Below are 71,804 nucleotides of genomic sequence, written 5' to 3' on the forward strand. Positions count from 1 at the left end.
CATGTCTGCTGGTAAGTCAAAAATTAAACTTAATTATGGAACCCAAGTCCCAGTATCAAGGCATGCATATAAAGCAGGGTATCAGCCACTTTACATGTATTAAATTACACCCTCTTCCCCAGAATTCCAGCTGACACAGTACATAATTTTCCAGTCTTTCATTTCCATATTAACAATTATTTAGAACCTCACTCAGTTTGAATTCAAAGTATCTTGTATGTCAAGTTAAACTCTTGCCTTTTCCAGTTCCTCCATGTTACATATCATGTGGGCACACGTGGTAAAAATCTCCACTGCACGAGACCTTGTGCGGATCCCATACACCTGGAAAAAAGTTTCAATCAAACATCAGGAACACATGATTCTTTTTACACATGATATTTCCTTTAATTCTCATTTAATTCTATTTATTTTTGCTTTAGCTTGATTCTTGTATTTTATCACTAGCTCCAACATTTCTGTTGAAACATTAGCTGCCATCAACTATCACATCATCAAGAAAATTCTTTAAGTCTAACTCATACTACAGTACAGCTTAACCATTGAATCTGGACTTTCTCTGCTCCAAGAAACATTCCCACTAATTCCATCCAGTACCAACCTCACTATGAAGACCATACCTCTGCCATTGTGAAAATTTTGTACATCTCTGGAAGAATAACTGGAGCAACAAGAGGCATCTGTATGTCTGTCACTTCCCGGGTAAACTCTAAAAAATGGAAAAGAAAAGGAAGTTCTTATAAGAAATCCAATTTGTAAGCAACAGCAACAACAGAATCATTGGGAAAGTGTAAGTGTACTGGAAACATGTTGATTTGTACTTGACTAGACCAGGGTCATCTGGCCTGCCCGAGACAATCCTCCAAGGCAAGCAGAAAAATACCACACTAAAAACTGCAGGTATCTGGAAAACAGGGTGTTACAATCAAAGTCCCTGCTGAACTGTAACCTGCAGCACAGAACCTCCTTCCTCAGCTCTCATGGCACCTGCTGAGCACATGATTCCACAGTGAGCAACAGACATCAGGCCCAGGAGAAGAGAAGAAAAGAAGCAAATTCCAACGTCTTCAATTTGGAGCGAAACGTGACAGAACACTGGCTCAGGGAAAAGCCTAAACTGCCTCCTCCCTCAGCCTTGCCCAGCCCTGGCACCCCCATACCTGTGAGCACCCTCATGGCTCCGTGCACTGCGTTCAGGTCACCACTGACCAGCATCTCCATCAGGAGGTTGAAGAGCTCGGGCCAGGCCTCGGGCCAGTCCCAGTGGGCGATGGCAGACACGGCGTAAGCCACGCTCGAGCGCACCTTGCTGATGGATTCCCTCAGCCCGTTGGGCAGCAGCTCCCTAATGGCAACTTTTGCCTGTAGAGAACAACAGTGTTTAGAAAAAACAGATCCAAACAACTCAGTAACAAAAGAAAAAATTACACCTGTGACTGTATCCTGATATCGACTCAACATTGATCTTACAAAATGAACATCCAGGAGACAAAACCCCCCCCTGCACACTACATCCCATAATTTTTTTATGGAAAATGCATAGTGTGTTTTAACGTAGCACCTTCTCACACAGAGCATCAGACAAGCACAGAGCAAACAGCTCACAGCTGCAGCTACACAGGATGTACATATCTACATGGAAGACATCCAGAGGCAGCTGAGACAAATCCCAGCTCCAGTGTCAGGGACTATGTTTGCTTACTTTGGAAGATTTCAGTAAACAAGAACAGTCACCTAACCCTGAAGGGACAGGAAAAAATAAAAGCCACTTCTGGGACATAACCAAGCAATTATCTCTGAATGGGATGAATCATATCCTAGATGTGAAAGATGCTCCAGTTAACAGCCAGAGTGGAAGGGGCTGGAATCTCTGGCCATTTTAGCTGTTAAATACTCCTGCTGAATAGCTTTTTAATGAAACCCAGAAGAGCTTTAAACTAGAATTTGTCATGGGAAAATAGCCTTTAAGTCCCAAGCTGAAAAACAAAAGATTTAGTAAATCTCCAAAAAAGGATTGCCAGAATCAGTATTTGTGAAACTTAGAAAGCAACTTTTCTTCTAGTCTTGCTCTGAGAGCAGCAGAAGCATTATGGCTGAACTTTCCCTACAGGAATCAGCCCAAGCTTCTCAAGCCCAGTGTTGTTTTAAGCAACTGAAAACAGGTTTTTGAAGTGGAAAACGTCAAAACCCCTTAATTGAAGCCATTAATCCTCAAAATACACAAGGGCGCTGGCACTTTTTAAACCGCCTACAAAATTAATATTCTTTATGGATAACGTGCCTCAAATGACAACATGAAACCAAGTCTTACCCTTTCTGTGGTCTCTGGAGGTCTAAACTTTTCAGACTGGGAACACCAGTGAGTTTCCACATACTGTTTCAGAATGACAGATGCCAGCTGTATCAGAGGAGAGGTCACGAATCAGGAATAAATCTTGTAACCAGGGCAAGGATCACCCCTGACCAGCTTGCTCAGCCTCCCATCCCACCATGCTGCTTTTAGAGGGGCATCAGGGCTTACCAAAAATGAAAAAAATCCGTGAAATGGACCAAAAAAACTACTGCTGGGCATCCACTGGGCAGCAATGGCCTGCACAGCACTGATTTAAGGCAGCAGCTCAAGATATGGGTCACATGGTAAGTAAAGAAATACAGAACCAAAATGTCTTTTTTCAAGGAGGAAATCACCTACAGAAAAAGCTTCTGCAAAGACAAGCCACATCTTTGCTTGCTGATGTCTACCACCCACCTCCTAAGCTGTGTCCACTCCCAGTACAGTATTGTCTCAGCACCAGGTTTATTAAGTTAAAAAAGCACTATTTTCAAAAAAATATAAGAGTGTAACACCGGAGTAATGTTGAAACAGAAAGATTCTTGAAAAATTTAAAAGAAAATGGAGAAACAGTAATAGAAAGCTAATTTTTCATCTGGAAACATGAGGGAATATTTTAAAACCCAAGGAAATTACCATCAAAATTCTTTCTACAGTTCCCGGCAAACTCACCTGCCGGATGGCCAGAGCTCCCTGGGGATCCACAGTCAGTTCTGCTAAATGAACACCAAACTCTACAAGGAAAAAAAAACCCAAATGTTGGTATCATAACTTTTATTCCCACACAGCAAAAGTCATCAAGATTTTTAGAGAGAGACATCATACCAACTGAATGACTCATACGTGGGAAGGAGAAGACAATTCCAAAGCACAGCTACTCAAATGAATTATGAGCATTAATTCTCCCCTGTGCTCTCCACAAAAACTTCATTTATTGTCTCAGCATCTTATTTCCTTCTCTCATGGGCAAACAATTTTGCAATGCAGGCTAATAACAGTAAATTATTTAAAACTTTAAAAATATATATAAAAATCTTATGTTCGCTGCAAAATCATTACTCAAGTTCCTACATGAGGGAGGCATGGAAAAGATCCAGGATGGAGTAAGACAGCAGGCTGGCAAGCAGCAGTCTCTTTTGGACAACCTGGGTTCATCCAGAGAGTGATCTGGAGACATCACTCCAGCTGTCCCAACCCACACCCCCAGACAGCCCAGGACACACCGAACGCCTTCCCGAGCAAACTTGTCCCAGCACAGTGACACCAGGAGTGTGTGGAAAACCCTTCGGGCTGTGGGACCTATTCCAGCAAGGAATTTGTCGAGGAAAAGCAAGAGCTTCTTGCAATTGCCAAGCAAGCTCTGTGACAAAGGCAAAATTCCAACACTTGTAACAATCCTGTCGATAACTGAGCACAGGAAATAAAAGCCAGGAAGAGCAGCTGTTCTGGTATGGTAAATCCACATGCCTCAATACATTTGCTTAAAATTGCAATTTTAAGTTCCAGGCAGCTGATAACTGTCCTAAATACCTCATTTAATTTCACAAGTCTGCTTAGGAATCGCATCTGTGGCATTTTAGTTCTTAGAAACTGTGGAGCAGAAGGTAAGCCCTGAGGTCCCACCAGCAGACAGGCTGAACGTGCTGACAGCATCCCTGACCAAAGTGGACTGAAAATTCTGCTCAAAAGGAGTTCTGCAACTTCTGAGTGCTTCACATCCCAGTGCCTCCTAATACCCACCTCACTGCTAAGAGGCTTTTCTGCCTTAGGAGATAATTGCCTCTCACTTTCCCAAGCTCACACTGAACATGCCCAGTTACTTCACCCTTTCTTCACAGATCACACATTTAAAAAAGAGGAAAATAACCTTCTTATCCCAGCTGCAAAAGCAGGGAGCCTCATCCCGAGATGTACTTAACATAATACTTCTCTTAACTGGAGCAGTAATTATTCTGTGTGCTGTCTGTGATTCCCACACTTGAGTGTGGCATTGCATTTCAGCCCCATCTTTAAAGGGTAAATGGAAGGGTAAAAAAGGGTATAAATGGAAGGGTATGAAGGATATAAATGGGTGTAAAGGAAGCCAGAGTAACTGCAACAGCTTCACACAGCTACAACTTACTATTCTATTTCACAATCTTTAATTTGATTTATCCCCTTCAGACATGGTGCTCTGCACCTGACTTACAGTATTTAGTTTCCGCAGCTTTCCAACATCTCCTTACTGCTCCCCAAGCAGATTGCAGTAGGACACCAGACGTGTTCTCACTGCTGCATGACCAAAGGCTCTGTTGTAAAAGCCCCTTGTGACTGACAATAAGTCACTGAAAACCCCTCTACACACAGGTTTTCAGCCCAATGCACTGCTTAAAAATATTACAGAACTGTACCTTCTTAACTGATAAATGACCATCGTGGCAAATTCCTACCAGGAATCCCACTGAACTTGGATAAATGTACCCAGCAAGGAGTCAGCTTTCCCACCAAACCAAAATTAGAGGGATTTATTGAGAACAGATCATATAAAACAGTATTAGTTGTGTAGCAACTATTTATCCTATTATGTTATAAACACTGGCAAGCTGTTTAATGAGCTGCTCCAAGAATCCTTCCAGGGACTGAAATTACACTGATCCTTCTACAGCTCACTGGCTCCTCTTTTCTCAAAGACTTGGTTTATTATTGGGTTTTTTCTCAGATGGCTGGGAACTTTCTATCTTTATCATGAGTAGCTTCAGTTCAAATGCACCTTGATAAGCACTTCCTCCACCTATATTTTGGAGATTTGAGATATCAGAAACATCAAAGTCTTCTCCTCAAGATAAAGTCCGTAAACCCCAAAGATGAGAAGCTTTTAATGAAGAGCCTGGCATAGAGAACACGTGGCAAACACATTTCCTCTCAGCTCTGTTTCTCCTCTCATTAACCTCAATATTAGTAAAATGAAACTCTCCTGCTTCACAACCAAGCTCTATCTATCATGTAACCGATTTATGTAACCTCTTCACCCCCAAACTTTTGGACAAACTAAGCCAGATCAACCCAAAATTTTGTATTAAACAAGCAGGAAGGAACAAATGAGCAGGACCTTCTGCTGAATCACTGCAATTTCCTGCCCCGTTGAACTGGGTCAGCACTCATCAAGTCCAGCTCAGAATGTCCACAGAGAGCTGGTTCAAGAGCTGCTACAGGTCCCTTCAGCTGTCTCTGCTGGGGGCAGACAGGCAGTGGTGGAAGGAGGGGCTGTGGCAGGTGCTGCAGCCAGTCCAGGTGAATCCAGGTGTCCCTGTGGCCACCAGCACGCCAAACTAAAACAAAACTTGGTCTGCCAAAACCAGATCTCACCGCCACAGCAGCATCAGAAACCAAGTTCCCTTTACCCAACATGTGCCCACCCTTGTCCATCACAGCCTTCAGCCACATGGGCACAGATGTTTTCCACAGGGCTGGCTTTCAACAACATCATCCTAAAGCAACTGGGGTTGAAAGGAGCCTCGGGAGGTCCCCCAGTCCAACCTCCTGCTCAAAGCAGGGTCAGTCACAAGGCTGGACCAGGGCAGAGCAGGGTCTCTGGGCAGTCTACAGACACACTAGGAGGAAACACCGAGCAAGAATCCAATGCTTTGCCAGACTTCTGACACGCTACAAACGTGCTGCTTTGAGGAACTTCTTCAGCCTCCATCATGACACTCAAGAACTGCTCCAAAAGCACTCTTTTTGTCAGCACATCTCTAAAAACTGCAACTGTATTCTCCTCATTTCTCAGCAAAGGACAGAAAAGATTGAGGTCGGACTTCCCCAGCAGTCGTGCTGGCTTTAGGTATCTCCCCTGAAACCCCTTCACAACTTCTCAAGGTGTCTGCAGCATTTCACAGTGCAAACAGCAGCGTTTCCTGCTGTGAACAACCTTTCATCCTGACAGGCAGATATCATGTGTTGCCCTGTGGCCATTTCTTGTTTCAGTTTCCCCGTTAAAAATCAGTGCAATGTTAAAAGTTTACTCCTTTTAAAAATTCAGCTCAGCTGATCCATCCACTCATTTCTGCCCATTGCCCACTCTACTACGATTCAAGGTACAACCCAGAGAGCACCAGACAACCACATGCTGTGGTCATGCCTGCACATTCTCCAGAATTCCTCCTTTCACACAGTATTTGGTTTTATGGCATAAAACCATGTATTCAGAGAGCACCCACTGCAATACTGAAATCCCTCTCGAAGACGCATTAAAGCAGTTCTGTTGGGAAGGAGCCCACCACAGGCAAAACCATGTTGGAACAGTGAAGCACGAGTGATGCTACAAGTTTTGTGGTATCATGGTACCTGTAGCTCTTCTCCTGGTAAAAGCAGACAGCAAACTGTATCATGAAAATATCATTAGAGAATTACTGAGTTTTCAAGCATCAAACTAAACATGCTGAGCCACCTGCTCTGGAAGAGGAGACACTGAAAGAACATTTACAAGACCCATAAAGCCAATCTACCAATCTGAGATCACATTCAAATCAAAGCATTCGTTGTCTCCTACACAGGACTAGTCTCAAACAAGATGGACACGAATGAGGAGGGTCAGTGTGCCCAGACTGACCCAGGAGTCAATCTGCCAGGGTTGGCACCATCCTCACAGTCACCTGCACATCTCAGCTCTTGACAACAAACGACTTTGCAAAGGACTGAGCTGAAGGTGCTTTTCCATGTACAAGATGCCACAACATAAGCCATGCTGAAGGCAGCCTTATAAATGCCTTTTCTACCTGCAAAAAGGGTAAACAGAAGCACATAATGTAGGCAGGCAAAAGAAAGGCAATTCTCCAGCCTGGAGCCATTCATCTCTCACCACCATGTTTCCAGAGCACAAGAGCTGATAGCTCAGAGACTTAATACTGTCACCATAAATCATCAAACCTGTTATCTAACCAGGCAAGAGGGAAGCAGTGTTTCCCAACTGTCCAAGAAGCTGACATTAAACCTCCTTATCTACATAATTTAGAGGAATGTGTTACAGACACTGTTCCTCTCCATGGGGTGGAAGCCATTCACTTCACAATTGGACTCCATGACCCTTGTGGGTCCCCTCCAACTCAGAATATTCTGTGATACTGTGAAGTAGGATCCCTGCTGCTGGACAAGCACCTCCTTCAGAGTGCCACTGCCCCTGCTCTGACATTCCTGGAGGCCACTTGGCCTCCACACGTTCTCCACTGTAGTAAGATCTAGAGGAAGAGATCATTTCTCCACATTAGGTAATTATCCTCAAGCCATACAACACTGGTAGTAGTGCACACATGTACACCATCGGGGAGGCACATGGTGCTACCTGGATGGACCAGATAAAGGAACAGAAACACCAACCTCACTTCACCAGGAACAAGCTGATGCCACAGTCAAGCCAAGTTGAGCACAGCAGCACCACTCGACAGCCTGGAGCTCTCATTTCTCTGCCTTCCTCCTGCACAGTCTCAGGGATTGCTTTTATTTATGTTCCATTAAAATCTAGAGACAACAAAGGTCACCAAGTGAACTTTCACCTTTCCAGAGACCCACAGTAATGCTTCTCCCATCCCCAAGCTGCCATGTGGTGCCTGTTATTTCAGCAGACAGAAGATGCAGAAGCAGGTAAGAGACTGAGTTTTGCTGAGGGCAAAGAAAAAACTGCCACTGTGTCCTTAATCCAGAGGTGAAATCCAATATTCCTCCAGAACATCTGTTTGGAGTCAGACAGGATACCTCCCTTGGATAGTGCAGCCTGTCCCAGAGGCTCTGACTGTGCACTACTACCCATCTCTTGTACAAGCACCGGCCAGATCCACTATCAACCTGCTTCAGGGAGCTTGACTGCATCCTCAAAACACCTGAGCCATCCTGACCTGGCTAAGACCTGCCTGGAAAAGAGCAGGAGCTACATGGGGCAGGACACACCACACATGAGAGCCGACTGCTGCATTGGCTTAACCTCATTACACAACCCAACCTAAGCAAGCAGCTTAGGAAAAGAGGCGGGGGCAGAGCAAGGCAGCCCCAACACCCCCCAAGGAAATTTTGGCATTAGGAACTTCCTGAAGTGGATGTTATGTCTGACCACTGTGTTTAATGGTTCTTGATGAATTTTTTCCTTCAGGAATGTTAAATCATCTTTAAACCATTTCTACCTCTAACATCCAACAGCAACGAGTTCCATAGTCTGCACATTGGGGACAACAGCCTAATTCCTTCTGCTTGTTTCAGATTCATTTTCCCTGACAGCCCAGGATATTCTGTGATTTGTGATCTCAGCTTTATGAGAAGTCACAAACAATCCTTCCTCGCTCATCTTCTCTGCAGCTTATTATTTCAGGGCCTCCATCTCTGCTGACCCTTTCCCAGGCAGAAGAGTCAATGCATTCGCTCCTTCTGAGAACAGAAGCTTTTCCACATTTCTGTGAGCGTCTCTGTGCTTATTTTTGCTGCCCTGCTTGATCCCTCCCGAGAGCAGCAGGCCAGTAATTCATGCAGCACTGGCATGAGGAATTTATGTCGGGCTTTGTTCTCTGTTCCCTCCTTAACGGTCCATTTGGCTTTCGGAGCACGGCAGAGCAGTGAATGGGTATTTTCAGGGAACTCTCCACACAGACAATGGGATTTCTTCTCCCAGGGACAATAGTCAGGACCACCCATAACTTTTTACAGCATTGTCTGGGCTGTTTCCCCATCCCCCAACACTACTCTGCTGACCAACACTGACCTACACCTCCCTCAACACACCCTTCCTGAAATCATCCTGTAATTTGTGCCACCGATTCTCACTCTGGTCAGCCTGAGCAGCACTATCAGTAATTTTGTCACACCACTACTCACTGTGTTCCACATCATTTACAGATGTGCTGAGCAGTCCAGCTTCACCTGGGACTCTGGACTGTGTCCTTGTGCTCAGCAGTTTAGTTTCTTCCAAAACTTTAAGTAAGTGAATTTTCTGAAAGCTTTTTGGGAGTTCCAGGATTCCTTCAAACAGTTCTTCTGCCACAACAATCTCATGTACCCAGCTCTCCTCATTCCAACTGCTGATGTAATTTTAACCATTACAGGCAGTGCCCACTCACCTCTACCAGCCCCAGCATCCACCCCACTGCTCCTCACCTTAGAGAGTCCTGACTTAAAGCTGTCCCCAGTTTAACAACTCACACTTAGCTGGTCCCCAAGTGACCTAAGTGGTAAGTTTTATGGCCCAACTCATAGCACAGTAATTGGATGTTTCAGTCCCTCTAAACTCTGGGAGATCCATCCTGTAGCACTTGCTGTTTAAACAAACTGGTAAGTGAAACTGCTCCTGCTCGGGCTTCAATGTGGATCCTCCAATGAGTCTCCTTTAGAGGTCCCCTCAATGTTGCAAGTAAAGTCAACACCAGCACAAGGAATTTGGCTCTTCTGCAGTCCTTCTGTACTCCTTGAATGCACCTTCAGTCACCTGCTGGCTTTGAACACCTCTGAAACACTTCTGCAACATTTGAAAGCATTTAAAGTTTTTATGTCTTTAACAAGTTCTTTCCCAATCTCCTTTTTGCCCTACCTTCATTTGTTTTGCATTAGAAGTGCCAACACTTGTGCTCTTTCTCACTGCCCTCAGTTTTCCTTCAGCATCTTCTTTACGCTGTCCAATGATAACGACATTTTTTGTTCTTTTAAAGTACTTGTGACATGATCTACATATCTTTACCTCAATAATACAGTGCTGGCACACAGTGGATTCCTTTAGCTCCTCCTCTTGGTTTTTGCAAGCTTCCTCATACCAAAGACAGTACAAAAAGGAGAATATAGCTTATTCTTCCCATGCTGCTTGACTAGGACAAGAGAGGAGAAATGAGAGATGCACAGAATAATTCCCTGAAAGAGACCTGGGGAGATTTCCAGTCCAACTCCCATGATCAAAGCAGTATCTGCAGCATCAGATCAGGTGATCAGATTTCCTACACAAGTCTTGGAGATACTCAAGGATGGAAACAACACAAGCTTCTATGGACAATCTGCTTAAAAGTTCCTTATATCCAGCTGGAACCTCTTGTTCCAATTCGGCTCATTCTCCTTCATCCTCTCCCACCCCCACTGTCTTGGCAGTCTCATCATAGTTACCAGAAGCTGCTCTCAGACCCATCCCCAAAACCATCTGGAAAACTCCTCCTATGGCGAGTGCTGCAGTTCCCCAGCCCACTCGATGCCCCTTTGCTGAACCCACTCCCTTTGGTTGCTGTGTCTTGCCCTGGGGCGAGGAAGCAAAACCGGACAGGTATTGCAGGTGTGGTCTAACAAACACTGACTGGAGAGGGCTGATCACTGCCCCTGGTCCTGCTCACACAGCCCGGGGTGCAGGAGGCCTCCAGGGCACTCTGCTGGCCCCTGTCCAGCTCTCAGGCCACAGGAATTTCCTGGCCCTTTGTCACAAAGCTGCTCCCCAGCCAGGCAGTGTCTGACTCGCATCCCTGCGCTGGGTTCTCCTGTCCCAGGAGCACAACCTGCCACCTGTCCTTGCTGAATTCCCGGGGGTTCCTCTGGAGGCAGCCCTGCCCTCAGGGCATCAACCACCTCCCCTCTAGTTTGGTGTCACCTGCAAACTGCCCTGTGCAGGTGTTCTGCAGCCTCCTCCAGGTCAGAGGGACAGGTCCTGCATCAGCCCTGAGAGTTCTGGGACTGCAACCACAGGGAAATGTTAGGAGACTTCAGGATATTTGTAAAACCGTGACAAAACAGCCATGTACACAACTCCATCCCTCTTACCCTGACGTTATCCACCAAATGCAACTCCCCTGCATGCCTGGGCTCTCAAAGGGACCTCAGGGACATTCATCACCTAGAGCCCTCAGAAAACGTTCTTCTCTGGAAATCTGTCACCCAGATTGTGGAAAGGTTCACTGTTTGGGGAAAAGTTGCCACTGAGGAGCACACTGACTGCAGTGGCTGTGAAGGCCAAGGCTCTACGGTCGATGAACCTCCCAGTGCTTCCAGACTCCATCAAATCACTCATTCAAACTCCAGGAGCTGCAGGGGCAACACACAGAACTCCTGATAACGTCTCAAGGAAGAGCCAATGTGAGTGTGGTACAAGCACACCAAGGGACTGCACAACAACAAACATTTCATCAAACACACGCCCTTCATTCATTCCCAGAGCAGCACAATCATAACACCTCTCTTGGCCCTGTCTTGCCCTCATACCTTCCTTCTTTGTACCACTAGCTGCCCCTGGTAACATTTCTGAGCTGGAGTTCAGGAGCAGAAACAGTTCACAAAACACTTCACAGAACATCTTCAGAATGGCACAATCAGACAAAGGTAAAGCAAAATTTCCAGGAGGGTCCACAAACAACCAGGCCACGAGCATAACTTCAGGCCCAGGGCTGCAGAGCTGCACTCCCCAGCTCCTGTCACAGCAAAGTACCTGCAAATCTTCCAGGGATTTCTACAGGCTCCAGACATTTGGGACAGGTCATAAAACTCAAGCTGAAGCGAAACAAAATGCTGGTGCTGACAGGTTTTTAAGTTCAGCTTCTACACAGGAAAAGCAGCAAGTACCTGAACCAGGCTAGTGCCACCATAAGAAGTCCAGAGGAGTAATGGAATGATTAAAGACACTGCTTGAATTTGGGGTGTTGGCTCTTTTAAGATCTCTCTTTCTGAAGCCAAAGGCCAGTTGCCATCCAGCTCTGGTGTCTTGCCTGTCCCCAGTTCCCCACAGCAGACAACGGATCCCTGTCACTGGAGTTTCACACTGGATGAGGGCACGGCTACACCCTGACCACACTCAGCCTCAAACACACAATGCACAGATGACGACCTGCAGAACATGCCCCAGAGAAAGACAAGGAGCTATTGGAGAGGGTTCAGTGGATGCCACAAAGATGGTGAGGGGTCTGGAGTATCTCTCTGATAACAGACCCTGGGAGCTGGACTTGGCTAGACTGGAGAAGAGAAGACTGAGAGGGAATCTCATCAATCCACACCAGTATCTCCAAGATGGGAGTCAAGAGGATGGTTCCAGACGCTTTTTGGTGCTGCCCAGAGACAGGACGAGGAGCAATGGCCCTAAACTAAACCACACGAAGTTCCACCTCGACCTAAGGCAGAACTTCTTCCCATGGAAGGTGGCAGAGCCCTGGAACAGCTGCCCAGGGAGGAGTTTCTGTGTCTGGAGACATACCAAACCCACCCGGAGCAAGTGACACCGGAGTTGCACCGGGCGATCCCCAAGAGGTCCCTTCCAGCCCTGACCATCCCGTGACTGAGGGAGAGGCACCGGGAACGCACCTCCAGCCGGCAGGAAACCACCACCACCCCGCCCGCTCCGAAGCCGAAGTTCGGCCCGAGCCCAAGGCGCGGCCACGAGGCGCCGGCACCGGCCCGGCGGCGGCGGCCTGGGGACCCCTGCGCCCCTCAACGCGGCCCTCACTCACCCTCTGTCAGCCTTCCAGCCAGCCTTCACGCTGCTTGCCTCAGCCAGCGGCTCGGCAACCGCTGCACCGGGCCAGGATCTGTCAGCGTCTCCAGGCAGCGGCCTCCTTCAGTGCCCCTGCGCCACCGGCCCCAAGGCGCCGGGCCCAGCCGCCGCCTCCTTCCATCTGGCCGCCCGTTGGTCCGCCCCCCCCCCCCCCCCCCCCCCGCCACCCCCGCCTACGTCCTCCGCGGCGCGCCAGCCGCCAAAACGCGGGGCGGCGCGGGGAGGAGGGGCCGCGGTGGGCGCGCGGCGCGAGGCGCCCGCCTGGCGCGCGGAGGACCACCTCGCTGGGCCGTGAGGAGGCGGGGGGAGTCCCTGAGGGTCGGGGGGTCCCACACAGGGACAGGGCTGGGTAACAACCGTCAGGGATTGCTGGTTATAACAGCCAGAGGGCTGGTGGGGGGAACAAGCTGCGAGAAAGAACAAGACGTGGCTGGAGAAGGGGCCGTGCAGAGATTTTTTTTTTTTTCCGAGACAAACATCCTTGTTTGTAGTTCCTGGGGATCAGCATAGCACGGCACAGGGGCAGGAATGGGGCCGGGAAGGGGCATGGGCTGTACAGGGGGATCCAGACCGCCCAAGACCCCAAAGGCTCCAGCCCGTTTCCAGAAAGGTCTGAAGGAAGAGTGAGAAACCTGCACTGGAGCAGGGAATCCTGCCCATGGAAAGGGCGGTGCTCCCAGGACCCTGGACATCCCATCGCTTGGATCGACACAGCTGGATCAACACGCCAGAACCAGGACTGGGGATCTCTTTTTCTCTCTTCCTTTCTTTTTCTCTCTCCCTCTTTAATCCACCTTCCTCTCTTCTTTCTCTTCCCTTTCTCCCCACCCCTTCACCCAAACCCCACTGCCATGTGCTCGTATGGCAGCTCAGGGACTCACATACCAACTTCCACGCCAAGTGTGTGATGTCCTAATGAAGCTTCCTGAGTTTTTGCAGACCCTCTGACTTTTTGTCGTTCCTTTCCACCACGGGCACTCGTGAATCTTGGGTGCTCCCTTCCCCTTAAGGGTGGGATGTCACAGGGGGGAGGCCCCTGGAGCAGGAACCGTGACCGGACTGAGTCCCTCGCGCCCCTTTTCCCACACACTGATGGGGTGACCACCCAGTGTGAGCCTTGAGGAGCCCACCTGTGTTTTCTGCAGCTCTTTATTGAGGAAGTATAAGCAATTTTACGAAGCGTTACCATCATTACAAAGCGGTATTGACATACACAAAGTGGGCTTCTTGCCTGAGGCACCAAACGCTGGTGGAGCAGGATCATGTATTTTTCTTTTTCTTTCCAATCCAAATGCTGCTTCTGCTGGAGGAATAAACACGTATTTATATAAGCATGGCTTCTGCAAGCCCGGGGGCATTGCTCAGCTCTGCACTGTCCCAGGATTTTGGCTTAGTGGAAAATGTGAGTTCCTGCTGCACCAAAATCAGTGAGGCAGGAGGTCCAGGTCTCTGCTCCCAGGGGACAGGGGACAAGACAAGGGGAAACAGCCTCAAGTTGCTCCAGGGGAGGTTTAGGTTGGATATTGGAGAAAATTGCTTCCCTGAAAGGGTGGTCAGGCACCGGCCCAGGCTGCCCAGGGCAGTGGTGAAGTCACCATCCCTAGAAGTGTTCAAAAGGTCTGTGGCTGTGGCACTTGGAGACGTGGGTTAGTTGTGAATGTGGCAGTGTTAGTTAATGGTTGGACTCTGATCTTAGAAGGCTTTTCCAACCTTCATGAGTCTGTGATTCTCTGATTCCATCACACCAGTCTATCACTGGCACTCAGTGCTGCCTGGCCAACAGCAGGTCTGACACGTCTCTGCAAGTATTTGTTAAGGGGCAAAAATGATCACAATGGGAATTGTTTTCTCTGCCTTACAAAGATGTTGTGAAAACCGAGGCTGCGTTTCAGGGAGAGGAGGGTATCCCAGAGCAATGCCTGTCTAGCCCATCATCCTTTTGCTGAAGTGACTGAATAACCACTCTGAATGCACCAACTCATCCTTCTATAGTTGTAGAAATTCCATTTATTTAAATCTTCCAGGCTTTTCCAGGTTTGAATTCTCACCAGTTTGTACATTGCACAGGCTCTTCACAGGTTTCTGTGGGGATGCTCCTGCAAACCCAGCACGCAGAGCTCCCTGATCAAACACTGCACACTCTGCCTCCAAGCTGAATGGTTCTGACATTCACCTCCTCCGATGCACTTTAGGGAAGACAGTTCAGTCACCACAAAAAGATATTCTTGGCATGAAAAGGTATTTATGATGAACTCCTTGTTTCCTCCTGTGCTGTTTCATTCAGGAAGATGTGCAGCAGACATGGGACTGGTGGGACCAGCAAAAATCCCCCAAGAAAAACTGGGGCAGCACATGGAGCAGGCAAAGCACCAGCCTGAGTTACAAGGCATTAGCCCGACCTGTTCCCTGCTTGGTTAAAACTTAACTCCAGGCAGCAACAAAAACATGAAACCCCCAATCCCAACAGACACTGAAGCAGCCCAAACACCCAACAAACACTCTCCAACATGGGGTTTATCTTCAATGACCCCTGGATGATGGAGTGACTCTTTGAGTGAATTCCATGTTCTGGAGACAGGGACCTGCTGGTTTTACTTATATGTTTAGATGTGCAGCTCACACAGATTTCAAGGGGCAAGTATATACACACACACACACACACACACATATATAAAATCTGGCTTAGTATTGTGATTAAACAGCCAAATTCCTTTAAAAACATTGCTATAAGCAGCAGGATTAACAAAACTTTCAGAACCTGAAGAACTGAGGTGCAAAAGGAACCTTTGTGAAGCTGCACCTCTGAAGTTAGGGTGCGTCACTATTTCTTTTCAACCACCTTGCAGCAAACCTGCCTCTCAGCAGGTGGAATTCTGGACCCAGCAGCATTATCACATCAGTATATCACATCAGCACACAGACTTTTCTTTTTTTCATGAAATATTTGCTCCTTCTACCCAAGCCCCTTTTTGCTGGAACCTCCAATCCCATTTTTGTCTGTCTCTAACAGTGCTGAACCTGCAGTTCCATTACTCTCCTGTGGCTGCTTTATCTCCTCTTCCAGACAAGACTTTTATTTCCAGTGATGCTGCTCTCAGTGAGGGGCTGTTCCTTCATGGACTCACGTGTTCACATCCTCGAGAAGAACTCTCAGCATGCAGCTTGTTCCCTCCTGGAGGAAGGGTAATGCCATTTTGGAGGGCTGTACCACAGCCTCTCTCTCAGAGCAGCACACTCATTTCCAGACTCACAGAAGAGCCATCCCAGCTCCTTCATGTTGCTTCCAGGTTGCTCCTGCTGTGTGTGGATCCCGTGTAGTTGTGTCCTGCAGACACATCTCTGGCAGAAACACTAATTGTTGCTGTTTGTTGGTGTGTCTGTGCCTGGCAGGGCCCTGCCTGCAGCTGAACCCCTGCTGTAAGCCCCCATTCCCTGAGCTGCACTGACCCCCAGCAACACAGACCAGTCTGTGCCAGGCTTGGTACAGTGTTTGTTTCAGAGCAGGTTTTTCCACAGCTCGGACTGTTATCTCAGCATTGCACAAAGATTCTTCCAACTAAAAAGAGAAAAAACCCCCCCAAATCTCAAAACATCCTTTTGGTACTTAAAAAGAACCAGTCACACCCTGGAAGCATAGACACAACTAAAGCACATGGGCTTAAGGTTGTCTCCCCCACCCCAAAGCTTTCAGATGGATCATCTGGGCCAGGCTGAAGATTCCTTTAATGGTTAAAAATGAACAATGTTTAAAAAAAAAAACCCAAACCAAATCCCTGTGGGACCAAATTCCTGCACAGTTCTGATCCCACCCACAGACCCATCACATCATTATCAACCACAGATGCTCCAAGGCTCTGCCCCACCCAGTGACTCCGTGTGCTCCAGCCCATGGGAAAAGGGCTAAAACTAGGAGGGGAAAAAACTTACCAGCAAATTCCTCTCAGTGACGAGTGGAGGGGACACAAACCCCACCAGGGTTCTGGTGATGACAGGATGTCACACAGAGAGTGAACTCTACCATACAAAGATCTCCAGCCCCCCCATCTCCCAGGGCTCCACAAGTTCCACCTCTGGCAAGCCTTGGAGCCACACTCCTGTCACCAGGCCATTTCCAGCTGTGCTCTGCAGTAGTGATTGCTCTCTGAAGGATTTTGGGTGCAGCCCCATGTGTGAATTGCCTTGTGGGCCTAAATACCCAACCTCTCCTGCTCAAGGGTCCAGTCCTCTCAGGCAGCACTGCAGCACCACACCTGAACAGCCTTTGGGAGAATCAGAACCATTCCAGAAATGTCCTTATTCCTCGGTTTTTTGGGGTACATGCAGGCAGAAGCAGCTGAAGGGAGCCACAGCCTGGGCTGTGCAGAGCCAGCTCACCATGGGCCACTGGTGGCTCTGTGGCCACCAGACTGGACTGTGGGAGAAGGTCTCTCCTTCGACCCAGCTGGGCAGGGCTGGCAGGAGGAGCTGCCCCACACCTTTGCCTCCTGCATGAAACCCCCATTCCCACCCCTGCCAAGTCCCAAACTGTACTTTCAAATCCTTTGTTCAATCAACCTGCAAATAATTTCAGCTTTGGAAAAGCTTTGTAAAAAACTTGAGGGTTTTTTTCTTTTTGGTGTGAACAACATTTTGACCTGCCTTCTCCTTCCAAATCTGAACAGAGGAGGGAGGTCAGGAAACACCACGGCGTCTGCATGGCTGTTTTGGAAGATGAATCTGTTGGCTAAGAGAACCGATTGATGCAATCAGTGTGGATCCAGAGGAAAATAAAACTGCATTTCAAACTCTCTAAAAACACCAACATTTAATTTTATAACATAACCAGGGGTTTATTCCACAATATAAACTGCAACATTTGATACAAGCTACCCAAAAAAGGAGAAAGCCAAAATACAGCTGTGGCAATTACTTTACAGATTTTTTTTTCCTGTCTTCTACATCACAGGGCCCTCAGTGACACTAGGATCTAACATTTGCTGTCTGTACACCAACCAATGCTAGAAGCAACACGCTGTTCAATTGTCATTCCAGTCACTGAAACCAGACATAGAAGTTATTGCTCAGATAAATAAACCTAGTCTACGAAAAACAAAGTGGAAAAAAACTAAAGTCTCCAAAGAGTTAACAGAGTAAACAGGGATTTCCTCAAAAGAGGATTATTGGAAAATTCATGGTGCAGGTTTTTTTTTTTTGTTTGTTTGTTTGTTTTTTATTTTTTGCACCCAAACCAAGCTGAATTAAATATGCCGGTAAATCCCAGAGAGGTAACTGAATGCTGTACAGTAAAAGGTGCATGTGTCAAATGCCTTCCAAATCGGTGGAAACCCCTGCAAACAGTCAGCATCTCAAACCTCAACAACCACAAACAGATCAAGGGAAAATACAAAAGTGTCAAAAATTGTTTTGAGTTCTGGAAAATGATCCCATAAGGATAGAAGTAGCACCATTTGCAATCTGGTTTTTAAACCAGCCCCTGTGGCTTAACTGGAAAACTGGGAGAACCTTCTTTACTCGAGTCCTGAATGGTTTATGGGAGTTTTACTTCCGATACTGTGAGTCCTTCCCCGTGCAGCTGGTGCAGATATAATCCTCCTTCTCGGCCATTTCGGGCGAGATGCCCACACATACCTGGTGGAACCACTGGTTGCAGCTGCCGTCGCACTGGACCCAATCGACCTGGTGAAGAACAGACATGGGGTTCAGAGCAGGACCAGGCAACACCCCCCCCAGCATCTGTGGGTCATTCTGGGGCTCCTGGTCTACATAAATGAGTGAGAAATGTCCTGTTCTGCAGCTGCCTGGTGCTGGGCATTCACTTGCTCGTTGCTCTCTGGAGATGTGGGCAGGGCACACTCCCGCTTATCCCCCCTCTTGCTTGCCCAACTACCACGGACTCAACTTCTCCATGGCCCTCCCAGACACCTGGGGCTGTCCCTCTCCTTCATGCCCAGCCTGGAAGGACCTGTGCAGAGCCCAAAGCACTGCTCCCACCCACACCTGTATCCCAAGAGCAGAGATGGACATGGTGTTTGCACAGCCCCACCTCCCCCTTCCTATTCCGTGCAGATGTTCTGACGTGGCACAGCTGCTCCAGGGGACGTGGGATCAGTCCTACCAAACCTGACCACAGGAGCAGGGGCAGGTGGGATCAGTCTCACACAGAGACTGGCCCTGGGTGACCCTCATGAACAACAGCGCTTCTGCCGTCAAACGGTTCCCGGGCAGCTCCTTGTCCCAGATCCCAGCACTTGGAACACCACTGTGGGTGTGCCTGCACTGACCTCCTCTCCCTCGGGCTGGAGGCAGTTCAGGGCTGGGCAGATGGCATCCTCGTCCTCAGAGTCCTCCTGCTCGGAGAACGACATGTCTGAGGGGACCAAGTGACTCTCGCTGGAACGCTGCAGCTCCAGGAGCCGCTCCCGCTCTCTCTCCAGTTTGTTACTGCACAGATCCTTTGAGTGACTCAGTTTCAGTTTCTTCTTTTTAGGTGTTCTCATCTTTTTTACTCTCGCTCTCTTCTCACCGCAGAAGGTCTCTCTCTCAAAGCGCCGCTTCAGTTTTCTCTCCATGTAACTCATCCCATCCTTCTTGCCTCGGCAACACTCATTCTATTGGAAAGACAGTTTGGCAAGGTTCTAAGTATGCAACTAACACCCACTGTCCTTTTATTCCATACCTGATTTTTGGAATAGGCTTAAGTGCAGTATTTGACAGTGCTGCCTTTTCAGCAGCCTGAGAGGAGCCAAGGGCAGGGTCAGGTCCCAGGGACAGAACTTAGAGAGAAAACTACTCTCATTTCCTGCCTCTGAGCCAACAACTTCCATGGCAGTTCTCTTGGAAAACCTCCACACAGGACAAGAGTCAAGTATTCAAGGCCAGGATGGGGTTTGGAGCAACCTGGTCTAGTGGAAGGTGTCCCTGCCCAGGGCAGGAGGTGGAATGAGATGAGCTTTAAGGTCCCTTCCAACCCAAACCAGTCTAGGATTCTACAATTCTATGAAATCAGGACAGATGTATTTAAAGAACAGAGAGTGACCATAAAAACCAGATCCAAACTTCAAAAATATATCAGGCCACAAATTATATTCAATAATTTGTAACCAATTTGTTATCAACTTCTTGATTCCTTTTGAACAAGGAAAATGTATTTTCATGGAAGCGCAGCCACAAACCCCTGTAAAGCTCACGGGCTGAGGCAGAGCCCCTGCCCCATAGTGACCCAGCCCAGTGCTGCTGTTGGACACTTGCCTTTTCGTTTGTGGGTGCCCCTGGTGATCTCTGCTCTGGCTGCAGAGCAGGGCTCTGCTTTGTGAACAGGGTCTGGTACAGCTCCTGGATTTCGGGCAAAGAAACCTGCAGCAGCTGGGCCTCCATCATCAGCTCATCCAGCTCGGTGCTAATGACTGGTGTGAAAGACAGAGAGAACAGGGATTCTTCAGTGCCAGCACTGATGAGAACTGCACAGATAATGAAAATTCTCTGGTAGCACATTAAAAGATGGTGAGAGGCTTTAAATCCGAAACTGTATGAATCAGCTCTTATCTGTTCCCCCTTGACTGCTCCTTTTTAAGAGCAGGGTTAAAAGGAAAGATAAAAGCTTGCACAGAAGTTCCTGCACTGTGGCCCAGCACCCTGCCATGCTCCCATTTCCTGCTGGTTCAAGGATAAGCCATTGCCATCGTTCCTGGCAACTTCTCCTGCTTCTGGAGATACAAGAGTGTGATGATCCCCTCACTACTGAACAAACTGCCTGAGATCCATAAGCGAAGCCAAGACAGGAGAGGAAGGAAGGTTGAGAGCATGAGCCTGGCAACTGAGTCCTGCTCTACAGTCACCACTCACTGCTGCTGCCAGCTCCAGTTCCAGCTGGGGAAGTCAAAATGATAGTGTAAATAACAGCTTTTTAATACAGTACAACTCAAACATGGCCTGAAAAATAAACCTGGTGACACAAGAACTGCCTTATTTGATGTGAACTGTGACATTGCACTGAAATGTCTTGCGTAACACTGAGCTGCACTGACTCAAAAGCTTGAAGGTAAGACTTGTGTCCCTTGAGCATTATGCATCAGGAGGCAAGAAATTATTAATAACTTCTTTTACAGTCATCAAATGATGCCTGTCTGTTTTAGTCCAACCCACACGGTCTGAGGTGGGGAGAGGGCAGAGCCTGCACTGAGTGACCCTGGCACAGTAGCCCCCACAGCAGCTGAGGGAGCTCCAATCTCTGCCTCTGTGACAGTTGTGCTGCAGCAAAGCTTCCATGGACTCATGTCCTGTGGATCAAGTACCCCATGGCCTCCTCCACCATCTCCCTGCTGTCCCCATCCACCTCCTACATGTCCAGTGGTCTGTCCCCTCCTTTCTCCCTCCTGCAGCTTGGCTGGGGCCACAGCCCGTGGTGAGCTGTTCATGTGGGAAGGGGCCAGCTCTCCTCATACCTCTTGCCCCATTGTGCCACATCTTTTCATTACATGTGGGAAATCTGTATCCTTGAGCAATGCACCCCTCTGCCAGAGCTGGACATTGAGCTCCCAAGTTGTGAGGGGATGGAGGAACCATCAGATGTGCTGCCTGCTCAGCCATTTCCTGGTGACCAGGACATGCTGCCCCCTCCAGTAAACACAACGAAAAAGAAAGGTGGGAAAAAAAACCCAAATCAAAGTGAAGATTACAAACCATGAAGTGGGATGCAGTGCTGTCCTGTAGAGAATGGAGAATGCAAATAGATGGTTCTGTTATCCCAGTCATGAGGCATGGAGAATGACATTGCTCCAATTGTCTGGGACACCTAGAAAACAAAATGCACACCGTTTCACTAAATGTGTGGTTTGAAGTTTGGAATAACTGTGACAGAACCACCACTTGTTTCTCTTACTGAAATCTTGTATCTCGATGTCCTGATGGGACCAGACACCAGGTATCAGCCCTGCTCTGCCTGTGCATGGACATGGCAACAGCAAACCCTGTGCTCCCAGAGCCAGGGCCAGCGCTGCACTGGCACTGCCAGAGCCATCTCACCAGCTGCCTTCCACAACACCCTCTCCCTCACCAACCCTAGTGCCTGGGCCCCCTGCAGAATCTGGGTCTCTTCAATTCCCACAGCTGCCTTCTAATGAATTTTTCAAACTCAACCAAAGGCTCCACATTCCTCACTTTGGCCGGTGCCAAAGCAGCCCAAGTCCAGTGGTTACTGTGAAGAGTTTTCTCTTGGGGAAGTGAGGGTTGGATTAGCCCAGATGACAGGGAAAACAGAATTGGAACAGGACAGCCAGCCATGCTGAGATACTGGATTCTCTGGATTCTCCAGAAGACCACCTCAAATCCATCAAAACTGAAATTTCAGCTCACACCTGTGCTGACGTGGCTCTGGAGGCCTCCCCTGTCCTGCCACAGCACCACTGGCTCCAGAAGGGTCCCTGGCTCAGGCACAGAGAGGGACCCAGGCTGATGCACAGGGTCAGATGCTCTTCTACTGAGCTTCCCAGGGACCTTCGATTCGGGAAATGCAGTCACAAGGACCTCCACTAGCTCTGCCAGAGATACCCTGATTTGGGAGGTTAAATGACCTGAGATCCACACCCCTCAAAAATGGTTACACTGCTCTCAGGTGGGAGGAACCTCATGGTTCCATGCTGAGCTAATACCAGTGTGCTAATAGAACTTAAACTCTGTTTCCATTTCAGGCCCAAACATCAACTTACATGCCCAAATTCCAGGCCTATCCTTTTCAGCTACAATAGTTGATCTAGTAAAAAGATACTTTCAGACCTAAATGACCTGAAAAATTCTCTCAGCTGTCTAAAGATACTTTTAATTTCTAAATCTAGGCTTGCTTGCTTGAAGAATTTGGTCACCACAAGCCACTGGTACAGCTGGGTGACTGAGAAGCAGCTGTAACACTCCCTCAGGCATATGTGACATGTTTTGTCCTTTAATGCAACTGAACATGAAAACACAAAACCAGCCTAACAGTAACTGGGCTGGACTAAGGTATTTCAATCAAAAAGGAAAAGCAACAGAGTGCATTCCATTTCGAGGTGTTTCATGTTCTTTATACTGCATGGAGCTTTTATTTATGATTTTTTTCTGCATTTGTTATCTCAGGAAAGCTGTTTAACTGTTCCCTGTGCTTCTTGCTGAAAGATCTTTACTGGAGGAAGACAAACTCCCTCATGACTCCATCTGAAACAGCTACTGTGGCTCAACTCAGAAATACGAGCAGAATATTCAGCTTGGGAGAGGGCTAGTGGAAGTGAGAAGAAAGAGGAGCAGTAAGGGATGAAGACACTTTGTTAAAAACAATCTTGTCTGAGAGCCAAGCTGGTAACACACAGGACAGTTTGTGCCTCTGTTAGTAATTCTCGACACTTAAAACTCTCTTTGAATACTTGTAAGAACAGAATATAAAGACTGATTGAATAATGACTAATAAGCACTCCAGAAACAACAGCTCCAGCAGCTCTGTGTGTTGCAGCAGAGCGTAGAAGCTGGAGGAGGAGAGGGGGGAACAGGCTCTTTGGGAGGAATTGTTCCTGGACGTCAGCAGAAGGGGACACGAAGCTGCTGCTGGAACACACACACATCCTGGCTGATGGGCACAGCAGGACCCAGCTCCCCACAGCTGTGAAGCAGGACACGGACCCTCTGCCTCAGCGGGATCTGCAGGGAGCTGCACTGAACCCAAACCCAGAACAGTGTTACACCTGTCCCTGCTGACCCCACCTCCCAGCACCAGGAAGCCCAGCCCAGTCTCACCTTGTTTGTCTCCGGCAGCTGGCCCGCCGAGGGCTGCCACCGGCTGTACAGTAATCCTGAGCCAACTTTGTCCTGGATGCGTTTGAGATTCCCTGAATATAACATTTGTTGTGCTCTGTGCTGCCAGTTCACAGTTCTCTCGATCATGTACCGCAGGGCGTCCCCCTCAGGCAGCCTCACGCGGATGCGCTGCAGGGAGGCCAACAGCGGCAAGATCTTCTCTAGAGGCGGCTTTTCGGATCGGCGGCAGTGCGGACACAGCCACACCCGGGGTCCCTGCGAGACGCTGGGCACCGAAACACAGCCGGTGTGGAAGAACCCTCTGCAGAGCTCACACTGGATCATGGGGGCAGCCGGCTCCTTCTGGCACAGACACACTTTCAGCTCGGCGTCCTCCTCACTCGACAGCACCTTCACCTCGTTCGCCGCTCGCAGGGCACGTAGCGCTTCCATCTCCCTCAGCCGGGCTTCTCCAAGCGTGGCCATCTGAAAGGGATCCAAAGGTCATCCCCAAAGGAACACTGCTCATTACAAACAGGGTGCCCTCTGCTCCATCACTCTTCAGACATGCCAGCAACTGTCCCAGACCACCAGCGACTGTCCTGGACCGTCACAACACTCCCCACACCCCTGCAACGCCTCCAGAGCTCTCAACCTCTGAACTGCAGCTCCAGTGGAGATGGAGGAGCAGTGATGGGGATGGAGGGACAGCAGTGGGGATGTGGTGTGACTTCAGTTCCCTTCCATTTTCTCATAAGGCCCAGAGATACAAAGCTTATTCCTTTGTAATAATACAGCTCCTAACCCCCTCTCTATTCTAGTCCTTTGTGTTTTGTACTAAGAAAAACATAGCCTGCCTTAAAGCAGCTCAAATCCTGAAGAAGTGCAGGTTTGGATTGCGGGTACTTCTCTGTGAACATTAGTCAGACTCTGGATAATCATAAAAGGTGCCTGGGCAGGTTTCACAAACACAAATGCACCTCCAAGCCCCTGCTCTGCACACACTGCCACTGCTCAGGGCCATGCCCTGACCTATGGACTTGCTATGGGGGTTGTGAAGAGCAAGCAAAGTCCAGGTGTACCCTGAGTGTGCTGTTTGCCCTCTCTACACCTTCTCATGATCCTTTTTTCAAGAATCTTTAGGATTAGTTACTATAAAGACAGTAATATATTTCAGTTCCATAAAGGCTGTTCATAGCAGCTGCAACTAATTAATTCTATGCATTTTATTATGGGTCACAACTTATGACAGGAGGGTTTATCAATACATACAAAATGGTTATTTCCCACATCATGGCTTTCAGGTGTGACGCCTGGACTAAAGTCAGCCCTGGAAAAATGAGACAGCTGTGTCCATCCTGGACAGATGTGTGACTAGGGCACAGCACATTGTGACATGCACACAGGTGCTGAGCCAGGCCAGGAGTGCCCAAAACTCACTGTGGGAAGGTTCTGGTTCCCTTTGTGTGTCAGAAGAAACCTTGCCACCCTGAATGACTGCACTTTCCCAGGTGCAGCCCATGTGAGTGCCCTGGATCTCCTTAACAAGAGGTGATGGAGTGGCAGAGGGACAGGTGGGACTGGGGACCCAGCCTGTCCCAGTTAGTGCTGGCTCTAACTCTGGCCTTCAGTCAAGGGAGGCCAAAACCAATGCATGTACAGGTTTTAAGTAATTGCCATGGGTCAAAACTTAAATGTCCCACATTAAAGGGACAGTTACATTCAAACTCCATCCATTGAACCCACTGCTTGTTACCCACAGGACTTCATTACCTGACCACAGGGGAGGCTCTGCAATAGGTCTGCTGGGAGGATGCCCTTTCCCACCAGCAGACTGAGTCTGCTCCACCCAGAGTAGTGGTTTAGTGACTCCATAATACATGAGGTTTTCCTTTAATTATTCAGAGTGTTTATTTTAATTATAAATGGTGCTGCGTTATGGTGTTCTTTGAAAGGATCAGACCTGGGCAAGCCTATCCCATCTTTAATAAGGTTTAGATATGGTGGGGGAAAACAGGTCTCTATTTTTTGTTTTCCTGTGCTTTGCTTGGCTACAGGCACTGCCTGGCAAACTGTGAGGCTGCTTCATGCACAAAGCAACACACATTTCCATTGAAAGCAATTTTGGGAAGTCTAAAGCAAGCACAGAAAAGTGCAGTCCCAAAAGTCCTGCAGAGCAGCACAGGAGGAGGAATAGGGTGAAAGCCACACTTCTGCACGGGGGACGAACAGAAACAAGGATTCAAGGAACTCAGAGGAAGCTCCATTTTGGAAATATCTGTGACACGTACCGCGGACGCCGTGTCCTTGCTCTCAGAGAGCGCCCGCTCCAGGTCACTCAGCGTTTCCAGCTTAGTGCTTTTCTTCTTGCCACTCGGCACTGGCTCCTTCAGCTTCTTCTGCTTCCTCTTCAGACTGAGCATTCCGATGTCACACCAGGGACACAACACCTGAGGGACAGAACAGCAGTGTCACAACTCCAGGGTTCCTAACGCACCGCCCTGCCCTAACGCAGCCACAGGCGACTGGTGAGAACTGAAGTTCCTGCGCTTATTCCATCCAAGATCTGAGGGACTAGGATGAGGTTATCTGGAAGGTGGGGACAGCTGGAAGGTTGAAACTTCAGTTTTATAAAATGGCCAGACCCAAACACCCTGCATTTCACCCAAACTGCTGGTACACAGAGACACCCGAGATGCTAAACAGCCTTCGTGGGACTGAAACTGCAAACCCTGGAAAAAACCAGATTCCAGGGACTGCCCTGCATTCCCATCTGTCCTGATGGGAGAGGAGGACTGGGGGAGTCAGAGGGGCTCGGTGTAGGGCAGAGTGTGGATTGCTCAAGGACTGCAGGTGTGACACCACCCCCTCCAAATGCAGAGGGGCAGAGAATGCAGCTACAGCCTGACACCGAGCCTGAGGAGGATGGAGCAGGTATGAACTGCACACCTGCAGCTCGGCCTGACACACTGGAGTAAATCCAGAGCCACAGATCTGTCAATATTCCCATACTAATATGGAAGATGTCAGACACTGGCACTGCCTGCTCTTGTTAGCTACTGATTAAGAAGAATAGAGAAAGCATACCTAAATCTTAAGCATATCAAAATTTTAAAACTATCATTAAAAGTATTGGTCGCTAATGAAAATTATATTAAAATAATTCATATACTCCTAAAGCAATTCTGCAAATATACTTAATATTTCCTGCTCCTTCCTGAGGTCACACTGTAGCTCTGTGTACCTGTGCTGTGACTGTCAGGGCTGATCTCCAGAGCTGGGATCTCTTACCTCCAGAAGGGAATACGGGGAGTTCTCGCACAGGAACGTGTTGGCTGCACATTCCTTCCATGCCTGCACTTCGGACACCAGGGCCTCCAGCCTCGGCAGGTAATCCAGGTGCACTGGGATGGAGCGACCTCTCGTGACAAGCTCGGCCAGCGTGTCCAGCACAGGCACACGTCCCCCAACCTGCAGGGTTGTAAATTAGGAAATCCTCCATGTACACAGGACTGAGCACTGCCCTGAGTCCCAGCAGCCACTCAGTGAACTGAAGGCAGAGCTCGTAAAAATGAATTTACTGCTCAAACACCTCAGTCACCTCCACAGCTGTTAATCCAACATTTGTGCTGCTTGTGTGTGTCAGTCAGACTACACAAACAAAACTAACACCACACTGGGGGGTGGAAGGAAGAACACACTTCCCAAATGACAAAAAAACCCACAAAAAAACCCCAGAGACTGCCAGCAATATAAGCAACCACACAATCTCATGCTCTGCATTCACAGCAGAAAATGGAAATATTCTGAAATCATAGAATCACAATCATTAACGTTGGAAAGGACCTCCAAGATTATCAAGTCCAGCCATTAACTCAGCACTGCCAAGGCCACCACTAACCCACGTCCCCAGGTGTCACGTCCACACACCTTTTAAATCTCTCTGTGACTCCACTAACCCTGGGCAGCCTGTGCCAGGGCTTGACCACCCTTGCAAGGGAAGAAATTTTCCAAATATCCAACCTGAACCTCCCCTGGTGCAACTTGAGGCCATTTCCTCTTGTCCTGTAACTGTTACCTGGGAGAAGAGCCTGACCCCCCCCCCCGGCTCCGGCCTCCTGTCAGGTAACTGTAGGGAGCAACAGCACCAGAAGTCAAGTCCAACCCAGTCCATGCCAGGCCAAGAACCACCTCCAGTATCCCATGTGCCATTCCCTTGGCAGCCCATGCCTCGGGCCATGCAGGTCCAACACACCCAGAAGTGAAGTGGCGCCAAGATTTAATTCCAGAGGTAATTTCTGGAATGGGTAGTGATGTGGGACTGGAAAACTACTCCCCCAAAGCAACCCCAACACCTCTAGCAGCAACATCCAAGCTACCAACCTCCTGATACCAAGAACATACGTCACAGCGACCACAGGCATTTACTAAAACCCTCACAGAACTGAAGCAAAAATTCTTGGCACAGACAGACACATTTTTCCATATCCAGGAGGCAAAATTTCAGTGTCCAGACCAAGAAATTTTCAAATGTCATGAGTAATTCACTTAAGACCTTTCAAGAAAGCCCTCAAACAAAAGTTAGTATAATATGAACTTTATTCCTTCAAAATATTTAAGCCCAGGACAATTACTTTTTAAATAAAAGCTCAAAAGAAGTTTTTATAGAAAGCTCAGTTTAGGCTAAAGAGGCTTGAAAATACTCCTAAGTCAGATCAGAGTTCACTTTATGGAAAAAACACGAGGACAAATAAAAATATAAAAAAATATTTGGCAACTTATATTAAAATGTGAAATCTGGGCTATCCCAGTGCCACCCTGGCCTGATCTGGAAAGTCTCAACTGACCTCTGGCTCAAGCACTCGCAAGGCTGAGCCAGGAAACCACTTCTGTATCACCAGACTGTACCTCAGTGTGGTACAAAAGTGTGATTAGCAGGGAATTGTTACTGAGCAAAACTGACCTTAAGGTAAAGTTCCATAATACAGCATCTTTTTAAGTTGAGATTTTTGCTAACAGCTCCTTTACAGATTTGATTGCAGTTAGCTGCAAAGGTGAAGGAGCACAGATCAAGTGCAGAACCAAGCAAAAATCAGGGCAGTGAGTGTAACTGCACCATGGCCAAGGGAACAGACAGCACAGACACAGCAAACACAGAGCACACCCGGGGTCTGGAGCCCCAGAGCACAGCCAGGGTGCAGAGGGTGGCTCTGGTGACCTGGGCAGGGTCACTGTCCCTGCCCAGCAGCCACGAGCACAGTTGATGTACCTGCAGAGCCTCCACCTCCTGTATCCAGTCCTTGGCCTTCTGCACCGCGTCCTTCAGCGCCGCTCCGTTGGGGAGGTAGGCTGGGATCTCCTCCAGCTCCTTCACTGCTGCTGCCAGGCTGCTCAGGGACTGCCGGGGTCTGGGGAGCACAACAGCTCAGATGTGAGATGCTGCATTACAGAGGGGGCTCTTCTACTCACCAGGGCCATTAAAATCAGAGGGTCATGCCAAATAATGGTGTTATGTCCAGCCCTGGGCTGCACCCAGCACAGCCTGGGCATCGGGAATGCAGGGGAGTTTTAGAAATGTTGGCTCGCTCCAGGCTCCTACTAGAAACATTCTCACTCAAGGAAGATTCACCTTTCATTAACTTTTCAATGACAGAACCCTGGATCCTCAAACACTCACCAAAACCCCAACCAGCAGCAGCTGAAAGATTCTGCTTTAGAGGGTTAAACCGCTGAAATTTGGCTTTTCTCTACTTCCCAGTTTGATTTTGTGGTTTTAGAAAGGTACAAACACAACACAGTTCAACATTGGAGGTTAAACCCAAGTTTAGTCAGCTCTGTGTTCTATTAAGTTATTTTAAAACACTGTGGTTAGTAGTGGGTAAGAGATACTCCCATGCTTTTCTGAGTGTGAGGTTGGGGCAAAATTGGAAAAAAAAGAAAGAAGAGAAAGGAGAAAGGAGAAAGGAGAAAGGAGAAAGGAGAAAGGAGAAAGGAGAAAGGAGAAAGGAGAAAGGAGAAAGGAGAAAGGAGAAAGGAGAAAGGGAAAGTCGAGAATCTTGAAGGGAAAAACCTGGCACACAAGTTTGCAGCACCCCCATTTTTCTTTAGAAATCAGGAGGTCAAAACAAAAAGCAAGAAAATTTTTCTTAGTAAGGATGTATTTGGCCTATTTCCTTCTCCCCTGCACCAAATAATATGGAAAAGTCTTCTCCTTGTTAGTTAGAAATAGTCCTACATGGACTATAAATTTTACCCATTGGTGGTACATATCTAAGCTCCATCTGGACTCACATCCTCCAGCCTGACACTGGGTGGGAGAAGAAGGTGAAAAAGAAGGAAGAAGCATCTTAAACCTCTTTCTTGTGGTAAAAGGAGAATTTGCATAATGATGGTGGAGCACTGCAAACACGGCAAGGCAACCAAAAATGACTCCATGCCTGGCTCTCCTTCCCCAGCCCTGCAACCAAAAATGACTCCATGCCTCACTCTCCTTCTCCAGCCCTGCAACCAAAAATGACTCCATGCCTGGCTCTCCTTCYCCAGCCCTGCAACCAAAAATGACTCCATGCCTGGCTCTCCTTCTCCAGCCCTGCAACCAAAAATGACTCCATGCCTGGCTCTCCTTCTCCAGCCCTGCAACCAAAAATGACTCCATGCCTGGCTCTCCTTCCCCAGCCCTGCAACCAAAAATGACTCCATGCCTCACTCTCCTCCAGCCCTGTCCCTTCTGGCTGGAACAAGCTTTGCCTTCCTGCTGTGAAGGATGAACAAAGGGGAGCCTCTTCAGGAGTCATGGCACTTCCATCTGGAACAGCTCATGGAATTCCAAAATGCAACACTGAGGTTCAGCTCTACCTGGCCTTTATCAGGTTCCTGGCTTTGTCATCCCAGTGCTCAGACACAGTGAGGAGCTCCTGCAGCTTGGCCATTGCCTTCTCCACCGCCGGGTAGGGCGCGAGCCCCACCCCCGAGTCTATGAGACGCCTCATGTCGTCCAGAGTGAGGGAGTTCTGGTCTGAGGAAGCCAAGTGCACATCCTCGAGCCAGCGGGCCTGCTCCAGGCGCGTCCGCAGCTCGGCCAGCTGGGGCAGGTCGACGTCAAAGTCGAAGCTGACGTCCAGCAGCTCCTGCAGCTCCGCAGCACTGGGCATCTCCTCAGAAAGGAGTTTTTGGCTTTGCTGTTGGAAAGCTTCCACACGGTCAAGAAGGTCCTGAAATACACAGGTGTGACAATAAATCACAGAAAAATCCACTGCCAAGTCACTTAACCATGGAAGCGCAAGGTTAACCATGGAGTGCAGGCTCCTGGCAAACACCCCACTGCCACGCACACAGTGCATGGGCAAATTATCCCAATGTCTGGAACACTTCAACTGTGTCTTCAACAGACAGTGTACGTACCAGCACCTCCTCATACATAATGTGGCCGCAAGCTTGAGTATCCCAGAACAAGGGAATTCCACCCCCAACTCCTGTGAGCTGAGACAGGTGTCAGAAAGAGGGTTGGGAAGAACAATCTAAAGGGAAACTGAGTGTGCCACAAGTGCTGCTGTCTGGCTTTGTTCTGGAATGGTTCAGAATGGCAGCTGAGGAACAGAAAAGTGAGGATTATGAAGGCTTTGAAGAACACTGGGATGCTCTGGGATTCATTTCTGCTGCACTGTTAAGGTTTTTGAGCTGCACCCCACAGTGCCAACGAGTCACAGGCATTTTAATCTCATGCATTGCTACTCTTTCTCTCTCCATACACTCTGCAGCTAATCACCCTAAAAGGTACCTCTGGGGCTGTTTGCACTTTTCCCAGGTTAAGGCACAGTCACTCAGAGCAATCCCACTGCCGAAGCTGGGATTATTCTGCATGGAGCATCCTGCCCAGTGCTCCCAGTACTGCCTGAAATGCTGTTCCTGCAGGAAGTTCTTCCCTCACAGCTGACACCTTGGCATCTTGCCAGCAAGACTGTTTCCCGGGGTGGGCAGCCTCCCCCAGCATGGAATAAAGCCTTTATAAGAGACAGATTAAATTGGGAACCTATCTCCAGTTACTGCTGGTCATTTACATTAACAGCATGATTTACATGACTCCATATAATTGAGGCTTGTTGAGGATGATATAAAGGAACACCCTGACCATATGTGTTTGCTATTTCCCTGTTCAAGAATGCCAGATGGAGAGGAACTGTTTGCATGTCTGGAATTTCCAAACTTCTGCTTTTCAACCAGCAAGAAAACTTCACAGCTCCAGTGCTATAAACAAAAAACTGTAAATAGGATTGTATCAAATCTGATCCACACACTGCAGGGCTGATAAAGCTTCTGAGGCAGTGACCAAAGTTGAGTTGAACTGGTCTACTCCCATTCAGTTACACAACACTGTCTGATCTCTCAATGCTGTATGGACACTTGAGGGACAGTTCTGGAGCTGGACACAGCATCTCCTGGTTCCAGGTGTCACAAATATGCAAAGTTCTCTCCTTTAAGACAGGAATTGCAGCTGCCCAGACTTTATTTTCCTTTTTTTTAATTGCCCCTTGGTGTGATATGCAACATTTTGGCAAATTCTGAAGTGAAATTTTGAATTACTTTCAGCTCCTCTGAGGGCTGATCATCTGGGGAGCACAGAAACAGCACCAGCTGTGTGGGGGACACAGTGACCTGACTCCCTGACAGCAGCATGTTCTCTACTAGAGCAAAGATTTGGGCAGCCTGGGCTGGGTTTGGCTAGAGTTATCTGTGGGGTTTCCTGGAATGTGGGTAGAGAACATGAGGAGGGATCTAATTACAAGATTATAAGAAAGCTGATTCCAGACTAACAAAGAATGAAGGTGATAAGAGAGAGCTCCCCCAGAGTACTGCAGGGTTTGAATGTTCTCACATTAACCTGGTTTCTCTCAAGAGCAGACCAGTTAACTGACCTCAAACTTTTAACCTGTAGTTGCCCAGGTCATCCTGCTGCTTCTCCTGCACTCCTTATACAACACTAACACTTTGATCTGCCTGTGTAGTATAAAAATCTGCTGCCTGTGAACTCCAGCAGGTCAGAGCTCCCTTCCTGAATCCCCTGTGCACAAGTCACTCCGGCCTGCCAGTGCACAGGTTCTTGGAGCAAACAGTGAGACAGGAGATGGCTGCAGGGCAAATCCATCCCTGCAAACGCTCCCGTTCTCCAGGATTTCCAGTTACCTTGAGCAGGGGTGTCTGGCTGAGGACACAGGGCAGGGCATAGAGCTGCCTCACGAACAGCCGCAGCTCGTTCACTGTCAGCTGGTTCTGACACTTCCCTCCTCCGGAGCGGTACCTGCAATGACACGGTTCAGCTTTCCTGGTTACCACTGGAAAAAAATAGAAATAAAATAGCTGAACTTCGAGCCCAGGTTGGACGGGGCTTGGAGCAACCTGGTCTACAGAAGGTGCCCCTGCCCATAGCAGGGGGTGGAACAAGATGAGCTTTAAACTTCCTTCCAACCCCAAACATCCTAGATTTTTTGGATTCCCTAACATCCGCTCGTGATTTCTTGTCAGTCAGGCCTTACTGAGGAATAACAGAATATTCACAAGCACCCAAGCAGCCCAGGGCTCACATACATGAGAAACCTCAGTCTGCCACAGCAGAACGAGCTATTGTTGAAACACTCATATTAAATGGGATTCTGGAACAACTACTCAGCCTGGGAAGGGCACTGGTTATTATGGAATAAAATTAGGCTTTTTTCCAGAACACAAAGCAACTGTGGACAAACTATTCAGTTATGTTGCAATAGCTATTGTAGTCAGCTCTGCCCATGCCCACACCAAAAGAGAACAAATCCCAATTCTGAATGGGTTTTATATTGACAGGTCGTGTAGGCACTTCTGAAAAATCCTCTCTACACTGAAATCAGCACTTTTATTTTTATCTAAAAGCTTTGTATCAAATGAGTGGCTTAGAAGTGTTAACAAACTGGTCAATATTAAAAACCTCTCTAAACTCAAGCCACTATTAACAAGGTCTGAGAACCCTGAACAGAAAAGGAAAGAGATCCCTTACAATGCTGGCTCCAACTGAATCCACAGTGTGTCATTTACACAAAAGAGAACAGCCCAGCAGGATATGCCAGCACGACTGGAATGTGAACACTATAAAATTAATTTTAATTTACCACTCTGGGTTAAAAATAGGTATTTTTAAAGGATACACAGGATCACATTGGGAGTTCAAAACCCCATGGTCAGTTGAACAATAAAATGAATTCAAAGCCTCAGGTACAACACAGGTTTCCTTACAGTGTGCTTTGTTCTACTGTTTTCAGTGGAAGCTCTACCGTATCTTCTAGGGAAAGGCACAGGTTTTTAAATACATAAATATTTATTTACATATACATATCTAAATGGCAAAACTGACTCTCACAAGACATTTTTGATAACCAGAAAATACATGAGCCTAAGAAAAAGCCAGACAGAAGCCATCCCACATCCATCCAGGGTTATTTAATCACAAAGTTCTCCAAGCATAACGTCTCTAAACTCTTGGAGACTAAGGAGCAGAACAAGTTTCACGAGGCCTAGAGAGGGAAGGGGATGGACAGGGAGAACATCCCTTTATGGCAGCAGGTCAGAAACACTGTCCCCTTTCAGTGCCAGGAGAATGAGGAACATGCTGTGCTCTGGCCTAATTTAGATGTTCACAGAACTTCTTCCAACCAGTATCTGGGGAGGTTTAAGCCCCCAGCACTGAGAGAAGCAGAGGAAATAGGGATGTACAGCCCATTTGCATCTCTTCAGGTAATGCAGACAAACCGGTAAGAGTGACAGGATTTAGTCTAAGACAATATCATCATCTCTCCTGGTCTTCTCCCCAGGAACCACTGTGTTGGCTACACTGGAGGAGATCCTCCCGTGTCACTGACTGCCATGACTAACAGGGACAATCTTCCCAGGGGAGCCAAGTCTCCTGCACAACTCTTCCAAATTTGGGATCAGACAAAAATGCTCAGTCCATAATGGAAAGTTTGCCAAAAGCACGAACCAAATTTTAAGCAGAATCCACAATCCTTCCCAACCAACACCTGGCACTCAGCATGATGAAGGCTGCCCAGCATCCTGCAGCTTCAGGCAGATGAATCTGTATTTGATGTAACACTTACTAAGAAATTAAACAGATATTTCTCTTCTTTATATCTTCCTTCACAGGTTATGAGCACTCCCCTCTTCAATCTTTTAAGAAAAAAGATAATCAAGTACCGTGGTTTTTTAAAACTCCTAAAAATTATGAAGACCTGAAACTGGACTTCTACCAGAAACATGCCAAAAAAAAATCCAAGTAGAAATGGTGAGAGGAGGGCTAAAGCCTCTACTAGAGCAAAGGAGAATCTCAGTCCAAGTGCTGCCTTGTCGCTGTGTAGAGCAGCACAGGATGATGCCCCAGGGGCTGGCAGGCCCAGCTGTGAGGAAGGCTGAGAGCCTCTCATGGTGACAAGAGAACAGACCTAGTCAAGGAGATGAAGATAAAAATTGCTCCCAGCTCTTCCCAGGCCAAGCAAAGTCAGGGACACATTCAGAGCAGGAAGGACCCATCTGGCATAGAGCAGCTGGGAAGGGCCTGGCTGCTGCTCCCAGTTCAGCATCGAGAGACCTGAGCAAACACCAGGGATGGCAGAACCCAGACGGGGGATGCCAGAAGGGGAAGAGATGGCTCAACACCAAATGAAGGAGAAGATCAGGAGTGAACAAGTCTTTGATGATGGTGCCACAAATGTCCAGGTTGGAAGTTCCCTGCGTGGCCGAAGCCTGTGGGAGTGCTGAATTCCTCATTCCCAGTTGCAATATTTTTATGTTGCTATGACACATAAAAGCAACATATGAAGAGGGGCTTCATCCTCTTGTGTGTGCAAGACAGCAAAGGTGAATTTTTATCAAGTCCCTGCTACAAAGGCTTACACAGAGATCACCAGGAAGGAAGACAAGAATCATATCTAAATGTGACAGCAGAATATTCTACTCCAGAAGTCCTTCCAAGCCAGTCTTTGAAGTACTGCAAGAACACAGGAGTGACAAGCTACACAGCTCCTGCTCAGGCAAGTAACATGCAGGAACCACACACGTGCAGTTCCACCAGCACAAAAAACAACTGCTCCAACAAACACCATGTTGTTCAAATCAGCAGAAATGGGTGAAAGTTGTCCAGATGGAACAAATGAGACTCAATTTTTCCTGGAGTACTCCATACTTAAGACTGTTGGACATGAGCAGTACTGTCCTCCACATACATAAAAACAACATTTTCACTGTCCCCTGAGGCTCGATGTGCCCATAGTGAGTGTGGGTGCCATGACCAATGGCTTTAAGCTGAAGGAGAGCACAGTTAGATGGGATATTGGGAAGAAATTCTTCCCTGTGAGGGTGGTGGGGCCCTGGCACAGGTTACCCAGAGAAGTTGTGGCTGCCCCATCCCTGGAAGTGTCCAAGGCTGGGTTGGTCAGGGCTTGGAGCAACCTGGGCTAGTGGAAGGTGTCCCTGTCCACGGCAGGGGGTGGAGCAAGATGATCTTTAAGGTCCTTTCTAACCCCAAACCAGTCTGGGATTCTGTGTGTGGGTGGAGAATGTGCAGTAGAAGATGGTAACTTGTGGATCCTGAGAGAAAGGCTCTTATATCAATACAGGCACAACCAGACTCATGTAATGAGGAGATCTGGCCTTGGCCTTCTGTTCTTCTGGCTCTTTTCAACTTATTTCAGACATGGAAGTGCCAGCAGGACCAGGCAGACAGTTCACAAAGGACGTGTTACTCATACACTGCCCTACCTTCAAATCTCTTGAGCAAATAACCTGTCTAAAAGATTCAATATAAAGAGCAGGTATTTTTCAGAGTTTTCATACAACATTCCCACTAGCAGCAGCTCAGGGAGTTAGGGCACTTCATTTTTCCACAAGACAGAGAGTAATGAATACAATGACACCTGCAATGACAGATTTACAGCCCCCGTGGCACAAAGACAAGTGGACTGTATCTTGTTGGCTGTGACTTTGTACCGCACCATTTTTTCCTTTCAGGGAACACTGGAATAAATTTACTGCCCAACTGTCACACATGGAGCAAGAGGAGATTTGAAAGCTCAGAATGTTTAAGTTATACACAGAGTAAAGGTGAATCTCCCTGTCAAAGACGGCTCTCTTGAGGACACTGAGAGATTCCTCCAATTTTTAAGTCTTGCAGAGCACTGGAGTCCATCACTGGCCACTGAAATCCATCTCTGGTGCCTCGATTGTGCTGCAGACACACAGTGACACTTACCTGGTTTGTCTCTTGCCGTTCAGCAGCTGCTGGGCCACCGAGGCACATTTGTCCGCGTCCTGCGTCACCAGCCGGAGGTGTCGCAGCAGGTCGTTGTCTGGAAACTTTTTCATTTCTGATTCTTCTATCAAAGCTTTAAAACTGATGAGACCTGTTGGGAAAGACATTAAGCTAAGAAGTCTCCCTCTGCCATGGATTTCCACGGTAAGGCTTAGAAACACAACACATTAAGTGCGTTTCTATTTCTACTCCAGTTTTATTTTGTGTCAAAGTGATTTACAGTCTCGTCACACAGAGACAGCTTAGCATCATCTCTGGGACTGTAACAGCTGAAACACTCACTTTAAACCATGAAATGACATATGACTTCTTTTGGCTGTCACATAAGAAAAACATTGCTACTAAAAAACTGAAAACTTGGCCCTTTTTATGTGCTGCAGACAACAGGTAAGACGCTCACTTTTTTTGTTGTTAATTTTTGCCTCCAGAGCCTCGTTGACGTTGGAAGCCCACTCGTTGTACGACTCCGCGCGCATCTTCAGTGCGTTCATCATGGGGTACAGCTCCTCCAGGGTGTAGCGGTACCTGCAGGCAGCACAGAATTCAAATTGAGGCCTACAACCACACCACTGCTCTTCCTGAGACAATTTCAAAGTTGCAATTACTTCAAAAAGCGATTTCAGCAGGACAATTAAGGAATTGTCTTAAAGAAAGCTCCATTCACGTAGGACAAAGATCTACCAAATACCAAAGGAAAGCTGACAACAGGAAGGAAAGCTCTGAAAAGCAAAACAATATGTCCTGGCAAGGACTGGATATAAGGGACAATGACCTTGTTGCTATAAATAAAAATACAAACTAACTTAGCCAGCAATTTTTGCCATTATAGAGCAAGAAGAGCTGAATGCTGAAGAGAAAGAGGTTTTGTGTGCAAGCACAAAACAGGCCCGTTGTTATGGGGGCACTGGATTTGCAAAGGACTGAAACAGAAACAGAAAACAGCCCTACTGACAGCAAAGCAAGCAGCAGATTACCAAACCACAGTACCTACACAGACAACAATAACTTCAGATCATGGTATTATTTGCTATCTCAAGCTTACCCCACTTTGTATTTGTAGGTAGGACAGGAGCAGAGGTCCTCAACATGGTACAAGCACACCAACAATCCAGGTTTACAGGGACAATAAACTGCTGACATGAAGCAGGTGGTTTTACACTTCAAACACTGTCGCTCATCATCAGGGAACAGCTCAAATGTCACCCTCTCTGAGTCGGTCACTCCCTGCAAGACAGTGTTATATCACTTCAAAGCCTAACAAAGAGGTGACTGTTACAAAGAGGTGACTATTCCAAGCTAAAACATCAGAAGGTAAATTTATCAAAGGAACAATGAAGTTTTTAGAAATAAGATATTAAACCCAGGTAGATAGAAATTTTGGTAATGAAAAAACAGCTTTTCTGACTACATTACTGAAAGGAGAAATATTACTTTAAAAGCAACATTTGAACAATATTAAAGGGCAGGTGCTAAACCAAGGTGCACAATAAATGATTCTTTACCCAGGTGGTCCTCTGAAATTCATGACACAGGAAGGAACTACGTACCTCTAAGCCACTGACTCCCCACTAAAAGTACCAGCATGTCCTCACATCACTGTTTCAACTGTTCCTTCATTCATTATAATAAATCCCATCCCTGGAAGTGTTCAAGGCCAGGTTGGACAGGACTTGGAGCAACCTGGTCTAGCGGAAGGTGTCCTTTTCCATGGCAGGAGGGTGGAATGAGATGAGTTTTTAGGTTCCTTCCAACCCAAACTATTATTTCCAACAACTCACCAGTTTATCAACCTTCTCACGCAACCTCTTCTCCTCTTCAATCATAATAGCCATGTCTTTCTGGACTGTAGATGCCACCACAACGTCCAGAACATCTGCTTTGGAAGCCATTTTACAGATCATCTCGTCGTGGGAGAACACACAGTAGCGGTTCAGCAGCCGGTAATGCTCCACGCACTGGCGGCCCAGGGGCAGCTGTGGGACAGACGGGGCATTGGGGGGTTCAGCTGGACAGTGACATTAAGGTGCTGACTCTTCATGCGACTGACCAAAAACTACCCCAGGGAAAGGCCAAGACAAATCTTTCTTGCAGCAATGTTCATGCTTCACAGTGTAAAACGAGAGAAATCAAGACAGCACTTTGGCCACAACAACCCCCTGCAGTGCTACAGGCTGGGCCAGAGTGGTTGGAGAGCAGCCAGGCAGAGAGGGAGCTGGGAGTTTGGATTGACAGGAAGCTGAACAGGAGCCAGAGTGTGCCCAGGTGGCCAAGAAGGTCAATGGCATCCTGGCCTGGCTCAGGAACAGTGTGGCCAACAGGTCCAAGGAAGTGATTCTGCCCCTGGACTCAGCACTGGTGAGGCCACCCCTGGAGTGCTGTGTCCAGTTCTGGGCCCTCAGCTCAGGAAGGACATGGAGGGGCTGGAGCAGGGCCAGAGAAGAGCAACGAGGTTGGGGAAGGGACTGGAGCACAAGTGCTGTGAGGAGAGGCTGAGGGAGCTGGGGGGGCTCAGCCTGGAGAAGAGGAGGCTCAGGGGAGACCTCCTCACTCTCTGCAACTCCCTGACAGGAGGGGGGAGCCAAGGGGGGGTTGGTCTCTTTTCCCAGGCAACTCTCAGCAAGACAAGAGCGCTCGGTCTCAAGTTGTGCCAGGGGAGGTTTAGGTTAGATATTAGAAAGAATTTCTTTCCAGAGAGGGTGCTCAGCCATTGGAATGGGCTGCCCAGGGTGGATTCTGTGGTGGATTCTCCGTCCCTGGAGATTTTTAAAAAGAGACTGGATGTGGCATCAGTGCCATGGGCTGGGAACCACAGTGGTGTTGGATCAAAGGTTGGACTTGATGATCTTGGAGGTCCCTTCCAACCCAGCTGATTCTATGATTCTAAGTTGTGCACACCAGGAATGCTCATGGCTCTTGCCAGAGGCCTCTGTGGGTATGAACTGTGTAGCTGGGGGGATGTCCTCTCTGGAGAGGCTGTAATTAGGGGTAACTAAATCACCAAACCACAGCAGACTCAGGAAGACCCAAGATAAAAATACACAGAGGCCAGGGAAGCATCAGAAGGACAAGTACAGGCATCTGCCCTGCTCCCACCACTCGAGGAATGTCCCACCCCAGGCAGGTGCAGGGCACGCTGGGCCTTCTTCTCCCTGACATGGCTTGTTTATGGGGACATAAACTGTGCTGCAGCAGGAGAAACTGCTGTCTCTGTGCACTACTGAAGTCCCTAACTGGCTGCAGGCAGAGCACAGAATTCACCATGAGCTGGGCAGGTCACTCCCAGCTTTATTTTGAGGTCAGGCAGATAGTGATGTTCAGGGAACAATGAGGTTACGAGCAAGTCCAGAATGAAACTCATGGAAAGACAAGAGGAAAAACCAAACCAAACCAACTGCCATATGAGTACAGTTGTAGTGCAGAAAGCTTTCTTGCAATATTAAGTCATCTTCCTTTACTAAGTGATGTTTTTTAAATCTAACAAACTTCTCAGTTGGGCTACACTTACAAATAGCCAGGACCCTTTTGGGGGGGGGGGGGAAATCAGGAGAAGAGCAATTTGAAATATCAGAAGCTTCAAAGGATCTTTCTGAGATCAGACAACACTGTGTGTCTTGAGTCATCTGCTGGGAAGGAAAAGTTACTTGTAACTTTGGAGCAACTCTCCTCCATTTGTGCCTATTTTAAAGACAAAGAACTTATTCACTAACTGTGACCTAATAACTGCAATGTGTGCCCATCTCTGCTGCTTCAGTGAGCTGAGTGAAGCTTACTGCAAATGAAGTACTGATCTGCAAACTTTCTGTTTCAACTTGAGAACTTTCTGCTCCCTTCTCACTGGAATGTTTTTCCCTAAAAACCTACAGCACCTCTGCTATCCAAGAGGATGCGCTCACATGAGATGCAATTCCTATTTTTTTGCCCAAGAGGACTGTTTTTAATGTGTGTTACATGTATCACTTGATTTTATCACAGAAGCTAAAAGCAGAAAACGTATCCAGGTTGATTTTGGTTTCCAGTTGCAGAAAGTACCTCTTAGAAAATTCCCAGTGCAATAAACTGGGAAATTTCATTTCAGCTTTTGATTTGAAAAGGAATTTGGGAACACAAAAAGGAGCAGACTCCAGCAGCACTGGTGTATCTTGTCCTCCAGGCATGCACGGGGTTGTGCTTCCCTCCTGCTGCAAAAGCTCCATCAGCCCTGAGATGTACAATTCCAAACCAAATCTTTGGAACCAGAGGAAACCCACAGTTCAGCGCATGACAGAAACCCCTTCAGCAAACACCACACTGCCAGTAACAGGCTTCTCCTGATCAGTGGCCTAGATTTGTGCATCAGCAGTAAATCAGAGCTGTGCAGCAGCTCAGAACAGGTTTGGAACTGCTCACTTAGGGAAAAAACTGGTTTGGAACGTACCCAGTCGACGGTGCAGAAGTTCACAGCTTCAGCAAAGTTGAAGCCCTGGTTGAAGCCGCTGTGATAAGCTCTGGGAAAGGTGATCACAAACTCCCCAGCACACTGGTTGGTCCGGTACACCTGGGAGGACAGACAGACCAGTGTTAGGTCACTCCTAAACAGAGCTGCAAGGAGAACATGGATTTCCAACTCCCAGTAACTTCTGTGAGGACTCTGAAGCGTTTTAACCCGTAAGCTCAAGAATCACAACTGGCATTTGGTAACAGGCCATGTAAAACCCCGGAAAGCAAAGGGTTCCATTCAGCCACACCCCCACTCTGAACAGTTCTAAGTCGGCTTCCTGGGCCTGGTGCACCCCACTGCCTCAGGGTTGGGGTTAGCACAGATCCAGCTCTCTCCAACGTGCAGCTGAAGGGGAAGAGAAATTGGGAACCTTAAAGTTCATACTGCTGTAAACCTAACACTGCTGGGGCTATACAAGTCAGCATGCAAGCAGTTAGGTCTTCCTGCATCTTTCCATTTTGGAGGCTACTGAAGCATAGGAGACATCAAAAATTTTGCTGCTTTTTCCAGATTTTCCTTTTAAGTCCCAAGGTCAGCTCATCAAAAGCCAATTAAATTGTAAAGGGACATAATTCCCATGAATAATCTAGTATGGAATAAGATGGAAACTGATGAAAAAAAATGTTTTTTAAATACCTAAGGACTTATCCAGGAAAAATAAGAGGATGTGGATGACCAAAAAAGGAAGAATGGGGTTTGGGCCCTTGACAGAAACTCTATGCAAAAAAAAAAAAAAAAAAATGGTGTCTGATTGAACAGACATACAAGAGCTCCTGCCATTGTTCCAAAGGTTGAGCCTAAACCTTCCAGCTGAGACACAGAAACAGAAATATCCAAGATGGATCTCCAGAGAAGAGTCTGCCAGTCATTTCCAAAGGCAATGATTCCACTGCCCATCTGTTGGCACTGGCACATTACACTGGATAAGGAAGATGCAGCACACATGGAAACCACCACACCATCTCTGTAACAAAAGTGGCTTCAATCATCAGCTTTAAGTAGAGTTCCAATCAAAGAGGGTTGGGTTTGGGGAGTAGCACAGGAGTCCGACACATACAGGCACCCCGTGGGCCATCAAAGTGTTCGGGTTCATTATGGTGACAAGTTGGTGCAAGAGATCTGGCTGGGACTCAAATAGCTCTGGAGCAAGCTTCTTCATTACATCCTCCAGCTGCTCAGCTGCGTACCCTGGGGCTCCATACCACGTTTTAGGCTCCCCCCTGCAAGATTATTAAAAAAAGTTAAATATAAGCAATCTTTTAAGTTACATTTTCAGTCTTCTGCTTTAAAATACACCATGTCAAAAGAAGGGCATATCACCAGGAAGGAATGCAAAGGTTCTGTACCTTCTTGAATCTTCACATTTTACACAGGTCCCTCTCCTCCAGATCTGCTCTTAACTGCCTACACTTCTGAGCAGGTACTTCAAATATTCTGGGGCGGGGGAAATAGTCTGAAGAAGTTCTCACTGAAGTTGTGCTGATTTCAGCACAACTTCAAAACATAAGCTGCTTGTCTTTTCCCATGAACACAAACTCCCTCTTGGGATAATCAACCAAAGCCAGTTCTTTCTGTCTTGTGCTTAACTGCCATAAAAGCAACACACAGGAAGTAGAAATCAAACTTCCGAATTATGCAAAAGACTTCAAGGGGAAAAACAAATCCATATCCAGAGGAGGAAAAAAAAGAACTTTTAGCACCAGCTTAACCCAAAGCAAGCCAGCTGAGAGAATTAAGGTGATGCAGATGTGTTCCAGCAGATACTGTTTCAGGCTTACACCAGCACTGGCTCACTGCAGCACTGAGATGAAAATGCCTTCAGGGCCTTATAGAGAACGAGGTTAGAAAAGGTCTTTAGAAAGGAAAACAGACAAATCACCTTATCCCAGACTCCTGAGGAGCCAGCAGAGCAAAGCTGACCCAACAGTGTTCTTTTTTTCCAGTAATCATGATGCAATTGGGAGGATTCCAAAAGGAAAGAGTGAAGTGTGAATCCAGAAGCCTATCCCTACCCTGTATTCACACAGCCCCTGTGTCGGGGGAAGAGGAAAGCCAGCAGGATGGGCTGTGGAGGGGGCACTTACACTGCTATCACAGTTGTTAAATCACTAGGCAGCCTTGGACCTGGTCACCATCGTGGAATAACTCTGCAGCCTTGGACCTGAGCATTGTCCCAGAACAACTCTAGAGATTCATGAAGACCAGCGACAGATGCAACTAAAAACCATCCTGTGTCCAGACCCAACACTGGGTTAGTCAAGATTTAGTTCTGCTCCTTGATATGTGTCAGCACCAAGGAATGAGTGACAGCAGATATGAACTGTGCTAAACTTGGACCAGGATACTGGAACTGGTGGTCTCTGGACTTCAGGAGAACAGGTAAGAGAGAGAGACACTATTCTACTGGAGATGCTGAGGTGCCAGCCCTAGGGACCAGCACACTGCAGGTGGATGAAGGTGACAGTTCCTTCTGACTGCCCCACATCCTGCCTGTAGAAATACCAGCAGCAACTATGATAATTCTTCCTCTGACCAGGACTGACATCTTATTAGTTTCCAAGCCTCTCTGAAGCAGAGATTTGTTTTTTTCTCCTTTTACCATTTCTAGAACTAACACAGGACTCAGAGTCCTGCAAGAGGACTATTGCCTTCAGCCCTGGGAAAGTTCTGCTGCTGCAGCCTGGGTCACTTGGGATTAGCTGCTCCCAGTGCTTCATCAGGACATGGGCATGTGGGAGCTCCTCCATGGCATGTGGGAACACTGAGGATGGACACACCATCCCTAGGATTTGCCAGGAACCAGTCCTGACTTCTGGAGTCTTCAGAGTTTGCAGCATTGTCTCTGCAGCAGCAGGTTGTTCAGACCAACTGCTCTGGCCAAGAACAGCTTTAACCTCAACTGCACATTCCTCTCCAATAGGCTAAAACCCCAGACTTAAACCTCTACACTGAAGGGAAATAAAGAAGAATATCCTCAAATGAAAAGATGTCAAGGACTTTCCTGCTGGAGGATAAATTCATTGAAAGCAAGTCAGGAAAATCTCACGTGTATCTGAATGAACATACGTGTGCACATGCATGTGTACACACTGAAGCACCTTTCTGGCCTTGCTGCAAACACTAATGCAATTTGGGGCACACTATGGAGGGCATAAAGCCATTCTAACAACAGTGAGTGAAGCTCTCCTCGAAGAAATGAAGGTTGTACTGCAAACAAACTCCTCTCCTGCCCACAGCTGTCGGCCCGACTGAAGACCCAGACAAAGGGAGGAAAAAAGCAGCAACGCATGACAAGGAAGACCCTTTTTACCATGTAATCCTGTCACTCCTTTACTTACCCTCACTCAAACATTTGTTTTAGTAACAGTAAGTACCATGAAGGCAAGTGAATTAAGTCACAGGCTCTTGGGCTGCCCTACAGCAGTAGCTATTTCAAGGAGCAGCAACTGAATAACCAACCAAAAAAGGACCCTCTGAACAGCAGCTGGGATATGGTTTTACTGTTCATGTGAACAGGAAAAGGGAAAGAGCTTGAGGGAAAGAGGTTTCAGGAAGAGTGGCAAGAATAATCCAGGCTCTAGGAAACCTGTTGTAAGGTGAGAAGTTCAAGAAGTTCAATCTATTTAGAATATCAAAGAGATGGCAAAGATCTGTCCTGATTACACCTGACAAGTGTTGGCTTGATGAGAGGATTTATGACAGCATGATCCATCTAACAGACAAAACATGCCGGGTCTGAGTCGTTAGCTGAAGTTAAGATGATTTTTAAAAAAAAAACTTGCATGGTTTTTACTTTACATTGAGCATAATAAAACACTTGATGGAGTATCTGCTGCATCTCTCATGGATTTTTAAAACTGGGAATGGATGTCTCTTTCCAAAATATGACCTCTTGTCCAAAAGCAAATCAATGTAGGAATTACACTGTCAAATTTAACCCCGCTGTGACAGGACAGCAATGGTTACTCTGGCTGAGCTCTATGAATCTGGTTTTAGTCCACTAATTAAGAAGCAGAAGGGGAAAGGAAAGGGAGATTGTTTCCCAGGCTGGGTTTATTCCTCAAACTCACCAATGCAGATAGTTAATGGAATAGCTCCAATGGTCTTCTATATGCCAACAAAAAGAGGAAAAGCACATTCCTACATACAGCCAGGGCAATTTCATCCCACAGATGTCTGCAGTGATGTGAGCAAGCACAGACTGCTCCATCACAGGCATGTTGTTTAAATTCCAGCCACTATCAAGGTATTCCTGAAAATTGAACAGAACAGTTGCAGGTTTATAAAACAGGAAGTAAAAAGCCCAAGAAAATAAAACTGCTGAAGAGCAACAGAAGAAAAGGACCTTTTCCAACTGAGGAATATAAGAAACAGGTCAATGAATGTAAGACTAAATCCTTCATTTTCTTTGCCCCTTTCACAACCCTGACCTGACCTGCTTTGTTAAAATGAGACCTTTTTTATTTGGTTTTATTCGGTTTGGCAGTTATTTATTAACTACTATTAACCTGTGGCATTGAATGTCTGATCACAGCAAGTTTTATTTATTCAAAACCCTGATATAACTCTCCTTTTCTAATACTCTGCCAGATACACAAAACAAACACTTTGCAAACCAGTTCCATTACTGTGCTTTGAACCAAGGAGCCTTATTTAACAAAAAACTGCAATAAAAACATTCCCAGTGAACTCCAAGACCTACCTCTTCCTCTGGTCTAACTTTAAACTTCCCACCCCTAACTGGGAAGCCACTGCCAAACTCCTTTGAAGCAATGTCAGCTCCATATTCCACAGTCACATCCTCTTCAATGGTACTGACAAGTCTCCAGAATTCTTTTTCAACCAGCTCAGTGGGGACCATCTAGGTATGAGAAGAAGAAAAAGGAGTATGCACTGAGGAATCAGTAGAGAAGTATGTGCATCAAAGCTGTCTCAGGAAGGAACCTCCATTAGCTTGGAGCCTTTCCCCATTTCAGAACTGTTTCAACAAGAGAAAAAAACTGCAGCAGAAACGTGGTTCCAGGAAATGCTGCTACTCTCTTCTCTCAGGAATGGGTGACAGTCAAAGATCTCCTCCCTACAGACACTTCTTCAAAAGTGGGAAGAAACAAACAAAAGCACAAGCAGCTGGTGGAACAAAAAAAACCATGACATCAGCAAGAATCAGGATTCGCTGGCGTAAATGAGAACGTCTGACTCGGAATTTCATCCCCTTCAACATCAGGATTCTTCCCTCCCTCTCCAAAGATATCTATTTTAACTAAGCATGCTAAATGAACTCTACATGACAGCACCAGGGTAAGGCAGGAACATACATGTACTGGCATGTTGAAATAGTCTGACTTGAACGCATCAGCCATTTCTCCGAACGTGCGCAGGGTGTAGTCTCGTGCTGCTTGTTCAAACCCAAAGGCTTCTTGAGGCTTGTTACACTCCTGCAATTGAAAAGGTGATTGTTTCCATATTAACACAACACTGTGTTCAGAATTTACACAAATGGGCTACTACAACAGCATGTGAGGAGTAAGAAGGCAGGACACCTCACTGAAATGAAGTCACTGCCCCAGGGATCAGAAGAAGAAACGCTGCTTGATTCACCAAATCACAATATTTATTTATTTATAAATCTGCATAAACATTAATGAATTAATATGTCTAATTTCTCCTTACTGTTGCAGAGCTATGCAGAACAAGATCCACAGAGCACTACACTGAAGCACCCAGTGAGACTCCAATTTTAGGCACAGAGAAAAGTATGCCAATTAGATGTTCTTCCAAGGCACACCAATTTTTGGCATTAAGTGACAGCTTTCCAATTTGAAGCACGCCCAGTCTCCATTTTAGCTGTACCTCTATCACCTTGTTTGCACAACCTTAAATAACAACAAATTGTATTTTCAATTCCTCTGATCGATCTTAAAAATAATCCACAAAGTAACCTTCAGCCTAACTGTAACAGTTTGTCAGATTACCTGAGCCAGACACTGGGGACACCTCCAGTCCCCTTTGGGAACATCATGGAGGGGTGGAATTAAGCAGAAGGTGTGGTAACTGTCATCACAGCCATCACAGAGCAGGAGCCGGTCCTCATCGTTCCCACTGCCACACAGGAGACACACATACAAATCCACCTGTAACACGAAATTCCAGAGTGGGAATGTGAGCACTGAAGGGAACTCATCTGCCACATTTCCCAAAGCTTATTGTTCCACTTTATCTCTGCAATGGAAATGAGACAAGCAAACACTAGATACTCATGTAGAAGTTTAAATACTCCTCTCTGTAATCTAAGGAAGGACCACAAGAGCTGCAAGCTCTTCCATGTGTTTTTTTTTTCAAATGCCAGAAGACTTGACTCAGTGCCAGGACAGTTCACATCAGCAGCACTGTGGCCTCAGCAGGTATAACCCAACACCTGCTGGGGGCTCACAAACCCTTCTCCTGTTGGTGTGCTCAGGTGTTTTGTTCCCCTCTGAGACCATGTGGCCTCAGAAGAGAGAAAGAGGTTCCTCCTCTTTTTCCCCCAGAGAAGGCACCAACCTGCCAGGAGAGCTTTGGGCAGGGGAGTAGCTGTTAATTGTGGTGGAGCAGCTCTCGAGCCCCAAGGAACAGGCACAAGCACTCCAACCTTGGTAGGGCTGTCTGCTGCCTGTCCAACATCCCACTCTCACCAGCAACAGCCTGGAAAGCTCCTCCCAAACACAGAACAGAGCTGGGAGGACAGGCAGACCCTCATCTCCTGCTCCTCCCCACAAGCCTTTTTCATGTGGGGCATGGTGGTGTCAGGTTTCTGGTATTTGCCCTCTTCATTCTCAGCTACAAGTGTGTTTTAAATGAGAAGATGTTTGTTTTAGGAGGGACTCAAGTAGTGGCACAGGCAGAAAGAATCTTGGCATGGGTTTTTCAGAAGTGAGACAACTACCAGTGCTTTCAGGTTGGGGTTTCTAGGAGGGGGGTTGGTGGTGTGTGGAAAGTTGGAGCAGGAACAGGGTTGTTTTTTTTAAGATGCATTTCAATAACAAAGCTTACAGTTTAGTGCTGAAATTGTGGAATTAGGGGCAGGTGTGTGGAAGTGCCACAGCCTGCACTGAGCTCCCCTGAAGTTAAAGAGCAATGGGGAGAGATCGGGTCACACAAGAACAGCTTCCACTGGACTAGGCTTTCGAAGTGCTTATTTTGAGACTGTACCTTGGAGACAGAAAACAAGTTACTTTAGTTATAGATGGTGAAACTTAACCATCCTGTCATTTCCAGCTTTGTAAAGCCAGAACCTTTAGCAGTATGGATATTCCAGCAGGCACAGGCATGCTTCAGTCACAGGGTTCTAGGAAGAACACAGGAGTCCTCAGTGTGACAGAGATGACAGGAGGTTTTGCTACACACCCCAGAGAGACCCAGAAACACCTGCAATCCACTCACAGCAGCAAGAAGCCAGGGGGTACTCACAGCATTGGTGGGTTTTTTAGATCTGACTTTGGATTTGTCCTTCTCTGGCTCCCCAGAAAGTTCTTTCTTCTCAGGGAGTTTCACCAGGCTGCGCATTTCCTTGTCTGGGCAACGGAGAAAAAAATGAATGTTACAAAACATTTCAATGCTTAACATTCGTTGTTATTGTTTGTTTTATTTATTACTTAGACTCCATCACACCAAGTTATTTGCTGAATTACTTGTTATCCCCCCCCACACTTGTTTCAGTGAACGTAAGGCAAGATTTGAACACCTGCAGTGCCCCCAGAAGTCGGTGTTACCTGAAAACCCAAGCACAACACCACGAGCCAGCACTAACTACAGAGCCCACAGTGTTTAAGTCCCATTTCAATTAATTTAAATTAAATTATGAGCAGATTCATAAGCTAAGATTTTGTTTCCATGTGGTGTTAATAAATGCTGTCAAGAGCTTTTTCCTTCCACTCTTGGGGAGGGGGGAAGTTTACAGACTCCTTGAAGAAAAAAAAATCAAGTTACAAAACACCCCAACCTAAACAAATTCTTGAAAAAAGGATTTTGAATGAACAAAGGAGACTTACGGACTGCTCGGGTAATTTAAATTATTGCATAGTTGTAAATGGTCCCTATATTTATTTGGCCAAATTATTTGTCAACAAGCTTATTCTTCTGTTCGATGGCATTAAATTTTGCTTCTCAGTCTGAAATGATTATTTCTTAAGGACAGATAACAACAGACTCAGGACTGTTGATAGTAGCAATTTAATCATATTGTGGGAACTTCATCATTAAGGCCAAAACATAGTATCAACTTTTGCCTTCAAGAGTTTAATTTCCTGATTTCAAATCCAAATTCTTTGCCAAAAGTGTCTGAAATCTCATACATTCTTAAAAGAGTTTCCTCTACTTAAATCTCGTGGACTGATGTTATTTAAAATACAAAACAGAAATACAGTTCCAATTTCATTTCCAATTGCTCTGCAAGGGACACCCAAGTTTGAAAAAGTAGGTTTTTCTCAACTGGAAGTAGCTTCTACAAGAAAAACAAAAAGTACTTCCAACCCTTAAAAGAGCTTTTACCATAAAATCCAATTTTAAAATTAAATTAACAGAAAGTTGGTGTGTTTTTTTTTTTTAAATACTTCGAATAGTTCCAACTGCTGAATTTAACTCTGGTCTTACTTTGTTTGTACAAAGTAACAGAAGCTGCATTCAGGTTGTGTTTCACTCACCACTGTCACTCTTTGGAGGGGCACATCCCATCCTGCGTCTCAGATTGTGAGTTCTGGCTTCTGGAGGGTCAGACTCAGTTTTAATATTGGTTGCCTTAAAAGAAGGGAAAAAAAATCAGACAGGGGGACTCAGACTTTTCAATCAAACTCAGAAACATTTAATACTTACAAAACAACAAATCTAAACAGACACCTCAAGTTCTGAAACACTTCAGTTACTTAGAACAGTTCAGAGAGAAATAATACAGGGAACAACACTGGAGATTTGAAAGCAAATCTTACAAAAAGTCAATAACGATACCAGGCTTTGGATTTGCTTTCAGTGGGACCCAATAAGAAGCAAAGGAACAAGGAACTCTGGGCTTTCACAGATTCTCTAGTGCTCTTGAGAAGCAGAACATGCTCCAGCAAGGACCTTAGCTGGTGCATTGGGGAGCTTTCAACACAGAATAATGTTTTTCCATTTAATTCATACATTTCTTCCCTGAAGTTTTGAGACCGTGGAAGAACAATTCTCAAATTCCTCAGCATTATGAGAGATTTCTCCAACATTGTATTTTTTAAGCTTAACTCCTTAAGGAATGAGGTCATGCAACAAGTCAGTCACTATCAGCCACTCCCTGAACCCCCAAAAATGGGGTCTGTGGTGCAGGTCTAAGGCAGGACTGAACACAGCCCCAGGTACTCCAAGGGGTGGGGGCTGTTGTTCACTTTGGGGGTTTTTGTAGGCTTTGGTTGTTTGATTGGGATTGTTGAAGAGCTGGTTTTGACATTATTTCCCCATCACTTTTCACATTCTCTTTGTCTAAATGTGTCCATCAGACCAGGCATCAATCCCACTGCTTAAGATATGCAAAAAAAGAAGCTGTTCATTGTATGCAGCAGTTCTGCCTCAGAGCCAGTGGGCCTTGAGCCTCCAGCAGTGAAGAGACAGACCCCCAGCTTCTGCATCTCCAGCTTCTCTGGGTCTTATTCTGTGCCTTAGCCAACACTGAGCAGCTCTTGTTTTCGGCCTGAGCCTTTCATCACATCAACTCATCTCACTTTCACCTCCCCAGCATTATTGTAGTCTTTCACACCAAACTTTCCTACATCAAGCACCTAAACCCTTTGCATTCCAAACACAGCCTATGATAGGCACTGCCCTTTTCCTTTCTCATGAAAAAGTTTTCTCCTGGCTGTTTACTCAGCAGGTAAGAAAGGGCCAGGTAAAACTCTGTGTGTGTCTTACAACTGCAAGCTAACACTTATCCTACAGGACAGAATAATTTGCAGTACTTCTCTGTGCTTCACTTCTTTCAGAGGTTTATGGTCAGCCTTTGAAAAGCAGGAAACGTCAAACTGGCAAACATGAGAATGAATTTAAGATTTACAGTTTAAGACACTGACAAATCCTTGTATATCTCAAAAAGTTGGGACACAAGAACAAGCATTACTCCTTTGCAATGAGGTCAGTGAAAATGCCAGCTGCTTGGAGCTTCAGTGTTGAATAAAATGGATTTAATCACTGTGGCTCACTGCACTGAAATGGTACGGAAATGTTCACATTAACAAATCTTGTGGAAATTATTGTCTTAAAACACCGCAGCTCCTTGCTAAGCCAGTCAGTTCCTGCTGCTCAATTGAGCCTTAGCACTGTGTGTTCCAATTCTATTCTCAATCAAGGATTTTTTTCCACAAAAATTAGGTGCATGACACCAATGGTGCTTGGGGCAAGAGCTGAGAGGGCAGCCTTGCCTTTTAGTTAAGGATGAGCAGTTGGTTTCCACCAAAATCATAAAAATGTGCCCTCTTTGTTAGTGCCATCTGACACCACTGCCAGAGAAACAGCTGGAATTTTAGTGTATATTTGTCTTGCTGTTAATCCTTAAGGGATCCATGAGAACAAGCATCCTGTAACCACAGGCAGACACTCCAAATGGAAAGCTTCAGCCCAAACTACTGAGGTTTGCTCAGAATTACAAATCCACTTGTAACCAGGTATTTGAGTGGAAAAGCTTTGGAAATCCTTAATTGTAACTCATTAACTAAGCATAATTACAGGCAGAATTTGCAACAACTAAGCTGTACTATTGGTACTAATAAAGACCAAGACTAGAACAATGGGAGTTAATAAGAATCTGAAGCGAACCGTGACCTTCCCAACTCATGATGTCACCACTAATCAGACCCTCTCCTGGGAACATCCTTCCCTCCTCTTCATCTACTCCAACAAAAGAAATAGGAACTCTCTGGAGACAGGACCATCAGGCTGGAAAGGCTGGAGCCACAGTATTACTGTTTTCCAGCAATAAGGGAGACACACCATGTTCTCCTAAAATACGTCTTCACAGAAAACACTGAGATACAATCAATACATTTTATGCTTATCCAAATAAATATTATTTCTTAAGCACATTTAAGATTGTATAAAACCACGTTGACTTCAGGTTATGTATTTTTCCCTTACATTGCATGGGTAAGTTATCAAAAATTGATAAAATTCAAGAGTGAAAAATTAAATTCAACAACGCTAATGTTACAACCACAACCTTCCCTGCTCCAACAGCTGGCTTCAGCTCATGAAAGGTGTACAGAAACCTCCCAGCACATTTAAAGAATAACTGCAGCTCACTGGTTGAGAACAACAGATCAAAGTCGCTTCATTTCCACAACTTGTCACCTGTATTTTAATCCAAGAGCCTCACAGTATTTACTACCATGCTAAAAACATTACTGTACACACCCCCAAACAGCTCCCACAGCAGAGCCTCCCAGAACTCCAAACCTCAGTAACACAACTGTTAGAGCACCAGGCAGTCCTTAGCCCATTTTTTTAGGATTTGTGCCTTTCACCCCGTTCAGGCTGTGCCCCCAGAGCCGAGCCCTCACCTCGGCCGTCAGGCGCTTGGCCCGGCGCGCGGGCGGGCAGGTCTCCGACGGCGGCACCGACTGTCTCTGGGGGATGTCGTGGGGCTTGTACTCCTTGTCCTTCGTGTCACTGCTGAGATCCGGTTTCTGCAAGCACTAAAAGAGACACAGTTTGGTTACTTACATTTTTTCTGCCTCCACCTCCAACACAAATTCCATGCAGAACAATTTCCTGGCTTGTGGGAAAGAACAGAGACAGGGCTCTGATAATTACTGTGCTGAGCTAATAAAACAGCATGTATGACAATGGTAGAATTACCTATTTGAACAAGCTACAAATTCACTTTTTCCTGCCCGTTTAGTGACTGCAATAACCATAATAAAGGATCTAAAAGCAAGCTGAAGTCATCCCTTAAGTGTTATGAGCACTGAACGTTTCTCTATGTGAGATCCCAACCTCAACTCTTCTAGCAGATGGGGTTTTTTCAAACTGGATCCCCAGTGCTCTGGAACTGCTGCAGTGTCCTCAGGTTGCACTGCTGTGATGCCAACAATATAAAAGTAAATTACAGCCTATCAAATATCCTTGTGCTAACTGAAATACAGCCTTGTCCAATGGACATCGCTGGAGTTCCCTTCTTCCATGTTTTGGAGAGGACAACTGCTCCATGAATTAAGAGCAGAAGGGAAAAGATGCAAAACCAGTTTTAGTTCTTTCAAGTTGCTGAATGAACATATTTAATTGCCGAAAACTGTGCACATTTTTGGCAAGAAACTGAATAATTAATAACAATTCCCCGTTTGTCAAGCCACACAGCACTCAGTAACAGCAGACAAAATGCAACAGTTTTTAATGAGTAAACAACAAATCCTACAGAAAGAAAAAATCCCATGTTGTCAGGAAGTAATTCACAGGAATTGCTGGATCCACATTTCCCCTGTTCCTGTCAGAAGCATTTTCTCAGCAAGAGAGAACAGTGAAGAACCACTGCAGTGGTGTGAGGATGATGATACTCTGTGGACAGCACAGAAATCAGACTTTCAGGAACAAATGACAGCCAGAAGGGGGGATGGAAAAGGAGGAAAAAGTGGTATTTTAGAAGACAAGTCTATGCTGAAAGAATTATGTATTTAACAAAATTTCAGTATCGGTCATGGGCAGCAGGACGAGATTAACCACAGACAGCCCACAACTCTGACCAAAGAAACCTCCAGGACTGTTATTTTCTTTCACACTGCCTTTAGTCCTAGACTTCGTAAGCTCTAGACTCTAGATTTATTCTCTGAAAGCAAAGGGGGGACTTCATTTCCACATTAAATACACAAAAGCACTCAACTTTGCAGCTCGCGCGCACGAGCGGCAAGTCCTGGCTGACACTCAAAGGTGGGCAGGTTGTGGGTACCTGGGGCCCAGAGCAACTGGCCCTTCACAAGAGCTTGTCCCCTTAAGGTTCACACTGGAAGAAGAATCACAGGATCACAGGATGGTTTGGGTTGGAAGGGACTTTAAAGATCACCTCGTTCTAAGCCCCTGCCATGGGCAGGGACACCTTCCACTAGACCGGGTTGAACACCATCCAACCTGGCTTTGAATGTTTCCAGGGATGAGGCATCTACCAAAGATGATGGGAATTATTTCACATCAACATCAGTGGAGGAAAGTAAAAAAATAACAATTTCTCAGAACAGAAAATGGACAAGCAGAAAAAGCAAGCGAGTAGAAAAATGATGAAAATGAAAGACAAGAACTTCCATAAAATCTGATTCCTTGAATTGTGTCCTCAAGTGAAATCCAAATTTTTCACCAAAAGAAAAACAAAAAGTTTCTACTCCTTCTGGTAATAGAGGACATATGATCCTTGACAATAAAGATGTAGAAGGCAAACAACTTTTCCTAATCAAAATGGTAAGGAAACCTGGAAAACCAACAGATAGTATAACTTGCCTCACTTCAGTGCCAAGGAAAAAAAAACCACCACCAAAAAATGAACATTCACTGAAAAACACCAGAGTACATTTCCTAAATACTGAGGTTTCACCAACTATTTATGCACAAACATTTCCCAGTGCCTCCATAACCTGAGGCAAAGCAGTGGCATGAAATGGCTGTTAATTAACCATTTCAGCTGTACCCAGAGAAGACCTAGAAGTGTAAGCCCTGTCTTATGGAGGAGAATTCCTCTGAACCTCCTTTACTCCTGCACTGACCAGATCAACTGCCTTCAACCAAGGACACAGATGACATCTCTCCAGTCCTTCCCTCTCCCAGTGAGCCTCTGGCAAGGCTGAACTTCTACCAACAATTCACCATAAGCTCATCCCAGACACTGTGATCATCATCTTGTTGTATTCCAAGAAGATGACTGCACATATGATCCTTGAACTCCCAGTGGTGGCAGACAGCAAGTTGAAAGCCCATCAGCTGAAACCATAAAGGAGTAGCTCCTTTAGTAGACAAAGGACACAGAAGGAATGGTCACAAGGCCTCCAGGATGTCAAAAGATGGGGGAAAAAACGGATGCAATTTATCTCCTCCGGGTTTAGATGTTTAGTAGTAGTAATTAAATTAATTTACACATAAGCCAATCAGTCAGGCTCTCTGTACTTGCAGAACACAACAGGTCTACCCCTACTACTTATCCATGGAGGGTAAAAACCACCAAACTCCAGAGGTGCTCATTTTTCTCCAAGAACAATAAAGGGTGCCAGAGAACTATCTCACACTGAAAGACCTTTATTAGAGGCACACACATATAAATCTTTGGAAATACGAAATCCTACTCAGGCCACTAAAGCCTTAGTTTGGAAGAGAGACCAGACCCACAGTTACTGAACCAGCTGGATTCACTGAAAACCAGGAGCAAGACCATCTCGAGCCCCCCAAACTGTAGCTGGAGATGACTGTTTAAATCATCAAACATCTGGGCAATGCATCACAGAAGATGCACTGACAGAAGATTCCAGACACCTCAGTTCAGGCAGGGGAACATTTATCCCTCTGGGCACAGAGTATGACTCTGCAGTATCACAGATGGTTACTACAGGTAGGAATGTGAGGGACAGAACCAGTATCGACAAGTTCACTGCAACTGCTCTGGGGACAAAACACCCAAGGCCTGTCTAATCCAATGTTTCAAGATAAGAAAATAAACACCCCCCCTGTGGAGAGCTGCTTTGAGTATTAGAAACTGGCTGATTTAAGGATTTTTGCTCTTGGACTGAACAAGAGCTTTAATAAAAACATGTTATTCCCGTCCATCCCCCTCTGAACAGCTCCAGAGAGTTTCACTATTTCAGTATGTAGATAGAAATATCTCCAACTGGGATATGTGTCAAAATAACTCATGTATTTAAGCCACACAAACAGTTAATGCTATGCTCAGATCTGGATTAGATTTAAGTTATGGCACAGTCATCAGTGGAAACTACAGCATTCCATTATTCTTCACTTTTGCAGGAAAAAAAACCCCAATGGATATTTCAAGTACTAACAAACAAAGGAAAAAAGTAGATCAAAGGAATCAGTGAATGCAAGCACTAATCTTGCCTGGATGATCACTCAAGCTGTGTGAAGGGCTTCTCTCAAAAGGCTGCTGAAGTATCACGAGGAGGAAGCGTCTCCAACTGACAGCTGTCACATCCAGCTTCTTCAAAAACACAACTCAGGTGCTTAGGTTCCCAGCAAAACACTGAACAGACACACAATAATGGACACCTACACAAGAAGCATCTGAGAAAGCATCACTTACTGAGAACACGTGGAAGGAAGTCAAAAAGAATCTCATCTGAGATTCTTCCGCAAAAAAACGTTTTGCAAAACGAACTCACTTGGAAGACAAGGATGTCATGAAGAAAGAAAAAGTCAAATTAGAGTGAAAAGTGAGCTAAGCCCAATATATTCCCATGGATTCTCTCAGGTCATTCAAAAATCTATGTCTGCCACATACAGAAGGGAAATATTTTAACAGCTTGGGGCGGGGGTGCGGAGAAAGTAAAAAAAAAATAAGTTACCCTTACATGCATCACTTGTCCAGAACTGTCTCCACATCAGTTTGAACAAATGTCAGGTGCCCATTGCAAGACAGAGCTTGAAAAGTAACATTTAAAGAGAAGTATGTCCTCATCTAAGAAGGTTTTTCTTTTCTGAAAGGGTTTAAAATCCTGAGCAAACCATGAATGTGAGTATTAACTGTGTGACAGACGCTCTCAGGGAAGCCCCGTTTCCAGGGTACTGTGGAACCACGTTCACTGCACTACAACTTTTAATTAGGTCTTTCCCCGTGCAATTGCACCTCAAAAATATGGCAGCAACGTCAGATGTAACAAACACATGAGCTCAAAAAAACCCAAAGAGAAATCACGGTTTTCAGACCTAATAAAAATGCCAAGTTTTCAATGAAATGTCTTCAGAAAATGGTGCTGCTTTCCATTGCTTAACGAGAATGTGTTTGAGGGAAGCCAAAATACTTTTGATCCAGCAGTTTCCTTAGCTCAAAGATTTTTATATTCAACTCTATTTTGTTCTTATCCACTGTTTGCAAAAGACCCCTCTTTCTGAAGGATCTGCAGAATTTAGTTGTTTTTCACTGAGAATTGATCATCACTGCCCAAATAAAAAGTCTAATTCTAACCTCTCTGAACGTGTATCAAATCCCTCTCTCATTTCTGCAGCTTTGTGTAAAGGCCTGTGTTGATTTCTGCACACAGACACAAGCTTGTAACAGGATTAGGGCTTTTATTGCTTAAAAAAGGTCAACACTCCTGTCTTTGAAAGATCATCATGGAAAGAATATTGCAAAGAAATAAAAATGGATGTTGGCAACTGCAACCTATTTTGGTTTTCCAAATAAATGACTACTGCTCTAAAAGAGAAGACCTATTCTTCATTAGAGATTACATGGTCTCCATTCTCAACAAACCCTGAGTTTTGGTTTAATGGTCAAATCAAGGATTGATGATTGATCCAGGAAGGATGAAGATTTGAGCTTGGAAAAAGTCACAAGCCACACTGTCAGCCCCACTGCAACAGCCAGGATGCATTCTTCAACTTGTCACCCCTGGTGAACGTGAGATGAGTTCCTGTCACAGCACTGCCATGGCTTGCACAGTCCCTGGGTCACTGGGTATGTGACACAGACCCACAGCATTTGTTCTGGCAGAGAGACGGACCTGGGATGTTCCATGGATTAGCAGTACTTGGCACTACAGAAACTACTACAGGAAGCCTGAAAGTCTGTTATCAGGAAGCTTCTGTAAACTGCAGAGAGAAAATACAAACAGGTGGTGTTCAAAGCAGGAGTAAGAGCTTACCTTGAAGACTAATGCTAAAAATTTCACTTTTAATTAGAAGTCTGCCCATGGCTTTCTGAACTGCCTTCATCACACAATGCATCTGGTCACCTGCATGACACTAAGCACGAAATGCAGCTTCACAAATGTTCCAGTAATTAAGAGAGCCCTGACAGACTGGCTGCTAAATTAACTGGACTCAGTGTAGCTTACCAAGAGACTGGCTCCTGACTGGAACAAGTTGTAGGGGTAGAGGATCCGCTCGTAGTGCGCCCGGATGTGTGAGCCCACGGCCTTGCCAGGAGCAAAGCCCATCCTCGTGGCTATTTTGGTCCATTTTCTCTCCTTGCAAACTACATCAAATCCTCCTTGTTCTGCAACTAGCTAAAAAGTGAAAATAAAATGCTCATATATTTAATAATAAAATTATCAGCGTTTAAGGAAAAAAAGGCAGGACAACGCCACAACTGACATTTTAAACCAGAAAAATATAGATTTTAAAAAAAGCCCCACAACACATAAAAGTTGTTTTAAGGCAATAACTGGAATATGTAACACATAACCTATTCAAGAATTACAAACAAGTCAGTTCCTGTGTTCCATGTGCAAACAGTCACTCAGCCCACTCTGAGAATTTTTTAGCTGCAATTTGTCACTTTGTATCCCAACACAGCTTTCTAGCACAGGACACTCAGTTCTCACTGGAATAAGTTCTATGAAATAAGCTCAGAAAAAACCAATAAAAACTCCCCTAAACACAAAGAAAAGAGAGAGAACATACCTTTGGGGTCAGAGAATCCCATCTCTAACTATCAGAATACATGAATTTCTACAGAAGTTTAACAAGTTTCATCCTAAAAGTAATTGGACTTTTTTTCCTCGCATATTTCTAATGGAAAATTTTTTCTCTCCCTGCTGTCATTGCTCATGAACTTTTTCCAGTTAAGCCTAAGCTTATTCTTGACCTGTTTACACCAAAGTTCAACTTTAAAGAAGAGCTGAAAATTTAACATGATCTCCAAGCTCACGTGAGAACTTCCATTATAGCATATTACTATCTTTCCATGACAATGTATTCTTACTGTCACATTAGCTGTGTTAGCTGAAACAAAGAAATACTTTTTCCAGCTTAGATACCCCCCAAAATCTCGCCTGACCAGCTGTGATACCATCCCAGGAACTGAGATAACACAGCAGCTTTTCAGCATGAGTTTCTCCCTAACAGTCTTACTCTATTAAGCTGAAATAAATCCAAGATCTTCCTCTCCACATGTGGAATTTTCAGCGTGCATCCTTGAAGTTCCCAAAACTTTGCAATCTGGTCCAGAAAATTCAGTTTTACACGAGTTTGGGCCTGCAAACAAACAAACAAACAAGTGAACTGCCTGGCTTTGCCCTCTGCAAGGGTCATTTGCATTTTTCCCTCTTGTCATCTGAAGAAAAATAAATTGTGTCTTTTCTCAAGTCAGTTTTTGTTACTTCTTACTGCACTGAGAAAAGTACTTTCTGAGAACAGCCAAGCAATGCTAAAAACTCCCTAAATCAGCTGCATTGTTGGGATTTATTGCATTTATTGCATTAATAATTGCTGGTTGCACAGCAATCCCCTCAGTAAGATCACTGCGCTGCTGCTATGTTAAATAGCAGTAACTTAAATTTTGACACATTTTATTTTCATCACATTTTCTATTCTTAAGGTAAAAAATAGCAGTGTTTGTCTGTAGCTTGTCTGTAAACTCCAGGGAGCTCTGAACAGCTTGTGGTCACACAAATCCCTCTCTTAGCATCCCAAATCTGAGCCCTTTCCTTGACATTTCACATGACCAAGTCAGGACTTTAGAAAGCAAGAATCAGGAGAAAAATCAGGCACAGAGTCACCACCACCCCAACTGGTATCAGCACCGAGCCAACCAGGGTTCCTCACGCTCCCTTTCTAGTCTCAATTCATGGAAGTAGTGAATGAAAGTGCTTGTGAACAGCAAATTTCAACCAACTGAATCCAGATTTTGCAATTGTTTCTTCCAAAAGGCTGGTTATTTTTAAAGCACTCCAAGTGTTTAATCTCTTCTCCTTTTGAAAGATGCTGTATGTGTGCAAAACGCAGACACAGATCTGTGGCACTGGAGAGTTTGAGTTTAACCACTTAGAAGCACTTCTGTGTGGAAAAGGCCTGAATTACGTTCTTTTAATGAGCATTAACTATACTTTTTATGCACGGAACGTTCTGATCTAGGTTCTGAAACAGAGGAATTTCTGTGCTAATTAAAAACTGCTGTTCAGAGGTCCTGAGTGCTGTCAGCTCATGGCCAGTCCTCTAGCAAACAGCACCTCTCAAAAACACAACGGCGTGTTTGGGAGCAGAAGCAATGCCCAGCTTTCCAGTTTACCTCCAGTTCATTGAGCCTCTGGATCCTTGGGGTGAAGTGAAGCTTGTCAACATCGCAGGCGAAGGGGGGCTGCCAGTCCTGGAAAACAGAAGCGTTCCATCAAAAGACCAGGAAAAGGAAGGAAATTTCTCTCTGTGACAATCACAAGCCAGGTGAAGCTGAAGCATGGAACAGGCCCCTGTAGCCTCCAAAGGCTCTGGAGCCCCTCCAGCACACGGTGGGAGCGCGACAGCTGGACCCCAACCCGTCAGCATGGCCCACTCTGCACATCCAACTGGGACTGCTCCAGGCTCCAAGTGCCTTCACAGGGAACAAGAGAGAAGGAAGAGTGAGATACATCAAGTGAGTGTCATTGTCTGCACCTTAAAATATTTCTCTGTGCCTTTAAAACAGGTAATGGAACCACAAAATCAATCACATTTTGGAACTAACATCCTGTCCTGCACTGTGAGACTCCACAGAGTCCTGGGATCGTCAAGGTTGGAGAAGCCCTTTAAGATCATTGAGTCCAACCCTTCAGCAGCAGCACCACCATGGTCACCACTAAACCATGTCCCCAAGTGCCACATCCACACATCTTTTGAACACTTCCAGGGACAGTGACTCCACCACTGCCCTGGGCAGCCTGTGCCAGTGCCTGACAAATACCTTGGCTGTAAATATTCAGGAAGAGCTAGAATAAGATCAACTGAAAAAAAAAAAATTATTATTACTTTGATAAAATACCTGCAACTGGCAGTGTTATTTATAAACACAACTATAAAGTCATTTTATCTTTTAGATCTCTGACATCTATCACACATGCTTGGTTTGGTTTCACAAAACCAAATTAGATTTCATTTAAACTTGACAGGAATTTATTGCATATAAACTTATCTTATTATCACTAATTACAGAATGAAGATAATGCACAAGAGAGCTACTGATAGTGGTGTAAGACGAGCTTTGCACCAGGAAAAAAAACTATCTTTCCTCAATGTTGGCAGCAACTGAAGTAAGACCAGCATCATAAACATAATATTTGTTAATTTAGCAGACACAGAGGATATGAAAACCAGCATTAAAACCAACCATAAATAGTTTGCAAAGCTATTATCTTACAGAGCAAACAAGACACAAGAGTCACCAAGAATATGGAGAACCTGAAGAGCAGATGGACACCAATCCACAGGCTTTATCAAGCTTGGGTTGACTAATCCATATCTCAAAATTGGTAATAAAAGCTTTCTGATCCTACAAGGCACTTGCAGCACATCAAGACTTGACAAGGCCAGTTGCAGTTAAAATTTGAATCGGAAATTTAGACAATGGTAGGGGGTCAGGATGGTAAATTACCAAAAGGACACTCAACCCTTGACCAGTGGACACGTTTCTCAATTATTTTCCTGCTTTTAACCTTAAGACTAAGTCTGGTGCCCAACAACAAAATGTTCTTAAACAACCCAGTGGCATTAACTCTTCTTTTACTGCCCATTTTTTTTGCCAGGACACCAAATGCAATGAAACTGGCAAGTCTGACAAAGGGAATGTTGGATATTCTTTTCTAATATCCTGCTATTTGATGAATCATTCGTGGCCCTCAAGCTGTAAGATGAGAAGCACAACTGGGAACAGTTGGGCAGGATTTGAAGTGTTGTACTTCAACAGGACAAATCTGACTCTCAAGCTGAACCAACTGGTTATATCATTAGTCACAACTCTGGAGTTTGCTCTGTACCAAAAAGAGGGAGACAGGAGACAGGCACCCAGCCCAGGAGGGGACACAGTGGTGAGGACACATAGGAGACATACTGGGGATCAAATTAAATTGCCCAAAGCAGAACTGTGGGGTCCTGAGAGCTTTGCTTAGGCTGAGAGTAAACGAAACCAAGGGGGCTGTGCTGCCTCACTGCTCGGCTAAGCAACGAGCCAAGGCTGTCCCCAGTGGGCCACCCATTACTCTAAACCAGGTCCTCCAGTAAGGCTCTGCAGAGGTCAAGAAACAGAAATAAAGTGAACAGGAGCAAGAACTCAGCTCAGGTAGGCAATGATGCTACCACTGACACCGTCACCGACCCATGCTGTGCTTCAGGGCCATCGCCTGCAGTCACTGCACTGGCAGCACATCAGGAAAACCAGGGAAGGGAGGGGAGAGCTCAGGTGACTCTTCTGGTCAGGCCACATGTCTCTTGGCACAGGCTGCTGCTCTGGGCAGAGCCCAGAGGAAAGTCTGCATGCCACTGGGCACAACAGGAGGAACAGGATCCCGACCTGTTCCTACAGGTTCCAGCTCCTGCTCAAGACTGAAGAAATCCAGCTCCAAGGGTGCCCAGGGCAGACACAGCCCCAGCCCCTGGCAGACAGCACGGAGCAGGTTGGTCCTCTGCTTATGGAAGCAAATGAGGAAGTTTATGTGCATGATCTTACACAAACACCTCATTCACAGCACGGCACCCAAAACAACCTGCTCCAGAATTAGCTGATTATCTCCACGATCTCCTATTTATTACTGACTGGTGCACGTCTGGGGACATTTTTTCCTGTTTGGCCAAGCACACTGGTGCTGGCAAAGCACCAGTTACCTACTGCACTGGAAAGAGTAACATGACTCCAGATAACACAATCTGCCTCAACAGGCATTTCCTACACCTGCAGTTTTTAAGTTTACTGATATTGAATGTCCAACACACACACACCAGGACGCCCCAATGGCTCATCAGCTGTTTACCAGAGATAAGCTTTGGGAACTCCTTTTATTAAATATAGCACTTTCAGTAGGTAACTTTTCAGCCTATAAAGCAGATGGGTTCATCAGCCAGAAAGAGACATTTAACAGTCTTAAAAGTGTTTAACTCGTAGCAAGAAGCGAGTCATTTCAAGAGCTTCTGCTGTGAGATGGTAAATTTGCTTAACGAGAGGGAACACTGGATTGACTCTGGTTTCTGAGGTTTTTAAGCAGGTATCACAGAACCACAGAATATGCTGAACTGGAAGAGACCCACAGGGATCATCGAGTCAAACTCCTGGCCATGCACAGGACACCCCAACAATCCCACCACGTGCCTGACAGGATTGTCCAGATGCTCCTTGGGCTCTGGAAGACTTGGGGCTGTGACCACGGCCCTGGGGAGCCTGTTCAGTGCCCGACCACCCTCTGGGGGAAAAACTTTTTCCTAATATCCAACCTCAGCCTCCCCTCTCAGCTTCATGCCATCTCCTCGAGTCCTGTCAAGAGAGTGAAGATGTTGGTACCTGCCCCTTGTGAGGGTGTTGAAGACACCAATGAGGTCTCCTCTCAGTCTCCTCCAGGCTGAACAAGCCAAGTGCCCTCAGCTGCTCCTCAGAAGGCTTCCCCTCCAAACCCTTCCCTGTCCTCGTGGCCTTCTTTGGATGCTCTCTAATAGCTTAATGTCTTTTCTATATTGTGGTGCCTAAAACTGCACACAGGGCTCGAGATGAGGCTGCACCAGTGCAGGTAGAGCTGAGGGAAATTAATGCTATTTATAACACGTCATATTAGATTATTATAAAATCACTTTTGACTTTACAAACACACTACAGCACAACCCTTTGAACACAAACTGTGTCAGATGACACTGTCACAGACCCACAGGCATTCACCATCTGGAGAAATGACAGCATGTAGCAAACAGTCCATCCTGACTGTCACAGAGTAATTTTAAAGTCACAAACAGTTTATTTTGGAGCATCCGAACTATTCAAAGTTGATACAACCAATAAGGATAACATTTGTCTTTTTCTATTCCACAGTGTGGCAAGTTCCTCAAGTCCTAAACAAGATGCTTTCAACCCTTCTTTAACAAGTGTATTATTTACTCAACAAAAATCCTGGACACATTTTGAAGCAAAACTTACCAAGACAAATGAGATGCTCACTCGAAGGAGCATTAAGGGACATTTCTGTGTGACAGAAATGCCTTTATGCACCTTGGAAAGGCAGCAGCACCACGAGAGGGAGCTTTGTGGTGCAGGGCTCATTTGCAAAGCTGCTGAGCTGCACGAGGAGTTTTGCTGGGGAAGAGAAGGGAACACACACCCCCCAGCTCTCCAGGCCCACTTCCCTTAACCTCATGCCTGGGAATCTGAGACTCACCCTTTTCATCCAGCTCCTCAAAGGAACTGGTCTGGATTTCCCTGTTTTAAAAAAATAATTTTAAAATGTTTAAAAAGTTCAATTTAAGTATCTTCCAACAGCCATGCTGAGTGCTAATGTTAAGTATACACAGAAAGCAAGAAAACATCGATTTCCTAAAAAGTCAGGAATTTTTACACCCCATCCCCCAGACTCTTCGTTTGAAATTACTCCATTGGGTTCTGCTGTCCATCCCTGCCTGTTAAAAGCCTCAAAGGGACAAACAAGATCCTGTGCTACCTTAGCCTGCACTTGTCATAAACCTGGCATCAAATCCAGGCAAAAATGAGAAAATTTTAAACTTTTCTATAAACTGTAGGGGACAAATCCAGCTTTGCAGAAGGCATGCTTTAGGGATCTTACTAGTATTTCAAGTGGTAATGCAAACTACAAATGGTCAACACAACTATTTCTGTGATATTTCCATATTCCTGCTCCCAGCTCAGCTGCTCCAGGGATGTCAGGCTTCAGAGCATTTCAGCTGGCAAACCCTGCACCTCATCCAAACTTACTAATTAAAACTTAACCACCCCCACCCCTGCGAATTCAAGGGAACAAGGAATTGCCACTGCCCCTGGTAAGCTGCTCTACAAGTTAGTTAGCTCCAGCTTTTCTTCCTCCCTTATCCTCATCTCCTTTTTAACCAAATCCCTTGTCTGCTGGCTGCCTGAGCAGCTATTCCTGAACCCTTCCTGGGAGCAACATTTCAAGACATTTCTCAATAAACAAATATCTTTTTGCTTCTCTTTACAGAACCAGCTTACCAGTCCTGCAAATAAAGATTTTTTTTTTTTCCTCAGGCTTTTTCTGAAGTGTCTCCTATTTTTTCAACATCTTTTGAAAACTGCAAGTAGTGTTTTACTTGCAATCTCTCCCGTGTCAGACACAGAAAAAGACATCCCTTTTATTATTTTGCCAGACAGCAGCTCATAGTAAGATCCAAAGGAATATCTTAGCAATTCTTGCCACAGAAACACGTTCATTCAGCAAACTGCAGTGATTCCCCCCTTCCCGGGATGCCCACCCTGAGAGCCTGACCTACATTCTTTGTTCCCACATCTAGGATCTTGCCTTGGCAAAGGTGTTCCATGATTGCTGCCTCCAAGAGGGAGGGAGCACGCTTGGTGACTCAGGAGGTCCCTTTCAGTCTCCTGGTTTTATGACTATATTAAAAACACACTGAGAGCTCAGATGGCAGAATCCACACAAACCCATTACTGCCCGGCAGTGGGTCAGCCATAAAGCTCCCATCTAACGGGAACTAATCCCTCTCTGACCCTGTTAAAGGCTAACATTAGTTGGGAACTCCAATCATCAGCTAACCCAGTTTGTGGTGAACAGTCCTTGGTGAACAGTCCTTCCTCGGCCATTCTGAGCGGAGGTGATCTTTCCAACAAAAGCCCTGAATTCCTCTTTGCCAAGGAGGGACAGTGGGTGCAGTAACACAACTTACACACAGAACTCCCCAATAACAAGCCTGGTGGAGTATTTCTTATTTGAGACAAAATTGGGCTCTGTTACATATTGCAGATTAGCAAGGGAGAACAGCCATAGCCACAAATCCTTCCCATCCAAGAACCACAGCCAAGGAGGAGTGTGCAGTGGGAATCACCTCTCTAGATCCCAGTTTTGGTGCCAGCTCCACCCTTGGAGAGAAATAAAGGCTCAGGTGAGCTGGAGAGGATTCTCAAGCATCGGGGACCTAAAGGCAGAGAGACACGGGAACTACACACAGGGTTTGAACCTCAGAACACAACAGGTGGCCAGGCTCACACACAGGAGATGCCAGGCTCTGCTCCATGGAGGCACCTGCACGCAAGGAATGGACACAGAGGCTCTGGCAGCACCAAGCAATGTACGAGCAGCCCTGCAGGAACAGCTGGGGATGGATGGGGTCCCACACCCCTGACTGACTTCACAGCACTGACCCAGACCTTGAAGCAGAGCATCCACCAGGACTGGGACCAGACCCAGCCATGGGTGTCCGAGGACACCGGGCCCCAAGAGCTGCTGCCACCTCCCCTCAAGGCACAGCTCTGCCAAGGACAGACCTTTGTTCTGCTCTCCCAGTACCTTCCTAGAGCACGTGAGAGCGGCACGGACAGCACAGACTGTTCCCGGGGCTGTCCCATCCCAGCCCTTGGAGTAGGTCCGTGCCCTCTCCAGACCTGTAACTGGCAGCTTCCAAACCTACATTTTATTCCCAGTATAACTCGGATTAAGAAGAGACCCGAATTTCCCAGCCACCGGAACAGAAGCAGAACAGCTACGGACAACTCTGCCGGCTTCACCCACGGAGCCTCCTTGGCTGCCCAGGGATTCCCACCACCCACTGCCCTGGCTCTCCACAACACCCTCCCTTCCAGCTGCTCACATCCATTGTCCCTGCTAAAGCACCTGCTCCCAGTGAAGACCATTCACTCAGACATTCCCGAGGGCAGCAGGCTGTAAGAACCTACAAGTTCTTCCTGACTTCTGAAAATGCTCCACCTGGTCTCCTGGACACGCATGTAGCATTCCCCTCAGCATACCCCAGATATAACCCAGTCATTTGGGCTTGAGAGGAGGCACATTCTAATGGATACATGGGCATGGATTGGTTCCATCCACTGGCAGCTTTGGTTTCAATGCTGGGGAGGGGAGCTGTGCTCGGTTTTAGACTTCAATTCCAGCTTTTAGCTAGCTGACTATCTCAAGTTAAACAAAAACCTACAGAAATTCTATCTATGTTATTCTTGCCCTATATGGAAAGTTCCAGACTAAATTGTTTCATCTTAAAATTTTCAATGAGCTGAACAGAGTGAGTGTTGAAAATCCCTCAATGAGACTGAGGCAAGGATGGGAAACTCATCATCCTTTAAGCACACCCCAATGTTTCAGTGTTTCTGAAGAGTAGAAACCACACCATGGTGACCACAGCAACAATGCACACAGCCACTGCCATTAGTAAAATAAATTAAAATAATACTCCTTTTGCATGTTTTCTTGCTAAATACAGAGATCAGTAAATCACCTACTCTGAATTCCCCTAATTCCACAGTACGACCCCTGTGATGAACATAAGTTCTTCATTTAAAGCCAACATTTCCTAATTCCCAGTGACCAATCTGTTCTTCTTCACAAGTTTGACAGCACTAGAACAGGAACCATCTCTTCCTCCCTGAACCCCATCCATTCTTGATCCCAAAGTGCCAGAAGTGGCAAATCCACCACCATCCTTCGTTTTCTCCTGAGAGCACATTCTCTCACAGTCAGAAAGGCCCTGTGACCCGACTCACCTGAACCTGGCCCACTCTGAGCAGGACCTGCAGCTCAGTCACAGCTCACCAGGACTGGCAGACACTGCAGCACCTCTGGTTTCTCCCCAGGAGCTCACTTACGTGTTGTAATTGAGTTACCTTTCTGTTTTCTTTTTGATAAAATCAACTGGACGAGCCTCTGTGTATTATCAAATCTGAGGGATCATCACCATCAGCTTCCTGTTTCAGACAAAGTATCTCAATCCTCTGCATTAATTCCTGTTTTAGCAGTGGTTTGTTTCACAGCTCCAGGACCAGGAGACTGCCAGAACTCTCAATCAAGCTGCTCCAAAAGTGAATTGGTTTTTTGTTTTGTGTTTTCTTTTTCTTCACAAAAATAAATCAAGCAAGCAGCTGAATGAGCAGCTTGAACAGACTTGAAGAGGTTTAAACAACATTTAAATCAATGTTGCTCCTCAAAACACGTCCCTGGAGCAGCAGCTCCAGTTCTTTCAAGCCCTTGGCTTTTAAGTTTCACCATTTAGGCTTTGCTAAGGTTAAATTTCTCAAAATTCATTATTTCATGTGCAGAACCTTCTTGACACTTCTCTGCACCCTCTCCAGTTGCAAACCTTTTTGAAGTCCTCCAACAAGTGCAGGACCCTGAATGCAAAATTTTCTTCCCTCGTGCTACCACAGAGGCAAAATCTCCTTATTTGTCACCAAGACACTCCAGAGCTGCACTTACTGCTTCATCCAGAGCTCCCATTCCACCCTTGCACTGCTTTCCACAGGGATCCACAGTTGTTTTTCTACACTCCTCCCTCCTCTAAGATGCTCTATGCTCCTTTGTTCCCAAGGTAAACCCTTTCATTGAGTCCTACTTAAGTGATTACTGTTTCATATTATCCATTGTTTATTGGGCATTTGGGATCCCTCTAAAGCAACTCCACACTCCATTCAGAATCATGTATTTTTTTCTTCTAGACTGGTAGTGAAAATTACATACCCTTATCTTGAGGTTCTGAGACCATTAGAAAAGGATCCTTCATTAAAAACACTCATTAATAGTTGAAATAACTTGTGATCCAGTATATTAATTTTGCACAATAACAATTTCTATAATTAAAATATTGAACACAATTAATTTCTAGACCATGACAACACAACTGAATTAACCAAATACGTGGTCTCATGGAAAACAAAGAAAGTAATTCAACCCCACCAGTGCTCATACAGTTGTACTCCATACTATTACCTTCTGAATTTCAGGATTATACAGGACTGTTCTGGCCATTCTTCCACCCTGGAGTGAGATAGGGTGAACTCATGACTCCATAAAGAACTTAAACCATTAAGGAAGTTAATTCTCCCTGTCCTCTTGAAAGTTCCCCAGCATTCCAGGATTTACTGAAAACTGACAGTGAATAATTTCAATAACTCCAGTGTCAATTCCTTCCAGATTCCAGCTGGTTTGGGATACTTGGAAGCCTTAACAGTACTTCTTCATATTCACATTACTTGGAGTAATGAAATTCAGCTTGAATTTTCTCAATTTTCATGGTTAGCCTTGGGAAAGTTAAGATGTTTCTAGTATATTGTACAATATTGTGTATTCTGAAATGGATTAATATGGTAAGTAAGGCCTAAGTAATCGTTATTTGTTACTTCTTCAAAGTAGCAAAGCAATGACACAATGGAGTGAAGGCAGAGTCCATCCTCAAGAAAGACTTGGAGCAGTTGATACTATTCCTGCTCCACATTTTACCTTTTATTCTTGAAGTTAAATTTCACATTTGTTAGACTCTTTGCTTCCATTAATTACTCTTAACTACCTACTTGAATCAAGTACTCCATTGTCAAGCAATGAAGCAATTCTTCATTTCCCTCCCCTAAATGCCCCAATGATTTGCAGAGCTATCAAAAGCTTCCAGAAGGAAAGGCCACCCCATCACATGACAAGTTTTTGGAATAAACTTGAGTTTATTCCAAATTACCAGAATGCCAGGATCTGTGCCGAGAAAGGAATTGAAAATTTGATGGCTGGGCTGGCATTATTTTAGCTTAAACTCTGCTGGGTTTAAGGGAAGAAGTCCTAATAAATGATGTTTTCGGTTCACAGAATAAAATTCTAACTACAGAACAGCATGTCATGGACTGCAAGCAAGTTTTACCCCATCCACCCTCCTGCATCCAGCTCCCCTCTCTGGTCCATCCAAATTTAAGTCTCTACTCATTAACTCCCAGGAGTGACCACGGCTGGGAGAGCCTCGGATCTCAGCCCAGCACTTTGCTGCCAGTGCCTTCTCGTGCTCCACACTGCTGACAAAAACCCATGGAGAACAGTGCCAGGGATCCAGTCACTGCTGCACCCTCCACCAGACAGCCACTGCAGCATCTCAGCATCCCCAAATAAGAGCAAAACCCAGTCATTAGTGATGACTGAAGCAAACTGAACAGGAATGAAGAGGAAGAAAGCTTCCTTGAGTTCTCAACTGGAAACTGCCACGCAGGAATTACACCTCTGTTATATTTTTGGATATTGTTTCATCTCACGAACACCCAGAATCCTCTGTCTTCCACCCAGATATCTTCTGGACATCAGCTGCCTCGATACTCCCCTCCCCTCACTGTCCTTGAAAACTGCCACACAAGACAAGCCACCACAACTGTGGCTTTCTCCAGGTTCACCTGGTGCCCAGGTAATGCCAGCAGAAAGGGACCAGAGAAAGCACTGCCCCCGGTCCTTGGGAGCCCAGGGAACTCTCCTCTGTGTGCTCCAGTGCTGGAGCATCAAGCCAGCTTCAGAGGAAGGACTTGGCCATGAGCAAATGGGGAAGCTACAGCTGGGCACCACCAGTCTCACACAACGTTGTTCCATACTGCAGCTCAGATACAGAAACACAAATTCATCTGCTGATAACGGCCCAGCAGAGTTTAAACTAAAATAATGCCAACCCAGCCTTTAAATGTTCAGTTCCTTTCTCAGCACAGATCCTGACAGCTCGTGGTGCTGCCTACCTGCTCCCCGGCACGTAACCGGACTGAGCACGCCGGAAGAGATTCCCTGGGATGCAGGAAGATTCCAAACCTCAGCCATCACCAAACAAGGCACCCGGTGGGAACACACGTACTGTTGTGCTAAGTGCAGTACAGTCTGTGGCTCACGGTGTCACAGACCCCTCGATTACACTGAAAAGAACAATAACTGAATATTCACTGCGGCTCCTGATTGCAGGAGGAAGGCCAGGAACTACGTCAACTTAAAGGCTTTTCTGGTCGCTCTGGAAGAGCTCCCTCTATGCTCCAGGCCGCTGAACCAACCACGCACTTCACAAGTCATCCCAGGCATTATCCGGGGTAGAGATAAAGCCACGGGAGCTCAGCTCTCCCAGAGCCAGACTCCACGCAACCACCGGGTGCTCAGCCCTCGGCAGCTCCAACTATTTTCATCCTGCTTCTAAATAGGCTCAGAGAAAGAGCTGATCACGCAGCCAGGCAGGTCCAACACCTGGTGCAATACCTGCCTCTTCAAGAAGAGGAGAGTGGCTGAACATGCAGCTGCAATAAGTAATTTAGTCCTTCAGAGGACTGTTGATTTATGATCTCCAACAGATAACAGAGCCTACAAGAAGCTTTCTTATAAGCTTTTGGCTTTTTACACAAGCAGCCAAGAAACAGATGAGATTTTTTTAGATAACTCTTTTTTTTTTTAAACAATCACAAAGGGGAAAAAAAATAAAAAAGAAAAATATCCAAAAAGCAAAAGAAAATTCTGTTCTGCTTACAGTTGCTAAAACGCTGTTGACAATGTACAACCCAGAAAGATCATTCTACTAAAAAATATTACAGAAGTTCAATGGTGACTCTGTA

General features: G+C 46.0%; 2 protein-coding genes across 2 annotated transcripts in view; both read right to left on the bottom strand.

The window, feature by feature from the left end:
- Nucleotides 1-5,755, bottom strand: part of IPO9 (importin 9) — a 31,167-nt gene extending 25,412 nt beyond the window's left edge. The window contains exons 1-6 of the mRNA XM_018079781.2: nt 5,713-5,755; nt 3,005-3,066; nt 2,312-2,398; nt 1,161-1,362; nt 621-709; nt 238-324 (exon numbers count right to left, since the gene is read on the bottom strand). Coding sequence (XP_017935270.2) covers nt 238-324; nt 621-709; nt 1,161-1,362; nt 2,312-2,398; nt 3,005-3,066; nt 5,713-5,755 — 570 coding nt within the window. The remainder of the gene's footprint in view (nt 1-237; nt 325-620; nt 710-1,160; nt 1,363-2,311; nt 2,399-3,004; nt 3,067-5,712) is intronic.
- An 11,828-nt stretch (nt 5,756-17,583) lies between these two features.
- Nucleotides 17,584-58,554, bottom strand: KDM5B (lysine demethylase 5B). Its single transcript, XM_025895883.2, has 24 exons — nt 58,387-58,554; nt 52,906-53,040; nt 50,035-50,128; nt 48,803-48,906; nt 47,329-47,487; nt 46,672-46,791; nt 46,059-46,217; nt 45,427-45,608; nt 42,414-42,576; nt 41,294-41,413; nt 38,658-38,852; nt 37,922-38,103; nt 37,280-37,404; nt 36,820-36,970; nt 32,733-32,847; nt 30,408-30,763; nt 28,822-28,960; nt 26,844-27,023; nt 25,844-26,002; nt 23,553-24,038; nt 21,474-21,585; nt 20,043-20,197; nt 19,076-19,402; nt 17,584-18,470 (listed from the first exon to the last, which is right to left on the bottom strand). The coding sequence occupies exons 1-24, from the start codon at nt 58,486-58,488 to the stop codon at nt 18,333-18,335; spliced, it is 4,158 nt and encodes a 1,385-aa protein (XP_025751668.1). The 5' UTR covers nt 58,489-58,554; the 3' UTR covers nt 17,584-18,332.
- Nucleotides 58,555-71,804: the final 13,250 nt, after the last annotated feature.

The sequence above is a fragment of the Manacus vitellinus genome, unplaced genomic scaffold (assembly GCF_001715985.3).
Source record: "Manacus vitellinus isolate BGI_N305 unplaced genomic scaffold, ASM171598v3 scaffold_47_pilon, whole genome shotgun sequence".
Lineage (NCBI taxonomy): Eukaryota > Metazoa > Chordata > Aves > Passeriformes > Pipridae > Manacus > Manacus vitellinus.

Bases quoted from the DNA above. Each gene is read 5' to 3' on its own strand.
- KDM5B (XM_025895883.2), bottom strand. From the start codon at position 58,488: ATGGGCTTTGCTCCTGGCAAGGCCGTGGGCTCACACATCCGGGCGCAC. The intron at 42,577-45,426 runs GTGAGTTTGAGG...ATAATCTTGCAG, and splicing joins TCCATTAACTATCTGCATTG to GGGGGAGCCTAAAACGTGGT. The intron at 26,003-26,843 runs GTAAGAGATCCC...TCTGTCCCTCAG, and splicing joins CCCCGTATTCCCTTCTGGAG to GTGTTGTGTCCCTGGTGTGA.